Source organism: Mirounga angustirostris, unplaced genomic scaffold (genome assembly GCF_029215605.1).
Source record: "Mirounga angustirostris isolate CCGP_5_RB_7025 unplaced genomic scaffold, mMirAng1.0.hap1 SCAF_8, whole genome shotgun sequence".
Lineage (NCBI taxonomy): Eukaryota > Metazoa > Chordata > Mammalia > Carnivora > Phocidae > Mirounga > Mirounga angustirostris.
In genome coordinates, this window is record NW_026991716.1 from 114,515,321 (window position 1) to 114,569,224 (window position 53,904).

Genomic DNA, 53,904 nt, shown 5'->3' on the forward strand with positions numbered 1-53,904 from the left:
TTTAACATTTGCCACTGGTTCAAGGGTTCCAGCCATATCCTCTACCGTGCTCACTGCCCAGCACAGCCGAGGCTGATTGCTGCAACAGCAAATACCCTACCCTCCTTTTATGCCTGGTTTCCTTAGGAGCCCAGTATGAAGGACACCTGGGTGGCTCAGTTGGTTAAGTGTCTGCCTTCAGCTCAGGTCATGACCCCGCGGCCATGGTATCAAGCCCGCAGTGGGGCTCCCTGCTCAGCGGGGAGTCTGCTTCTCCCTCTCCTTCTACCCCTTTCCTGTGCTCATTCTCTCTCTCAAATAAATAAATAAAATCTTTAAAAAAATAAAAAATAAATAAAATAAAAATGAAGATACTAAAGGTCGAAATTTTCAAAATTGCTTTTTGCAAAAGAAAGTTTTTATTTGGAAAGCATTTTAAACCCACAGAAAAGCTGTGCAAAGTTGTACGAACCACACTTGGGTACTCTTTACCTGGGTTCACCTATTAAACTTTTGCTCTATTTGCTTTGACATTTGTTCTTTTCTCCAACTTTATCAATGCGTGCATGTAATTTTTTTTTTCTGAACCATTTGAGATTAAGTTGTATGCATCACAGCCCTTTAGCCCTAATATTTCAGTAATTTCATACTGACTCAATACTTTACCATCTACCATTCATATTCCAATTTTGTCAGCTGGCCCAGTAATATATTCCATTCAAAGATCACATATTTCTTTTGATTGTCTTGCCCTTCTGTCTCCTTTATTCTGGAAATGTTCTTCAGTCTTCTATTACAAAAATATTTTTGAAGAATATAACCTTTCCCCTTTCCACCTTTTAAAAATAGAATGTTTCTCAGCTTGGGTTTGTCTGAAATTTCTTCATTAGATTCTGGTTATGCATTCTTGGCTGGAATACTATACACATTTTAGGGGCACCTGCGTGGCTCAGTCGGTTAAGCGACTGCCTTCGGCTCAGGTCATGATCCCGGAGTCCCGGAATCGAGTCCCGCATCGGGCTCCCTGCTCAGCGGGGGGTCTGCTTCTCCCTCTGACCCTCCTCCCTCTCGTGCTCTCTGTCTCTCATTCTCTCTCGCAAATAAATAAAATAAAATAAAATAAAATAAATTTTAAAAAATACTATACACATTTTATTGTGTGCTACTCAGGGCATCCCTCCAGAAGCATATGTAGCCATGATAACCACAGATGACGTTAATTTGATACACAGTCAAGGCTTGATTTCTCCACTGGATAGCTACTATATTTTTCTTTTGCAGCTAATAAGCAATCTCTAGGAGATGGCATTTTATACCATATAAATACCTGACTCTCATCAAAATTCCCCTCTCATGTCGTAAGATGTAGCATCAATTGATAATTCTTGCTTTAATCAATATTAATGCGATGCTTCCAAAACCATGATGTTCCAGCTTTAACACTTTCCCCATATATAATATCAGTTGTGCTTGGTATTCTACTGTAAGGAAGAGCCCTCCTTTATCTATCATTTATCTATCTATCTATCTATCTATCTATCTATCTATCATCTATCATCTTCTATCATTAGTATGGCCTCATGGATTTCCCCCCTCCACTATATAACCTTTTATTCTCTCTCATTATTTTTGGCACTCAAATTATCCCAGTTTTTGGCTAGTGGGAGTCTGTTCAAGTTAGCAACAGTGTCCTTGTAAAATGTCAGCATTTAAAAAGAACTCTTAGTTTCTGATATAAAAATATATTCCAGTTTCTTCCTGTGCTTTTCTTGTCCCATTGCTTGGATGAAACATTTCTTGGAGAAGCTCTAGTTCATTTTACTGGTGAAAAGTATTAAACACCAAGATGTGGGTCTTAGGAGTGCTCATTACTTCTCAAGTGTCTTTGCTTCTAGGAAAGGACACGTTTTAAGACCTTCTGTAAGACTGAAGTCTGCTATTCTGGAGCCCGAGTATGAAGATCAGAGGAAGGGCTCAGGTTTTTTTGTGCAATAGCAGCATTACGTGGGCACCAATGACGTGAGGAGTTCGACAGGTTGAAGAGACAGTATCCTTTACATAGACACTGAGACTTCCAGGCAGGGCACCATCTATGGTGGCAGTGGTGAAGTTCTTTAAGTCAGACTGGGAATAAGATAGGAGATGTGGTAAACTTTATCAGGAGAGCTGAGGCAGAAGAAGAAAATACGGGGTTTATTAAATGGTGATTTTATTGGGTAGACTGACCTGTGAGCGCATGGATGCACGCATGTGGGGGATCCCAAGAGTAAACACGAGACATAGATTTATGCCATCAAACCAGTGAAGGCCTAAGTAAAGCATGAAACTGGGAAATAAGAGTAAAAATGATTTGATTTAAAATTCACAGAATAGCAAATCCTGAAAATACCATGGGTGTATACACATTCATCACACACACACACTTACCCCCACACAAACATTTAAAATGTACAGACTAGTGAAATCTACTACCTAGGGAGTATCTACACCTAGGTGTATGCATATAGCTTTTCTAGGATTCTGCACTTTCAACAAAGGTCAGACCTATGGTATGGGATAAATGACAATCTAAGTACTCCAGTCTCTAGTTCAAAGATTGAGATTAAGATTAGATGTAAGATTATACTTTTTCATGGTTAAATAAAGTAAACATTAATTATTCAACTATTGTTTGGTGAGCTCTGCAAACTGTTTTAAGATTGTGCATCTCAGCACCTGCACCCCAATGTTTATAACAGCAATGTCCACAATAGCCAAACTACGGAAAGAGCCTGGATGTCCATTGACAGATGAATGGATAAAGAAGATGTGGTACATATCTACAATGGAAAACTACTCAGCCATCACAAAATGAAATCTTGCCATTTGTAATGACATCGATGGAAGTAGAGGGTATTATGCTGAGCAAAATAGGTCAATCAGAGAAAGACAATTATATGATCTCACTCATATGACGAATTTAAGAAACAAAACAGAGGATCATAGGGGAAGAGAGGAAAAAATAAAACAAGATGAAATCAGAGAGGGAGACAAACCATAAGAGACTCTTAATCATAGGAAACAAGCTGAGGGTTGCTAGAGGGGCAAGGGGATGGGGAAACTGGGTGATAGACACTAAGGAGGGCACCTGATGGAGTGAGCACTGGGTGTTATATAAGACTGATGAATCACTGACCTCTACCTCTGAAACCAAAAATACTATGTTAATTAATTGAATTTAAGTTTAAAAAAATGGAAGAAAAAAAAAGATTGTGTGCCTCAGGATAAGAAGAATAACCCTCAAATACCTAGAGAAACAAATTTTTTCCCTATTTGAACTTTGGGTGATTTAGCATGAATCCATTCCTTTCAGGATCAGTCTAGAAATATCCCTCCAGTGTACCCAGAGGGTACCTACTTCTCTGTGCTAAGTTTAAAACTATACTATTTTTTATTTTTTAGGAATGGGGAGGTGAGGACCTAGGGGAGTTGTTGCTTATTTTAATCAATCTTATTGATTTTAGACACCTGAAATTGGCCATTAGCCTGGAAAATACTTACACACAAATTATATTAGTATCACTTTGTAAGAGAGTTCTCCAAGTCTCAAGCTGTCCAAACCATGAGTAAATAAAAAGGGGGGGGGGACCACCCAAAACTCTGAAAATATAAGCAATAGAAGAACAGTATTACCCAAATAACTTTGGCAAGCTACTATGAGTAAATCTTTCTTCGGTCTTCACATGCTATTCTCAAGGGATTTTGAGGTCATAATTTGAAGGGGATGCAATTTATTTTTTCCTTCTTGAAAAAATGAAGAATAGTTTGTCATTACTGCTGAAGTAGCCACTCAGGGGAGATAACTTCATAAATATAACTCAACCTTTGGTAGCCCAATTATTTTTCAACTCAGGTGATTACAGGCGAGAGATCCAAAGGTAAAGTAACACAAAAATGGATTGTCTAGTGATGAGCCAATTACATTCTAATATATATTAATCTAATATTAATCTAATATCTTATGTGTGTATATATCATTGGACGAAATGCATTGCCAGTTATTTATGTTGTACAAAATTTGACTATAATTTTAATGACTTTCTGCAACAAGTTCCCATTCTAGATATATTAAAAATTGGGGGATACTTTTTTTTTAAAGATTTTATTTATTTATTTGAGACAGAGAATGAGATAGAGAGAGCATGAGAGGGAGGAGGGTCAGAGGGAGAAGCAAACTCCCCGCCCAGCAGGGAGCCCGATGCGGGACTCGATCCCGGGACTCCAGGATCATGACCTGAGCCGAAGGCAGTCGCTTAACCGACTGAGCCACCCAGGCGCCCTGGGGGATACTTTTTAGAAAGATCAAGAGGTTATAGTTAACATGCAAAAAAAAAAAAAAAAAAATTGGTGGGAAAGTTACTAGTTTTCATTTTAACTGGAGGGGTTTCTTTTTTTCCCCTCCCAGAGGCTTTTGAAATTCACATCTTCTTGTTTTAAATTGCTGACATCGGGAATTTGACAATTTTACAATAACTCCAACAAGAGGGCAATGGTGAGCAGTCTCTCCCCTCCTGCAGCCGTGGAGCTCTGCTTTGAGAACGTGAATGGATCCTGTGTCAAGACTCCCTACTCGCCAGGCCCCCGCATGATTCTCTATGCAGTGTTTGGCTTTGGAGCGGTGCTGACTGTATTCGGTAACCTCTTGGTGGTGATTTCAATCCTTCATTTCCAGCAGCGGCACACACCTACCAACTTTCTGATCGCGTCCCTGGCCTGCACGGACTTCTTGGTGGGAGTGGCCGTCATGCCCTTCCGCGCAGTGAGGTCTGTGGCGAGCGGCTGGTACTTCGGACAGAGTTACTGTAAATTTCATACATGTTTCGATACTTCCTTCTGTTTTGCTTCTTTATTTCATTTGTGCTGTATCTCTGTTGATGGATACATTGCTGTTACTGGTCCTCTGACCTATCCCACCAAGTTTACTGTCTCGATGTCAGGCATCTGCATTGTTCTCTCTTGGTTCTTTTCTTTTCTTTTTTTTGAGATTTTTATTTATTGATTGATTGATTTAACAGAGAGAGAGAGAGAGAGAGAGAGCGAGAGAGGGAACACAAGCAGGGGGAGTGGGAGAGGGGGAAGCAGGCTTCCCGCGGGGCAGGGAGCCCGATGCGGGGCTCGATCCCAAGACTCTGGGATCATGACCTGAGCCGAAGGCAGACGCTTAACCGACTGAGCCACCCAGGCGCCCCTCTCTTGGTTCTTTTCTGTCACGTATAGTTTTTGCATCTTTTACACTGGGGCCAATGAGGAAGGAATCGAGGACTTAGTAGTTGCTCTCACCTGTGTAGGAGGCTGTCTGGCGCCACTGAATCAAAATTGGGTTCTACTTTGTTTCCTTCTATTCTTTATACCCACTGTCGCCATGGTGTTTATATACGGTAAGATCTTTTTGGTAGCCAGACATCAGGCTAGGGAGATAGAAAGTTCAGCCAGCCAAGCTCGGTCCTCTTCAGAGAGTTACCGGGAACGCGTAGCAAAGAGAGAGAGAAAAGCTGCGAGAACACTGGGTATCGCTATGGCGGCATTCCTTGTCTCCTGGCTGCCATACATTATTGATGCTGCGATTGATGCTTACATGAATTTTATAACTCCTCCTTATGTTTACGAGATTTTAGTGTGGTGTGTTTATTATAATTCAGCTATGAATCCCTTGATATATGCTTTCTTTTACCCATGGTTTCGGAAGGCAATAAAACTTACCTTAAGTGGTAAAGTCTTAAGGAGGGATTCATCAACAATTAATTTGTTTTCAGAGGAAGCAGATATAGATTGACAAGGTGACTGCGGGGATTTCAAAACTAACAGAATTAAGGTCAAATGCAAAATGAAACACTTGGATCTAGAGAAGAAAGTGTAATCATCTGCAAGTAGGAGGATATCATATTCAGTGGTTGTTCTAAAGCATTTGTTGTCTTTATGTATTTCAGCATTTTTTAGAATTTAGTGTAGACAAAACAAAAGTTGCTGATTGCTTCCTAGTTACTATTCTTAGTATGCTTCTGTGGTTTTCTGATTTCTATGGCAATTTCTAATAACTTCTCTGAATTTCCTACTTGTTTCTTCAAACAACTGGAAACTTTGTAGTTTCTCCCACGTTCCTTACCAATGTTCAGTTGTCCAAAATACAGAGAGGGGGAGAAAAGAGTTTCTGCCTAACTTGTAAGTTAGATTCTTTGGGGACAAAAATCTTTTTTAAAAATACATTTTGTTTGAGAAGTAAATACAAGATTAAAATTCTTTACAGAGAATCGAAATGTGAAACTTCCTAGTAATTGAAGATTGTGCAAAAAACTCTGGAACGCCTGCATTTTCTAAACCCTGTCAATGCATCCTCTCCATTTTACAGAAGCTCTGTTCACCAAGAACATGTGTAATGGTGATGCGCTTACACAGTACATCTTGCTTTTGAAGAACATAATTTATTACAGTCAAAATAAGCATGTGAACAAAAAGACGGTTTCTGTGCTTCTTTTTTAGTAATTTGAAGTAAAATAATTTTATAAAAAAGCTACTTCAAATTAACATTTTGTTACTTTTGACTTCTTTCTTTGTACCAAACACTGTATTTGACGTTGGAAATATAAAGCTGAGTGACCCAAATATAACCAAGGATTATTTTGAAAGAACAAATACCTCAAACTGGCATTATACCCCTTAGGAATAGCTTCGTTTTTTTCCAGTTGATATTATGTCTTAGCCACGTGAGTTTTAATTCATTTTAACTAAAAATATATCTTCACTATTTTAAGATAAAGTAAAAATTTGAGAGAAACTAATAAGGTGATTTGCTTTCTCAATCTTTGATTCACAGCCTTAAGTCTTTGCTTAGGTAGCTGATTTTCACAGACCATTCTGTACAAATATGTTTTATGAAATGAAAAGAAGAGATACTAAGTAAATAGAGGTACATAAACATTACATGTTACATATTTTATAAATAAACCAGTTTGGAAATGCTTTATACAAAATTAAGCTGTTTCACGTTTGTGCCTTAATATTTTTCAGATGGAGCTCAGAGAATTTCGTGGGGGGTGAGGGGGAAGTTAAAGGTAAAAGAGGATGAAAGGAATATGAAGGTCTTTGTTGCAGAATACCTGTTTGTGTTTGAGATGATAATGCCAAGGAACAGGTCTATTGACGCCCTTTCAAAGGCTCACAGTTAAGCCCCCCCCCCCCCACTCCTTAAGAAGAGTACAAAGCTTGTGTCCTTTTGATGGTGAGCTGGGAATGTTGTCTTCATAGAAACATGTGTCCTCTCAATTGCAAGTGTAAAATTACATTGATGCTCATAAATAATAAGGAAAATCATTTGGGAAGACTTAAGAATATATACTAGACTTCTGTTCCCTTGTGCTATGTAGAGTGTAATCTTTAGATAAAATTGCAGAAATACTGTCCAGTGATGTTTTGAGGCTCTTGTCCATATTGGTAAGTGGAGAACACACTTCAGATTTACTCTTTCTTGTTTATTTTTCTACTCTCCTTGTAGCCCTTATAAAGGAAGTCTTTTGATAAAAAAAAAAAACTAGCTTATTTCCCCCTAAACTAACTAGACTATTACTATAGCATTGCTCCCCTCATCTACCTCTCAATTATTTATGCAAGTAAACTCTAACTTTTTGGCTGGCTGCACAATAAACTGTAGCAGGACCATGGATACATTTGGAACAAGACACACTGGCGATGGAAACAGGCTTCATTCTGCAAGACTGTCTGCAAAGTAAAACTTGGCCTTGAAACATGTTGCGTAACTTCGTCTCTTAATCCTGGTAAGCTTTGGTTCCCAAGTTGTCTGCTTCAGCCAATGGGAGGCTGTTGCAAGGAATTAATTGAAGCACCTATGTCCCAGGTTGTAGATTACATAGATATGCTGTCTCTCACATATATGTACTCTTATTAAAATGCATGTTATTTGTAAATACATGTAAAAGCATCACTGAATTCCTAATAGCTTTTTTCCACATGTATTTTTCTTAATTTAGTAGATCCTAAACGTATACCCGCTACATTGTATAGGGTTTTGTATAATTTAAAAAAAAAAGTTAAAATGGAGAGTTCAGACACAGAAAGTCATTGAACAAGTGCTGTAGTTCAGGTAAGCATCAATTACGACATCAGTCATAAATGAAGAAATGCTGTTCGAGCAATACCCAGTTATATTGGTAGCTCTCTGAGAGGACCTAGCTTGTAATGACGGTCTGCTCTATCACTGCAATTTGTTATTGATGGATTATTCACAGTCCTGCCTTTAACTGATAAAACCCAATCAATATATCATTTTATGATTAGAAATCAGAGTTCAGCAAGAGCTGAAAGAGTTCTTAACTGGTTCAGAAAATGACATAAGGTCAAAAGTAAATCCTTCATGGAGAATAATTCTAAGTCTGTTCACAAGAATAAAGAATGCTTTACTACCATTGGGAACCAGCCAGAAAACCACCAATATTTTTCAGAAATAAAAAGGCATAACCTATCTTCCCAGGCATTACACAGAAGCTGACATATTTTATTCTGTTCAAACACACACACACACACACACACACCAGATGTAAAGATAAGCCCTCAACTGTGTCTCATGACAAAGATCAAATTTCATCGGCTTCTAAGGTCAGTACTAAGCTAAGCAGTGTAGACCATTTCAAAGGTGAGAATGGATAAGGTCCCTGTTATGACTCATCCTAGTTACATTTATGAAGCGGTCAAAATCCACTTGAGTCACCAACCTACCCAGTCTCTACTTTCTAGCCTCGCCTAGGAGCTCCCTTGCATCGCTGGCTACTATCAACTTATTTGTGCTGTGTCCTTTCCTACCAGTAATATGAGCTGCTAAGCAATAACCATTGGCTAAATTAATAAAAATTGTTCATATTGCAGCAGTCACAATAAAATATACTATTCTCAGAGTTTCCCTTTTGAGTGGGTATTGAATGAAGGCCCAAGAGATACCTTAGGAGACATTCAGGGAGAAGTACTTTAGAAAAAGAATAAAATGCTAAGAGTGAAGTTCAAGAAGGGATTTATTCAGGTAGAATAACTTTCTGGTGTCCCTCAAAAGGGTTCCTATTGAGAAGATTGTCCCTCTCCACTCGCATTCAAGGCCAATGCAAGTCTGTAATGCAACTGCTGTCCATTTTTGGTTTGCACCCACATACTGAGACAGCTTATCTGTAAACCAAGCTAGATCCTTTGCTCCTCTTCAGTTTGCTGAAATGTGTGATGGAGGGGTCCTGGTGCAACTGTGGTGGGTAATGTGGGCTCTGGGCTCATGTTGCCTGGCCTTGCTCAGGCTTAGTTCCAGGTGTATCACTTCCATTTCACAAAGAATTTGCTGGACTCACCCAACTTTATGACTGAGGATCCAACCAAGAGGACCTACATAATCATTGGCAGTTAGAGACACATGATCCCTTGATATCACATCGTCAAGTGTTCAATCACTATTTGGGCTCAGAGAGCCACCTTTCAAAAAGTGTTTTATCCTCCACTGTAAATAGCATGGTCTTGCTTCAGAAGTCCAGAGGACTGCGTTATATTTCTCCCACGGAAGCCTTCCATAAAATCTAAACTGCATTTTTTTTTCCATTATTAACACCTCTAGCACCACCAGGTCGCTAAATTGCATGGCAATTACACTGCAGCCCAGAGCTGTACTCCAAGCCCCGTACAAAGCTAGCAGACTTCTTTGTTATTCAGTGTATGGACAAGAGCAGTACTCCTAAGTGTGGAATACATTGTTTTTGGATCCCGAAGAGGTCTACCAGGTATTGTGCGTCCCTTTTTGCCATAGAAGATACAAGATATAGTCAGTTGTCTTGTACTTGGGATGAGACAGTGCTGACTGCTTTAATGAAGTAGAGGGTCCCTGACTCTTCATAGGGCTCATCTCCAAACTTCTAGGAAACATGTATCTTACCAAGGTTAGGTACTAGGTATATAGAGTGCTAGGTACTCCTTGCTCCTCCTGCCAGTGTAAATACCACCAAGGTAATGAATCAACGTCATCTTTTGTAAGATGCTCAGATGGTCCAGATTCTTTTAAGGGGAATCTGAGCAATGTCTCTCTGGGTTTGCATGAAGACACAGTAAATAATAAGGATATTGTTTTGAAAGTGATAATAAATCATATCAAGATAGACAACATATTTTTGTTGGAAACCAAAGTAAGACTTACTATAAATGTTGTTTCGTATCTGACGGGCCATCAGACTGCTATATAGAGCAGAGCTTCCCAGCCAGTTTCCCATGACAGCAAGCTCAAATGGGTCATAAGCATGCCTGGAGATACTGATCCATTCAGTGTTCAGGGCAGTCAGATGGCCGCACGGTGGCCAGTAGACTCACGACACAAGCAGCTTCACTCATTCTCTGCTGATGGTTGTCCCAGCGGTCTGACAGGATGCTGCCCTTTCTATAGGTAGCAAGTACAATGAGCAGCATCCAGCACTGGTTATGCTTCCACGACTCACCGAGAAAGGCTTACTCCTTAATATTTTGCATGGTCGATGGAAGGTTTGAAACCCCTCCCTCATGCCCCTTGCTGTGTAACTTTGAAGTTCTCTTCTCAGGAGGCAAAGTGAGAGCAGAAGTGACAGTATGCCAGTTCTAAGCGTGGGCCTTAAGAAGGCCTTCTTGTTTTTGCTTGCTCTCTGGAAGCCCTGCCATCATCATGAGAACCTGCTCTGGTAGGCCACCACTCCAAGGAAGAAGAGAAGTAAACTTTCCCATATTTTCATGACAGGCAGTAGTTTCATACCTTCGAATATGGTACCTACCCTTCCACAGAACCTGAGAGATAGGTGTGCTATTTCCCTTGATGATTGCATTTCAAAGGGATGGCTCTCAGCTACTTGGAAAAGTCAGTCCTGGGTTATAAAGCCAGCAAGAAGACTTTAAAAAGATTTATATCTCAAAGAGGCAGAGAAAGAACTTAAAATTGCAAGTTTTCTGAAGCAAATCCTCTAAGAAAAGGGAGGGCAGAGGCTTAGAGTCAGGAAGAAGCATGCCTAGAATTTATTGAAGCTGAGAGGAACATTAAGGCCATCTTGTTCAGTTATAATAATTACCTTTCATTGAAGAGCTATACTGACATCCTAAATCACCTCAGTTTACCCTCTTGTGAAGTACGTATGTGTCTTGGTCAGCTCAGGCTGCTATTAAAATGACCAGTAGCTGGGTGTCTTATAAACCACAGGAATTTATTGCTCACTGTTCTGGAGGTTGGGAAGTCCAAGATCAACGTGCCTGCAGAGTCAAGTCTGGTGAGGACCCACTTCCGGGTTCATAAGCGACTCTTTTTGCTGTGTGTTCACATGGAGTCAAGGACAAAGGATCTCTCTGGGACCTCTTCTATAAGGGCACCAATCTTATTCATGAGGGCTCCACCCTCACAACATAATCACCTCCTAAAGGCCCCACCTCTAAATAGCATCACATTGGAGATGAGGTTTCAATCCATGAATTTTGAGGGGACACACATATTCAGTCTGTAGCAATGCGTTATCATGTATAATGAAGTGAAAAAGATTAAGGAGCATAGACTCCAACTTAGGTGTGAATAAATTCCCAGAAGGAAACAGGCTCTGGTTACGGCAGTGTCCACACATTCCACAGTGACTCAAAGGCTTGCTCTCTTCATCGTTTGAGGAGGCCGGCAGGAGAGTTTATGCATATCTCAACAATCAGCAGTGCTGATTGAACTTTTCACAGGGCAACTGTCACTTATGTATTGACCAATTTCTGGCCATAATTTGTCGCAGGAACTGGAATTAGGAAGTGATTTATTTATTTATATTTTTAAAGATTTTATTTATTTATTTGACAGAGAGAGACAGTGAGAGAGGGAACACAAGCAGGCAGAATGGGAGAGGGAGAAGCAGGCTCCCCGCTGAACAGAGAGCCCGATGCGGGGCTCGATCCCAGGACCCTGGGATCATGACCTGAGCCGAAGGAAGACGCCCAACGACTGAGCCACCCAGGAGCCCCAGGAAGTGATTTAGAAAGAAGATAGTACACAATAAGAGATAAGGCAAATAAAGCAGATCGTCTACCAGATCCTAACTCCCTAAATGTTTATTTATAGCCTACTATACATTTTGCATAGAATTGAATATTCTAATAGGAGACACAAGAGAAGGAAAGTGACGTTTCCCAGAGTGTCATCTGCTGTTATTAGCACCTGAATCCCCTGCAGGTATTTGTTAGAAACCGATTCCAAGCTTCCTTCCAAGAGCTCCCAATCACCATCTGTCAAGACATGTGCATTTGAGCAAAAGATTTGAATAGAAACATCACCAAAAGTTGTACTTGTCTTTCTCAAACAGTTCTATAAAATTAACTTCATCAGGAATATTTCATGTTTCAGTTGTTGATTTTATTGGCTGTATTTTAGAGTCATATTTTGTCACAGGCTTTGGATTTTTGTTGTGCTTTCTTATTTCAGACAGGCGGGTTTGTTTAGCTTCATATTTATTTCTCTTTTATTCTCTCCTAACCCAAACACACTTTAAGTGCTTGGTAATGTTGAAGTTGTCTCCATCCAGCCCTAAAGATCGCCAAACACAATCATGGTCTTGTGCTTTGGGTTCCTGCTCTTCTGTCATATTGGAAATGTGACTGATCCAGGCAGTCAGTCACTGGGCAGCTCAGCTCAGTTCCTGGTTCTGAATCTGTGTTTGTGTTCTTATTTCTCCCTAGGCTAGCAGCTTTCTAAAAACCAAAGTTCTAGGTGGAATTGGGGCAAAGTCACTTGTTTCAACTTCCTTGCTCGTGTGCCGTGAAGTGAGAAGGCTCGTGCCAGCTCCGGACTTCGAGTGGTGATCTGTGCACTATCTTCTGTGTGTCGTGGAGCATTTCTAGACCCTTTCACAGGAGTCAAAATCCTGGATTCCACAGCTGCTTCCGGACATGGAAACCACCAGGTTCTCCTTGTCAGCCCTGCTCACATTTGGTCTTCCTGTTTCTTGAGTGCAGAGATGATTTCATTTATGAACATTCCTACAACTTCCCGCACCCCAACCCGCCATTTTTATATGCCTGCCCTCTCCATGTACTTGCAGCACAAGAGTTGATGAAGGAACTAATTCAGCCTTTTTGGCTGAACATTCTCATGAAATCTTTATCTCATTGGGGAAGGAAATGCAGAAGAGAAAAAAACCTGTTTTATCTGACTCCTCTATTTTCTGATCTTTCTTTTTTTCACTTGAGCAAGGTTTTGGCCTTAAGAGGTAAGAATTTAGAGGCGTTGTTTTCCAGCTTCTTTCTGGACAATGACTGCTCTTCCTTCAAGTTTACAGATTCAAGTGGGTGTGCAACCTAGAGAGAGTCACCTTACAGAGGTGGCGGGAGGAATGGGCACCATCATCCAGGGCTCACACTTGACCTCAGCAGAAGAAGTAGTTTGATGCCTGTGGTGGGCAGAATAGTGACCCCTCTCTTCGCCTCCCATGATGTCCAGGTGCTAATCACCAGACCTGTAACCACATTACCTTCCATGGCAAAAAGGGACTTTGCAGATGTGGTTAAATTAAGGATTTTGAGATGAAGAGATTATCCTGGATTATCCAGGGGGCCCAATGTAATCACAGGGGTCATTAAAAGTGAAGGAGGAAAGGGAGAGAGTCAATGTCAGAGTCAGAGAGAGATTTTAAGATCCTGTGCTGTTCATTGGTTATATGGATGGAGGAAGAGACTACAAGCGAGGAATGCAGGTGGTCTCTGGAAGTGGGAAAAGGCAGGAAGCAGATTCTCCTGTAGAGCCTCCAGAAGGAAAACAGCACCAATAACACCTTGATTGTAGTCCATGAGAACTATTTCAAATTTCTAACCTCTAGAACTCTAAGATAATATATACGTATTGCTTTACGCCACTAACTTGTGGTAATTTGTTACAGCAGCAATAGGAAACCACTAGAATGGCATAATCCTGAGGCAGGCACCCCATGCATGTCTGTGGACACCCCCAGTCAGCCCAGTGGTTACCTAGTGAATGAACACAGATATCGTCATCTATCAGTAACACTTGGAGACTGCTTTCCGGATATAAAGCAGCTCATGGCCCCCTGGCTATAAGAAATATTCCTTATTTCTACTACCTTGAGCTGACTCTCCCACAGCCTAGATCTGTGCTTTCTTGCTTTCCTGCTTGACAGCAAAACTTTTCCAAACAGAGCTCAGCCTTTGGTCTCATATTCTCATTAGCATTTCTTTATAAAGTACTTCAGAATAAAATAAATAAAATCAAAACAAAACGAGAATAGAAATATGGACGTTCTCCGAGTCCATGTCCCCTGCTCTCTATTACTACACGTCTCTCTCTTCCTCTTTACAGTTGGCTTATTAAAATGTCAGTCACTGCTCATGGTCCCACTTGCCTTCCTTACCCATTCCCACTCATTCTCAATCCACTGCAGTTTGGACTCTGTCTTCACCATTCCACCAGAAGAGGTGGAGTCATGCTTGTCCATGATGTTAATGCCAACAAATGATTTTCATCTTTTATTAAACTTGACCCATTGTCAACATTTGACACTCTTGATACTTCCTTCTTCATAAGCCTTTCTCATCCCATAGGGTCAGTGGGTCCACTTTTTCCCATTTTTCCATCTGTTATTTCTGGCTACTCTTTCTTTTGCAGGCATAACCTTAAAGTTGGTGCACCTTCAGTTCCTTCCATTTTCACTGTACACACTCTAATCCAGTCAACAATTACTTCCTGAGTATCTGATACATGGTAGGCATTATAGCAGACATGCACCGGGCAGTCACATTTACTCCTGTGGCCTCAAAAACACTAGTGGGCTGAGGAATCCCCAACGATTATCTCTGGCACACTTGCTTTCCTGAGCCGAAAACTTAGAGGCTAAGTCACCCACTGAACAACTCCAGTTTTATGTCCCTCTGACCAATCCAAACCTAACCCATCGTCTTTCCTTACCAAATGTAGTCTTTCTTGGATATACTCTATCTATCCTGTCAGCAAGTTACAAATATGGGAATCACCCATGATTCCTGCCTTCATCATACAGCCCTAAACCCCTACATTCTTTCAGTCTTTAAATTGTGTATTTCATATTTTCCAAAAACAGGGAGGTAAAGCTACTGAAGAAGGGTAGGGTGGAATCAAGTCAGCTTTGAGAATTTAAAGAGAAGGTAAGATAGCATTATCAAGAAGAATTTGGGAGATGATTGCCTGAATAATTATTTGCCTGTCACACCTTTAATACCTGTTCTACTCTTTTTCCAGTATATCTTTAATATCCGTATCCTAAGTGACAGATCAATCATGTTTCTGTCTTCAAGTTTTAAATATATCATTGTGGACAAAAAATGTCTTCAGAACTTCCTATTTCCTGTATAGGATCAAAGGTAGCTATTTTTCTCAGACCTGAAATCTTTTTAACGTAGCTTTCAGTATCTTTAATTTCCCTCTTGAACTCCTTAAATTCCTGTTAATACTGCAAGGGCAATGTCTGTGTCAGGACGGGCTGCTACTATCAGAACTCCACGGCCCTTAGCTTCTACACCTTCCCATCTGGCAGTTTTGCACTTGCTTTCAATGGGTTTTCTTTGTTTCATCATTTAATTGCTGTTGCAAAGAGATAATTTAATCTCTGAAATGAAACAGGCTGGGCCCTCCTGTGGGCTTGTGACCTGCCCAGTGGCACAGAACCCTGCTCTTGGGGCTTGATGCCAGTTGCTGTGGTCTTGAAATTCTGAAAAATTTTACCTTTGAATTTGTGTTTTATACGTGAAGTCCTCAGGGACAACAGAGTCTGCACAGGGAATTTGGAACCTAGAGTTGTATGACATGTGATTGTCCTGCGTTACACCACTTCCCCTTCTCCCTTAGATTAGTCCTCGGCCACCTCACCCCCCCCCCTCCACCCCCACCGAGTCCTCCTTCCCTGGCACCTTCAGCTTGGTCCAACCTCCCCCTCCTCACTCTGACCTACTAAGACTGCCGTGTTGGAGGACTGGATACAGGGAAGGGAGGGTTGAGGCAAGGTAGCCCTCTGTGGTCTCAGGGTAAGTCTTGCAGTTGTTACCCCATCCAGGCTTGTAGGGCCATAGCACATTCGAAGGGCCACTTAGCAGGGCCAACCCTCTTATGCACTCTCAATCCACACATTGAGTGGGTCCTAATGTGGAGGTTGCAATCCCTAGGGAGTCGGCTATCTGCCTTTGGTTGAGGTGACAGTCCCAGGAGAAGGACAGATGCCTTGCTCAGCTTCTTCCTAGACCCCCAACCTGAGCATTCATATTGTTTCGACAGTTGCAGGGAGGGGAAAACTGGCAGTAGGTGGGCCAGGCATACTGAGTTCTAGGGCAGGTTCTCCAGGGAACTGTGACGGTCTGCACTTGCCCTACAAACAATTCCATGCCCAAGGAAGTGGGACATTATAAATAAAAATCAGGGACGCTTGGGTGTCTCAGTCGGTTAAGCATCATTTGCTTCTTAAGCACCATTAAGCATTATTAAATCAATCAACCAGTCAATCAAACACCATGGCAGGTCAGGAGAGACTGAAGAAAAAAGGAAAAAGCTTTATACTCAAGAGCACTTTTTAACATATTTTTGAAAAAAGATCTCCATATTTTTATTTTGCCCTGGGCTCTGCAGATTATACAGCCAGTCTTGGAAATAGATAATATTATTGCCAAATACGGGATGAGGCTATTTCAGGATAGTTGAACTTAAAGAAATCTCTTGGTTAGAAAAATCACAAGTCTTTCTGCAAAGTAATAGAGCACTGAGCAATAATGCATTTTGTAGAAAAACTTACTAATTATAATTATCAAAAGTTTCCTTTCCGGATTCACACCTTACACTGTAGGGATTCCTTGTGAGGAATTCATAATGGGTGAAGTTAATTGGCTAGCTTCCTAAAACATTCTAAGTGTTAACTTCTCAGACAATGTGAAGGTGGAAGTCTATTAAAAGGTGACTTTTCTAATATGTAATTATATTATTTGTGACTATTCTTTGCAAGGAAGAACTTCAGGGGTGTAAAGAACCAGGTATTTAAATTACATTTCTTCGATTATTCAGATAATGTGAATTCTGGCTTGATGAAAATTCATAATAGATTAGCTTGGAATTAACTATCTGTGAGGTTTAGACATAATTACACAAATAATTGTATGCATTAAAGTCAGAAAGGATACATTTCTAACTTCTTGAAATTCTCTTAACTTATTTTTATGATTAAAATGGGAAAAAGGATAGACTCTAAGGCAATACTTAAAAGCAGTTGCTCAAATATGTGCTTTGATTTTTTTTTTTAATTCTCAGAATCGAAAAACTTTATTTCCTACCACAAGGGAGGGCAGAAAGACAGGAAGCATCAAACTGCAGAACCATGAGCAGCAATCTTTCCCACCCTGCTATTGGGCAGCTTTGCTATGAGAGTGTGAGTGGATCTTGTGTTAAACCTCCCTACTCACTTGGATCCAGGGTGATTCTGTACTCAGCGTTCGGCTTTGCATCTTTGCTGGCTGTGTTTGGAAACCTCCTGGTGATGACTTCAGTTTTGCATTTCAAGCAGCTGCACGCTCCTGCCAATTTCTTGATTGCTTCTCTGGCCGGTGCTGACTTCCTGGTGGGGGTGACCGTCATGCCCTTCAGCATGGTCAGGTCCGTGGAGAGCTGCTGGTACTTTGGAACCAGATTTTGTACCCTGCACAGTTGCTTTGATGTGGCATTTTGTTACTCTTCTCTCTTCCACTTGTGCTTCATCTCCATCGACAGGTACATTGCTGTTACTGACCCTCTGGTCTCTCCTAGCAAGTTCACGGTATCTGTGTCAGGGATATGCGTCAGTGTCTCCTGGATCCTGCCCATTGTATACAGCGGTGCAGTGTTCTACACAGGTGTCAGTGACGATGGGATGGAGGAATTAGTAAGTGCTCTCAACTGTGTAGGTGGCTGTCAGATGGTTGTAAATCAAGACTGGGTTTTGATAGATTTTCTGTTGTTCTTCATACCTACCCTTGTTATGATAATTCTTTACTGTAAGATTTTTCTAATAGTGAAACAACAAGCTGTAAAAATTGAAAATACTGGTAGCAAAGCAGAATCATCCTCAGACAGTTACAAATCCAGAGTGGCCAAGAGAGAGAGAAAAGCTGCTAAAACCCTGGGTATCACAGTGGTAGCATTTATGATTTCATGGTTACCATATACAATTGATACGTTAATTGATGCCTATATGGGCTTCATAACCCCTGCCTATATTTATGGGATTTGTTGTTGGGGTGCTTATTGTAACTCAGCCATTAACCCTTTGATTTATGCTTTATTTTATCCTTGGTTTAGAAAAGCCATAAAAATTATTTTAAGTGGAGAATTTTTTTTTTAAGATTTTATTTATTTATTTGAGAGAGAGAGAATGAGAGACAGAGAGCATGAGAGGGAGGAGGGTCAGAGGGAGAAGCAGACTCCCTGCCAAGCAGGGAGCCCGATGCGGGACTCGATCCCGGGACTCTAGGATCATGACCTGAGCCGAAGGCAGTCGCTTAACCAACTGAGCCACCCAGGCGCCCCTTAAGTGGAGAATTTTTAAAGGATAGTTCATCAACCATTAGTTTATTTGCAAAATAAATGTAAACACTAAGTTGACAAATTTAAAAATATTTTAAAAATTATAAATTCATGACAAAATCAGATGTAAGAAATGAACAAAACATTTCAAAATTGGAGAAATATATTATTTTTTCAAATTAGCCAGAAACCAAATCACAAGAAGGTGCTTCCATTAAATCATTGCAAAGACATTTACTGAACTAAGTAATAAGTAATGAGGTGGCTTACACTGTAATCTGTCTTAGTGTTCTGTACATGTCCTTGCCATATGCACTTGTTTCTTCCAATTTCATGGAATTTGGAATCTCACTTTTCATTGTGATATCTCTAATCATTTTCTCTTTTATGGTCAACTTTCATTTATCTTCAAATGGTCTTTTTTTCCTTGTCTTTTGCAACATTTTACTAGTTTACAAAGGCTGTCATGACAAAGTACCACAGACTAGGTGGCTTAAACAACAGAAATTTATTCAGTATCTCGTGATTTTGGAGGCTAAAATTCCAAAATCAAGGTGTCAGCAGGGTTGGTTGGTTTCTTCTGAGGACCCCATTCTTTGGCTTGCAGGTGGCTAGCTTCTTTCTGCATCCTCACATGGTTTATGCCATGTATATGTGTGTCTGTGTCCTAATCTCCTCTTCTTATAACACCACCAATCGTATTGGGTTGGCGATCACCCTTAAAAATTCACTTTAACTTAATTACCCTTTAAAAGGCCTTATCTCGATAAATGGTTACATTCTAAAGTACTAGGAGTTAGGACTTCTACATATTAATTTGGGGGACACCATTCAGCCCATAACAGGCATAAGACTAGGATTGGTGACACTCTTCAAGGGTCTGTTTGTTTGCTGCTCATTTGTGATACTGTCTGTACCTTCCAGGAGCTTTTGGGACTGCAGGTAAGCCTTTCCTGTTTAACAGCTGGACAGAATCTTGGAATGTTCACCTGTCATATTGTGGGATCAGTCAGTCATTCAGCCTCGGAATCAGGTATTAACTGCAGACATTGCCCAGAAGTGGAAAATTGCAAGTGGAAAAACTTGCCACAAAAAAGTTGGCCCAGTGAAATGGAAATCTGCAAGTGAAAGAATGATCAATTATTGGGGCGCCTGGGTGGCTCAGCTGGTTAAGCATCTGACTCTTGGTTTCAGCTCAGATCATGATCTCGTGGTCGTGAGATTGAGCCTTGGGTAGGGCTCTGCACTCAGGGCAGAGTCAGCTTCAGATCTCCCTCCCACTCCCTCGGGCCCTCCCCCTACTCATGCTCTCTCTCTCTCTAAAATAAATAAATAAAATCTTTAAAAAAAAAAAAGAATGATCAATTATGACTAGCAGTGATACCAACTTTCTTCACTTGAATATACTATGTGTTTCACTTCCCCAGAGTGTTGTGGAGTCAAAAAGTCAATGCTGATACTGCAAAAACTTCTATTAAAAAGGATATAAAACATGTTATAATTTTACATTTTGCTGCCTGAAATATTTTACATTATTGATACAATAAAAGTTTTTTGGAATGCATATCTAGAGTATTTTGTATAATGAGTCTAAATTGTAATAGAGTACTGGTCATAAACCTTTTTTTTTCTTTTTGGTTTATCTGTGGAGTCACTCAATTAAAACAATTGAAGTCTTTTTTTTTCTCATTGGTTTTCATTGAGATTTTTCAAGCAAACATTGGACATAAATTATATGCAAATACCTGTGTTAGGAATACCTAACAATAAAAAAATGTGTTTTATATAGTATTTTCCTCAAAGAATGTAATTTTGTAGATAATATGGGCAATACATTTTAAATTGTATTATTGAGAACCAGAAAAGTAGTCCTATGAGCAAGGACTAATTGTCACTAATTGTCACAAGGCTGGTACTTGGCATTGGGCATTTCTAAAACATTGTCTCCTCACTGACATGTGGTCTCATGGCCTGAGGGGTTAAAGAATTGTTAAAGACTTTATTTTTTTAGTAGAAGGGCCTTTTGAGGAGTCTTCAAGCATTAGACCTGTATGGGCAGACAGGGGTGTGGTCTTTTTTTGACAGGAGGGTTAATTTCCATAAATGGAGGATTGGCTTGGCAAACTGTAAGAAAATGAGTAGACTATAGCATAGATAACAACCAATTCATGTGATCAATGACTATACTGAATAGATCAGATTAACTATATCAGATTTAAAAAAGGATATCATGCTCCCTATTTTTAGAGTATAGAGGACAAACAGAAAAAAGCACGTGAAAAAGTATAATAGTCATATTTAATAAATGTCTCATAGAATGGCATTGTTGTCAAATTATAGATAATGAATAGGATAGAAGTTCAAAGGTAAATTAAAGATTCTTGAAATTTATCCAATGGGCAAGCAAAATATATTGTTATAAATGCTACCAACATTTCCAGTGCAATTCTAAATATGGAATGTCTTTTGACAGGTGGCGGGTATGTGGAACTTCACAGAGGAGAGAAGAAAGAAATTAGATTCTCCCATATACTTCATGATCGTCTTTCCTAAGAATGATTACCCCAGATACTGATTTAAAAATTCAGATGTAAATTCCTTGCTTTATTTTATCCTGGTTTTAGGAGTGAATTAAAACAACCTAACTGGTCAAGAACTAAAGGACAGTTCATCAACATAAATGTGCTTTCAGGATAAGACTGAATTAAAATCAAGGAAATTGTGAGATGTTGGGAATTTTCCATGTATAATGACATGGAATACGGTGTATGAATGTGATATCAAATTTGAAATAAGGAGTTCCTCAGATTCAGTCAAACATTGCTTCAAGTGAGCTTCTCTAAACTTTTGCCACAGACAGATTTATTGCCCTGGTGAAGTAAGGTCCGATTTCCTACTGCTGATTCTGCCCACTCCTCTGCTTTGTCACTTTTCCACTGCCCCGTCTTCTGGGGGGATTTTCTTGGTATTTTCACCTTTCATGCTCACCGTCCTGTTCCTTTTTTTTTTAGATGTATTTATTTATTTGAGAGAGAGAGAAAGGGAACGTAAGAGCAGGGGGAGGGGCAGAGGAAGAGGGAGAGAAGCAGACTCCCCTCCCTGCCATGCTAAGTGGTGAGCCTGATGGTGGGGTTCAATCCCAGGACCCCAAGATCATGACCTGAGCTGATATCAGGAGTCGGTTGCTTAAGGGACTAAGCCACCCAGGTGCCCCTGCCCTGCTACTTTCAATGCTCATTTTCTTCTTCCTATTCTCTATGCCATGTGCTCTTGGTCTTCCCCTAGACTCTAGTTCTCTTAACTGTCATTCCAACATCTTCTTTTGCTGGAGTTCTTTTCTTCAATCTCCTCAGACCCTCTGCTTCATGCTCTCTCTAGAAGTTCAGTTCCTCCTGTTCACCAGTGCTCTTCCAACAGCAAGGGAATCAGATGTAAAATTCAGATCTGGCACAAGACCAAGATTTGATGTTTAGAGGACATTCCCTCATAGTGGAATTGATCATGGCAAAGTGATAATATTTACCACAATAATTACCTCTTCAACATAATTACTTTCATGTGGTATGTCCCTTCACTTCTTCAACATGATGTGGGAATAATTAATTGCCTGTCATGGCATATTATAAACATCATCTAACACTGTCACTGTTGATCATAATGCAAACTTAGGATGCATGCTGGCAGCCAGCAGAAGCAGGGAGAGGCTAGGATGGATTCTCCGAGACCCTTCAGAGGAAGCACAGCCCTGCTAACACTTTGATTTTGGATTTCATACTTTTGGACCCCAGAACTCTGCAGGAATCAATTTCTGTCATTTTGAGCCACCAAGTGAGTACTGATTTGTTACAGCAGCGACAGAAACGAATCTATCAAGTATGTTTGAGGGGAGAAGATCCAAGTGCAAAGAAGTTCATTCTCCTTTCCCTGGACAGAACTCAGTGGGTATGAAGACCACAGGGCAGAGATGGCTGCATAGGTTGGCTGAGCCCATAGCCTGAGACAGCCTCACAGAGCACCTAACTGCTCTGCACAGTACAGGGACAGGAAAAATTCCTGAGCCCCTGAGGGTGCCATGGAGTCATGACAGGTCCTAGAAACTCCACTAAATGTTCCACGGCCTGTGATACCACAAGGATAGCTGAATTCTTCTGAGAAGCACACTGAAATTGGCTGATAAAAGTAAGAATTAAAGGAGCCTACTGTCACAGGACGGGACCAAAGTCCAGAGACCGGACAGGACTTCTCATTGAGGGTGGATGGTCACCCAGAGCAGATCTCTAATCCACAGAGCCTGGTTAACTCAGTGGGGGAGGTAGAGAAAACCCAGACAGACAGAAAGGAAGTTCTATCACCTGGAGGTCAGGGGCATGGCGCAGACATCAAGTTTATTTATAGTTGCAGAGCATAGAGGAGCAACACACAAAATCTGGAGCTAAATTACTTGGATGCCAATCCTCAGTTCATCATTTACTAGATGTTAACCCTGGGCAAGTGGTTAACTTCCAGTGTTTCAGTAAAATAGGGATAATAATCATACAGACTTCATGGCGGTTTTCTGTGTGTGACTATTTAAGAACTTACTACATGTAAAACACCTAGATAGAGCAGGTGTTCCAAAGCTGTTTGCTGCTGTTAAAATGGCAGTTGCCTTAACAATAAAGTAACACGTTTCGCACACCTGAATCTGTGCCCTGTGACTCACCGAAGACACTTGCAGGTCTTTCTAGAATTTCTGCCATGTTTTAGAAGCATTTTACCATAGACTACTAAAAGCCATAAGATAAGAGCTATGACCCAAACTCTAAGAAAATTGGCGTAAAGGTGTAAGGTAGATGCTCTGAAGTTATGTTGGGTTCAGAAACCTCTGAATATCTGTGATGAGACAGAGTTTGAGAGAGAACTTCAGAACATTTCCAGTTTCCTGGGCAGACACAGGGTAATTAGCAGAGGCTAAGGGGAGCGGAGGGATGGAAGGAGGGAAAGAAAACTAGGGAGAACATGAGAGAGGACTCTGACAGAACTCAAATCTCTGAGTCTTAGCTGAGGACACCGGAGAGGAAGGGGCTTGAAACATAGAACTAAGATCCCCAGTTAATCTCTTAATTTCAATAAAAGTGGAACGTTTTCCTGGAGATACAGGAGAGACTGATGAGGGTACACTGGCTGTGAAATCTGAAGAAGGCAGAGCAGCACGTCCCCTACTGAACCCCACAAGGATGGGCTGGAGCACCTATGAGAGACTGTCAGGGGCATGGTCTGGAGGGGGTTTGGCAAGCACGTCATTCAGAGTTCAGGGTTGCGTGAACATCCTTTTTTCCATGCTGAGATAGATGGCCATTTCATTCTAAAAGACACCTGCAAAGACAATCTCAATCTATTCCTGTGGAAGCGAGGCAGACTACATAGCCCCCTGGAATTTAGATGCAACCCTGGGAGAGGAGAGTGGGACCCCCACATTGACTGAACTTATGTTTATTGCACCGCGTGACATGGGGCTCATGGGAGAATTAAAGGTCAGTTACAGAAAATCAAGAAAATTGCCTTCTGTGGTAGTTGAGATCAGAGGATAAAATCTAAAATGATTATTAGGATGTACAAAGCTGTGCACAATTTCGAAACTTTTCCCTGTTCTTGACCTTAACACCTTCCCTTCAGCCTTCTAAACCTGGCTCTAGACTTATACCCTCAGTGAATTCTATTTATTTATCCCAGTCATGTTATTTGTTGATGTCATTTCTCACTTAACACTTTTTAAATGTGTTAATGTTAGCTTGAAGCATGGCGAATTGTGATGTTGTTTTATGTCTGTCTCTCACACTAACACGGAAACTCCCCCTAAGGGAAGAAGATATTTTGTGTTTATTCTTGTATGTTGAAGACCTTGCACAAATAGATGCTTAATAAACAAACAAATATAAATAATGGGATTGGACTGCAGGCAGATCTATGGGCATCTTATGTCCTCTGAATCTTTTACTAAAGCAACTATGCCTTTTTACTCATCTTGAAGAGAATACTCTCAAATTTCACTATTGACTATATCCTATGTAATAGGCTCTTTTTGTACAGATCTCTATAGGTACAGGAGATCTCTTATTTTTTTAGTTAGCTAAGAATTTTTCTTTTTAGTAATGAATAAATTTTGAAATTTATCAAATGCATTTTTTTAAAAGATTTTATTTATTTATTCATGAGAGACAGAGAGAAAGAGGGGCAGAGGGAGAAGCAGGCTCCCAAGGAGCAGGGAGCCCGATGCGGGACTCGATCCCAGGACCCTGAGATCATGACCTGAGCCGAAGGCAGATGCTTAACCATCTGAGCCACCCAGGCGCCCCAAGAATTTTTCTTTTTAGTAATGAATAAATTTTGAAATTTATCAAATGCATTTTTTTATTTCATCAGATGATTATAAAATTTTAATCTGTTACAAAGATGAGTTACAATAATTGATTTTCTAACTTTAAAGCAAACTTTCGTTCTTGGCATAGACTCTAATCATGGTATATCAACGTTTTATATTTGTCTGGGTTTAGTTTGTAAGAGTTTATTTAGGATTTTTGTTTGTAAGTGAGAGTATTTTCTCATTTTCCTTTTTTAAATCATACGTGGGTTTTAGTATGGAAGCTACATCAAAATATAAATTTTAAGTGGAGATAATTAAATATAAATTTATTCTCCCTGTTCACACCTTATACTACAGAGATTCCACTTTATATGATTCTGGGTATGGGATTTGGCTGTGCTTCCTGGGGATTTTGTCATTAGTCCTCAGTCTTGGGGTGGGTGTAATAAAAGGTAACCAATAAATAACAAATCACACACATCTCACTAACTTCGACAAAGAGGAATATCCCTCTATCAAGACCAGGTAATAAAAGATTATTGATAAATTGTAAGGCAAGAAGAAATCTTTGGCATTAGCAAATTTGTAAAAGATTTACTTGAAATTAAATGATTGGATTTAGAAAATTATTTCCCAGTATATTCTAAAGTAGAAGAAAAATAATGGTAATAATGAATTATAGCTAAGATTTGTTGAGCATTTAAATTGAATGTATTACTTCATATGTTCAGAGATTAAAATTAATATGAATATGTGACAGGCCACGGAGATATTATCTGATAACTATAACAAAGGTAGGCAGCTGTAAACGACCTTCTCTCTGCCTTTGGGAAATATGAAACTGCTCTATTTGGTTTGATTGACCAAGGGCAGAACTTCTCTATGTTTACCTGCTGTTGGCGGCAGCACCATGAGCACCGACTGGTCCCCCACTGCCGCCGAGCAGCTCTGCTACCAGAACGTGAGCGGATCCTGCCTGAAAGCTCCCTGCTCGCCTGGCTCCCCGCTGATGCTCTACACACTGGCTCTGGGGCTGTGCTGGCTGTGTTTGGAAACCTCCTGGTGTGATTTCCATCCTGCATTTCAACAGCTGCCCTCTCCCACCAATGTTCTCCTGGCCTGTCTGGCCGGTGCTGACTTCCTGGTGGGGGTGACTGTCATGCCCTTCAGCATGGTCAGGTCCGTGGAGAACTGCTGGTACTTTGGGCCAAGTTTCTGTACCTTCCACACGTGCTGCGAGGTGGCTGTTTGTTACTCTTCTCTCTTCCACTTGTGCTTCATCTCCATCGACAGGTACCTTGCTGTTACTGACCCTCTGGTCTCTCCTAGCAAGTTCACGGTGTCTGTGTCAGGGGTATGCGTCAGCGTCTTCTGGATCCTTCCCCTTGTATACAGCGGTGCAGTGTTCTACACAGGTGTCTATGATGATGGGTTGGAGGAATTATCTAGTGCCCTCAACTGTGTAGGAGGGTGTCAGTTGTAAATCAAAACTGGGTGTTGATAGATTTTCTATCCTTCTTTATACCTATCCTTATTATGATAATTCTCTATAACAATATTTTTCTTGTGGCAAGACAACAAGCTAAAAAGACTGAACATACTGGAAGCAAAAGAGAATAGTCATCAGACAGTTACAAATCCAGAGTGGCCAAGAGAGAGAGAAAAGCCGCTAAAACCCTGGGCATCACGGTGGTAGTATTTATGATTTCCTGGTTACCATATAGTATTGATTCATTAATAGATGCTTATATAGGCTTCATAACGCCTGCCTATATTTATGAGATTTGCTGTTGGTGTGCTTATTCTAATTCAGCCATGAACCCTTTGACTTATGCTTTATTTTACCCATGGTTCAAGAAAGCTATCAAAGGGATGCCTGGGTAGCTCAGTTGGTTAAGCGGCTGCCTTCGGCTCAGGTCATGATCCCAGGGTCCTGGGATCGAGTCCCACATCGGGCTCCTTGCTCGGCGGGGAGCCTGCTTCTCCCTCTGCCTGCCTCTCCCCCTGCTTGTGTTCTGTCTCTCTCTCTGACAAATAAATAAATAAAATCTTAAAAAAAAAAAAGAAAGAAAGCCATCAAAGTTATTGTGAGTGGTTGGGTTTTCAAGGACAGTTCAGCCACCATGAATTTGTTCTCCAAACAAATGTAAGCAATTGGACTGAAGAATAAAGAAATTTTTACAATTTCCAAATGAAATGAGTTTTAAAAAATCAAATAGGACTATTCATGAAGAGAAAACAAATTACTCTTCAAATTTAATAGGGTAGATCAATGGTTTTCCAGTCACTTTAAGATGTGTACTTCCTTGTCACTTCTCCAAAAGCATGCATTTCCTAATAAATGTTAAGTTTTTATTTGCTAATTACTTCAGAGCTCAGCATATCCCACTTTCTAAAAATACTTTCCTCCCTCATTTCTTTTAATTCACTGACTCTTCTTTTGTTCTAGAATGTCACCTGAAAACATCTTTGTTCTTCAATCCCCTTTCCTCTTGTCTTACAAAGTTTTTTACTCTCTCAAAACCTGTCAAAAATTTCACCTGTGAATTGCTTTCGTGAGGTTCTTGCTTTCTTTCGCTTTGCTTAATTTCCCAAGGGAGCCTTTTGGGTAGCAGTTAAATGTATTGTGCTTAATGTCTGAGGAGAGAGATTTGAAATATTTATCTATAAATTGCGTGTGGAGTAACACAGACACCTTGTCTGATTCAGAATCAGGAGAGATCTCTTGGGGGTTGGGGGGCTTCTGCAAACATAGACATCATCCTGACTGGGCTGTTGTGATTGCCAGACAGATTACTCTCATCCTGTGTAATTATTTCCTCCCCCAGGGTAGGAAGCAAAAGGCGTTGTATTTCCCCAAATGATGATAAGATGATTATTTGTCTGCTCTTCTTGCTACTGCTACTACTACTTAAACTGTGTAAATGGTTGCAATGGATAGCCCTCTATGCTATGCTATTCTGTTCAAACACATTGGATATTACTTTCTCATAGGGGGAGATTCTCTTGTGAAAGCAGTCTTTAGTTCTTTCTTTTTTTGTAACAAAACTTAATTTCAGTAGCAAATTTGCTAGTTTTAGGAGATAAGCGGAATATACATCAATGAAAACACTCACGTATTCATCTTTTTTTTTTTCACTTATGAACCATGAACCCCATGCCCACAGTGTACCAAATCAGTGCTAGATTACATAGAAACAGGTAATAGGATCCCACCTTTAAGAATCTGTAACTCTGGCAAGAAGCGATGTTGTTAACTCTGGAAAATTTTAAAAGGACAGACACTAACTCAGCTAGATTAAAGTCAACTTCAACACTGACAAGTCATGTTGTTAGCAGAGTGCCCTTGTCATGATGTGATGAGAATGGCATGTTATTTCTATGGTCTTTTTTCCCCCAAAACCCTATAACCCCAGTGTAATCAGGAGAAAAACATCAACCAAAACCTCATTGAGGACTATCCTACAAAATATCTGACCAGGGCTCCTCAAAACCATCAAGGTCATCAAAGATAAGGGGAGTAAAAGAAACTGTCAGGGTCTAGAGGAGCCTAAAGAGACATAACCACTAAATGTAGCATCCTAAATGGGAAGCGGTAACAGAGGAAGGACAGTAGGGAAAACCTGAGGAAATCCAAATAATGTATGGACTTTATCTTGATACATTAATAATAATATATCAATGTTGGTTCATTGATCATTAGAAATGTATGATACTGATCCAAAATGTTAATAATAAGAGAAATGGGGTGCAGGGTATAAGAACTCTCTGTACTATCTTTGTAACTTTCCTGTAAATTTAAAACTATTCTAAAGTAATAAGTTTATTTTTAAAAATGTAGGGTATACAATTATGGGAGGACAATGGGCATTCATCCTTATACTGACTCATTCACTGATCCATTTCACTAATATCTTTGAAGACTTAGTGTTCTGGGTTCTGGGTTCGGGAATACAGAACAAAAGCCTTAGAAAATCTTGTAGAAAAAACTGATTTACTGACAATTATGGCTTGGAATTCATAAAGGTTTAAACGATAAAGGATGTGTTTGAGGATTAGCATCTCACTGGAAAACCAGGGAGACATATTAAAGAGGTAGCTTTAAGCTGGGTCTTAAGAGATTAAAAAGAGTTTTTGCAGGAGGGAGAGGATGGAAAGGGATTTTCAGGCTGAAGGAATAGCATGACCAAAGAAACAGAGAAAGTGTACAGAGTGTCCAGGAAATATGGAGATAAAACAGCTAAACAACTACAAAGAGAATAGTCACCCTTTTGACCTTCCTGAGGTTGCCATTCAAGCCCCTCCACCTTTCCCTCTCCCTACACCTCCCCAGGCATCTTCCACTTCAAAGTGGAGACATTCTTACCTCTACCCCTCTGCTCAGGCTTTGATGCCTCTAATTCTCCATCTTCTGAGCCAACATTTCCCCAATGAGGTTTTACAATCATCCTATAAAGTACTCCAGGGAAAAGAAGTTTCTGCATCAACAATGTTTTGGAATGACTGCATACTATATCCCGCTCTTGGAGAATAACACGAGACACGACATATTAAAGACTCTTGAGAAGTCCTGTTTCAACAAAAACCTGTCTAACATTGTTTAAATATGCATTTAAAAAACTTGTGTGGAGTTCCACCTTGTGATGAGCTGAGTGTTCTTCTAGGACATAAAGTGTCATGTTCAGTGGATTGGGAAGAGGTGTGGATTTATTTCTAGGCAGAAGAAACTATGTTTTTTAAAGTAATGACTGATTTATACTTTGCAAATTATATTTACTCCTATATCTAAGGCACCGTTTCCTTGATGTCTCAAAATTACATATATTTGGATGAATTTTAATTTACAATTCTTTTTTCATTTAAATATGTGATAATACTTGAGTTAATTAGAAAAGAGAATAATTACTTCCAAAGAAAAATTAGGCATTAAAAAAGTACATTGAAAAATATGTTTATGATAAATAATTTTTAATTAAGAAAAACAATAGAGTCAATAGGAGTTATCTTTCTAGCCAGAAAGAAAGAAATGGAGTGAAATAAATTCATTTCAGCTAACTTCAATGACAAACTAAAACATTACTTCTTTGGTTATGGAGATTGATTGGTTTATGTTTATATCTATGTTACATCTATCTATATATTTGTACTTCAGAGACCTCAAATTAATTTAAAATAAGTTTTCCAAATAAGCAATTATTAATTTGAAAATATTCAGTAAGAAATGTGGGAGCTACTAGAGACCTGTTGGAAAAGATTTAGGAAGAAGACAGAAGCAAAATGTACATAAAAGATGTCAGTACCTATACTAATAATAGCTTGTAAGAAACACTTGGTTCAATGCTGAACAAGCATGCAGCATAAGTACTTGTTTTTCCAAAGAAAATCATATACTGGTATCCCTGGAAAGATAGTAGGTCGAACTTACAGGATTTTTTTTTAAAAGGAAGAAATATTGCAATGGTAAGATGTGGATCATTATCACTTTACAAAATAATCCACTATTTCCAAGTTTCAATTATCAAAGGAAAGGGAAGAGATATTCCTTTAAGAATATAATACATTTACTCAGTAATCATTGAAATGGATGAATCTGGCTTACAATCCTGTTTAGTGGTGGGGTTCCAAGAAGACAGGGATTCTAAAGGGAACATGTTGAAAAAGAAACGGTCCAAACACTTGACTATGATTATGAAAAGTGATGTGAAATTAGGATACAAGCAATATTTCTGAAAGTTAAATTATACAATATTTGAGCTTCAGGAGACCTTAGAGGACAAACCATACGAAACCCTAATTTTCTAGCTGAAACTCTGTGAGATGGGAAGGAATGCGAAGATTGCCAAAATAGCCTCACCCAGCACTGCCACATGGCAGAACCAGGATGAGAATTCAGAAATCCTAACCTCGTGCTCTTTTCCCTCCACCTCTGTATCTCCTCTGTCTCAAGGAGGTAGTAAATAAGGAGCCCATTATTTTCACAGAATTTTAACTTATCCAAGAAATATCTGTTGACTTCATTCTCTCCTTTTCCTACATTCTACTATAGAAACATTGAATAAAGAGAGGGCTTTATTTCTTTTTGAATTAGGAAGTTGTTTTTTCTCAACCAATTAAACCATGGTGCCCTAAAAAGCATGTCCACAAACTCATAACACCACACAGCCCACTGCCACAGCACCATCCATCCTTCCTGCAAGGACCTACGCCTTGCCTGCATACCGTTAAAGAAGTCATTCTTGGTACAAATCAATAGTGTGTGTCCGAGATGAGATCTCCCGACTCAGGCAGAGTCTCAGTGCCTTTCTGAACCATCGGTAGGAAAAGACATAGATGATAGGGTTGCAGGCTGAGTTGAAGTAAGCAAACCAGATAAAGATGTGGAAGACCAGTGGTGGTGTGATGAAGTTAAGGAGGCTGTCAACCAATGTGTCAATGGTGAAGGGAAGCCAGCACAAGAGGTAAATGCCCACAGCAATGCCCAGGGTCTTGGCAGCTTTTCTTTCATGTTTGGCAGCCCCGGCCAGGTTTTTGCTCAAGGTGATGATCTGCTGAGCCTGCCTTTGTGGCAACCACAAAAATCTTCACATACAAGCTGATCATGATGAGGCAGGGGAAAAAGAACATAGGAAAGTTTAGCCAGCCCCAAAACTTATTGAATAGCAGTTGGCAACTGCCCACGCAAGGCATCTCTTCCAGCCACTGACTGAGCCCATTCTGTACCACATCCGTGTAGAGGAAGAAGGCAGTGTAAGCCGCTGGGATCCCTCACCCTGCCAAGATGTACCTGATGGCCACCCTGACTGTAAACTTGGAGGGATAGATCAGGGGCTCGCAGATGGCACAGTGGCGGTCAATGGAAATGAAACAGAGATGGAAGATGGAGGTGAGGCAGAAGAGGGTGTCCAGTAAGTATGCAGGCAGCAGAGGAAGTCTCCAGAGTACCAGCAGCTCTCTACTGAGCGAACGGTGCTGAGGGACAGCACTAGCAGACCCAGAAACATGTCAGCCAGGGCCAGGGAAAGCAGCAAGAGGTTGGTGGGAGTGTGAAACGCTTTGAAGTAGGACACAGCAAACACCACAAACAAATTTCCTAGGACTGTAAGCAGCATGCCTACTGCACAGGCCAGGTAGATGGCCAACTGAATGTCCAAAGGATGGACTGTCCTGGGGCAAGGCCCATTCACCTGGTAGCAGAATGCTGTGGGGTGTTCTTCAGCACCTTGGTTGAGGACAGCACTCATTTATGGTTTCTACTCTTCCTCTCTCTGGGAACTGGCCACCTGTCCCAGCCAAAAAAAAAAAAAAAGATATAGAGGAGAAACTGAATGACAGTTTGGAACCTAGTGCAACTTCCTTTGGTACTGGATCAAATGTGCTCCAGAAATCAAAGCAGCATGGGATTTAAGGTCTCATAAAGTCACTTCTCTGCTAGCTCTGTTTTGCCTGCCTGGGCCCTTTTGAAATTAACATAGACTGTATGTTTAAGGAAAAAGAAGAAGAATGTAAGCTAAATGTTCCCGCAAAGACAAAGGAGGCTATGTCACAGTAGGTATTATACAATTATTGAGAGTGTGTCTCTTCCATTTTTGATAAGTTCACCTATTGTGAAATGTAAGTGAGATTTCAAGTTATGAGTCTGAACCAAGGGAAGAATTCATTCATTCTTTGTAACAAATCATTACTTGGAGAAGGAGTAACTTCTGGCTCCTCCCTTCAAAAATTAAATAAATTGACAGTAAAATCAATAGCTTAAACTTTTTAATTACATGTCAACTGTTCCCAAGAAAATAATTCAAAGTACAAATAATTAAAAGCGTAGAGAATGGCCTGATTTCAGTTGTGCATGCTGCACAATTTCTAAAGAGAACACACATTGTTTATAAACTCTAAAGAACTCTCTGATATGAAAAAGTATTTTATCTATCTTAACATTAGCCTGTGAAATTTTAAACAAGTTCTAATAAATTGAATTCAACGTTTCTTTCTTTTTTTAAAAAAAAGGTTTTATTTATTTGACAGAGAGAGATACAGCGAGAGAGGGAACACAAGCAGGGGAAGTGGGAGAGGGAGAAGCAGGCTTCTGCGGAGCAGGGAGCCTGATGCAGGGCTCGATCCCAGGACCCTGGGATTATGACCTGAGCTGAAGGCAGGTGCTTAACAACTGAGCCACCCAGGCGCCCAAGAATTCAACGTTTCTAAGCTACTTACATAGGTAGGAATCAGAATCACTTCATCAGAAGAAGTCCTTCTTGTAGTGGGTGAACACAGGTATGTAGAATTCTCTCCCATCAGCACAGATAACAGATGTGCAATCAGTTAATGATTTTAAACTCCAAATAGCAACTAATCCTCAGTGTGGTATGTCATGCAAATGAGGGCTTGAGGAGCACCAAGGGACCTAGTTTGCAAGGCTCAGTAGTTTGAGGCTCCTATTCAGGATAGGATAATTTATCCTGCCAATTAATTAGAGATGAAAATTGAAGACACTGGTTTAATATGTTCTTTAGTTTTATTTTTAGTGAGTTTCATATATCTCTTCTGCTTTAGGATTTCTTTCAACAAAATCGTTGAGAATAATTGATCATAAGCCTTTTGGTTTGTGACACCACGCATTGGATTCATCAGGATTATTTTTTAGCTCTATGCTTTGTGTTGGTTAAAGAAATCACAGTAGATGAAACAGTGCCCTGAACACAGCAGAGTTAGATTCTGGTTCTGTTACTGCCTAGGTCATCACTTATCCTCTTCATCCCTCAGTCTCCCAATTGGTAAGAGAACCTACAATTACACTTATGTGTCCTTACTTCACATGGATATTATCAAGGAAAATAATACATTCAATCATATTCTGCTCTCTCTGATTCTTGGTACCAAATCTCCAGAGGTTCTTTATGGCCTTGGAGAGATCATTGCACAATATAAGTCAAACTGATGTTGCAAAAATGACATAATTCTAAAGGTGACAAGAGATTATATCTGCCAGCAGGACCTTTCATAGAAGGTGTAGAGGTCAAAAAGAATGAAGGAGAGAAAATGGGAAAAAAAAAATGAAGGAGGTTGGCAGGTATCTCCACCTTCTCTACAAAGCCTGGGCTAAACCCAGTAGTGACTGCTAGAAACTTGCCTTAGTGCAAGGAAAGGAAATAGATTTCTGACTCCAGAACTTGATCATCAGACCAGGAAGGATCCTGCATTATCACAAACCATGACACCCCTTGGTTTATAAGTCATAGTCCATCTGCAATCAGCCAGGAAGTCCTACAGCTCTAAGTTCAATCTGACCAAGAGTCTGTGAAAAATGGGGGCAAATGTCTTACAAATAAAATAAGGCCTGAAGAAGGAAATTCTCAAAAAATTTTGTGCTTTGTTTGTTTGGGGGATATGTTACATCAAACCTGAAATGCAATATGCAATCACAAATCTATTTGGAGATGCAGAATTTTAAAAGACTGTTTCTAGTTGTGTGATCCCTAGGTCAGAGATTACCTAATGCTCTGTGCCCAGTTTTCTCATCTATTAACTGAATATAATACAATATACCTACACCACAATTTTGTAATGACGATGAATGAGTATTAGGAACGGTTCCTGTCACAGAGTAAGCAGAATTGGATAGACAAGAGTGTGAGTGGATATTAGTTCAGATCCTGTGTCAACCCTCCCAAGTTAGGGTTCTTGTCCCCTATTCCACTCACTTTCAGAAATATATTCCTGTTACACAACAACTAGGAGCAAAAGTCATTGGAATTTACATCCTCTAGGTTTTCTTGCTTATCTCAGGATTCATTGATGTTCCTTTTCCTCAGCTTTCTTCGAAGTGGCTATATATTTTAGAAACAGGAAATAAGAGTAAGTGGAATATTTGTAAGATAGTCAAAGTGTTGTTCAGATTTAGGATTTTAACAATTAGTCTTGCTATTTATTAACACTAAAGCCACTAGCCTAGGCTGGAAGAGAGGAATATTAATGTTTTCTTCCCAAAGCAATGTCAGACTCCCTCGAAATAAACTATGAGTTTTGGTCCAGGAGAGAGAAAGGCTACTAGGAGATATTCTAAAAAAGAAAAGATTTAACAATGATCCCCAAGGAACCCATAAATGCCCAGCAGTATTTGGGACAGGCAGTTAGCAAGTTTTTAAGAATTGCCTCTGTTTGTATTTGCAGTCTGAAGCAGCAATCGCCATTGATGACTAAGGTCTGAGGAAGTGAGGGCTTTCTTTCCTTTCCTTTTCTTTTTTTTAACATAAAGAATAGTAAAAGCAATTCCCTTGAAAATACAAATAAAGAAGCAATTTCAGAACTTGTTTAAGGAGTATAAGTTTTCCAGTTTTTAGTAGCCCCTCTGCAATCCAAAGATCAATTAAATGCATATGAAAGGGAAAGCCTAGGTTAGCAGTAGATGAGGTAAAAAGCATGGGCTTTACCGAGAGATAGACCTGGTTTTGAATCTTATAATATTGGAAAAGATGCATAATCTCTTAAAGGAACAGGGGTTTAAGCTAGAGGTTATAGGGAGTCCTAAGATGAGATATTTCAGTGGTTGGAAATGGCTCCATTGTTCAATCTGATGATACATTCCTTTGACCTAAAATGCAGAGTCTTCCCTACACCCCAAGCTGGGCAAAATTTTCCTCCTCCATATTCCCATAGCTAATTGTGCCTGGCTCTCTCATAGGACATACATGTTGTGTAATTGAAAGGTTATGTCTCTCCTATTAGATTATAAGCCCCTTAAAGCCAGGATTTCAATTTTATTCATCTCTGAACCACAAACACTCAAAGTAGCACATGGCACATAGTAGGTGCTCAGTAACTATTTATTGACCTGAGTGGCTTTCAATACAGAGAGCAAGGTGTGCATGGAAGTCATCCTCCTCCTGAGAGCTGCTCTACTCAACCTACTTACATTCTGGAAAGAAGAGCACTGGGTTTGGGGTAATAATGGAATGATTCACTTTTCCTTGGACTAGCCACCTCCCACTTGGGAAGAGCATGTGGTGCTGTTTTGAGAAATAATGGAGCTGATGTTCACGGGCATCCATCATAAATGACAAAAGTTCTATATGAAGGTAAGGAGTGATGATGACTGCAGCAGAAGCTTCTGCTTGCTCTTTCATTTTTCCTCTATTTAGCTGTGTTTTAGTGGGCAAAAGAAAATGCTGGCCTACAAAAGGACCCGCTTGTGGCCTCAGATCCAAGTTCCTTGATATTAAGTCACACATTTTATGCTCTTCTGAGGATTGAACAGCAAAATAAGTATGAACTGAGTGATGGTTGCCCTTCCTGTTCAGTCCCTAGGCTCTAGCAGTTCAAACAGCCTTGTTGAATCCCTAAAGAGGAAGGAAGACTCACCATGGAAAGCAGATGGTAAAACGCTCCTGCCATCCTATGGTGCTCTATCTATTGCCCCATCAGACCCAAGAAGGAGGTCTATCTTGGCCTAAAGCCTGAGGAATTCCTCCTCCTTCTTTGATTCTTCAAGAGGAAGGAGTACCTTAGCCTCTGGCATGTTGCCTTCTGGATTAGGGGCAGAGGAAATCTCCTCCTGAAGGACTGAATTATTGCAATCATTAAAGAATAAACCAATACTCTACTAAGCATCTCAAAACCTAATTTTGATTTCAAATCCTGTCCTTTGATAATAATAATAATTTGCTGAAACATCTCAAGACCTAAATGTACTATATTCAAATGACCAAATTACAAGTACAGGCCTCAAGAGGCTCTTTTTTTTTTTTTTTAAATTTATCTATATATTTGAGAGAGAGTGAGAAAGAAAGTACACAAGCAGGGAGAAAGGCAGAGAGAGAGGGAGAAGCAGACTTCCTGTTGAGCAGGGAGCCCAATGTGGGGCTCGATCCCAGGACCCAGAGACCAGGACCCGAGCCAAAGGCAGATGGCCAACGGACTGAGCCACCCAGGCGTCCCACCGGAGGCTCTTATTATTCAACAGAACACGTAGATCCAGAGAGTATTGGGAATTCTCAACCTAATAGAGATGTTATTAAATGTGTTTTGGAGTAATGAGTCATTCCCAATAGATAGTCTACAGTAAGGATAGAGTCAAAAAAGCAAAAACGTTCACAACAGCATTTAGGATTTATATATATATGTATATGTATATATACATATATAAATATATATGAACATTAGAAACCTCAAGGATTAAGATGCCCTGCCTGGATGTGTGATGTCATTTGGCCAGGTCATAGGATGAAGGGGGTTTGGTTAACCAAATATTCTGATATTACTATAAGAATTACTGTAATAAAATGCATTTAACATTAAAACCTCTGCTAATGGGGGGCACCTGGGTGGCTCAGTCGGTTAAGCCACTGCCTTCAGCTCCAGTCACTGAGCCCCAAGTCGGGCTCCCTGCTCAGCAGAGAGCCTGCTTCCCCCTTTCCTTCTACCTGCTGCTCTGCCTACTTGTGCTCTCTCTTTCTGTTAAATAAATAAATAAAATCTTTTAAAAAAATAAAATAAAATAAAAGCTCTGCTAATGATAACAAGTTTTCTCTTTGCAACCTACCAGTGTCTGAAAGTTATCGTTCTGAAAAGAACCTTACTTCCTGCAAAAGTGGGCAAAGGTTATAAATAAATTGTATCAAACACATAGAAACAGTTCTAAGTTTTTAGATATATTCTATTTGGCTGGAAGAGTCCTTCTACTGAATATCTCCATTTAAGAAATTTACCAATCTATCAATCTATGAGATAATGAACAATATTTCTACATGACCAAACCTTTCTATAAAACACTTCCACTGTTGAGTCATCAGGAAAGGGAAGGGAAGATCTGATTTCTATTCTCAGGAAGCTCACTCTATGAACATGAAAGCTTCATTTTGAAGGTTGCAGATGTTTCTGAGTCAGTAAGTCATTTTCCACTAAGTGCCTCTGTTGGCCCTGTCCCCAAGTTCCCAGTACAACATTGTATACATGTGACCAAAGAGAACAGGAATTAAATTCAGTTCAATTTCTTCTTTATAAATAGGCTCTTTCTTCCATCTTCTCTCTCAAGAGAAGGAGCCCCTACTTGTCTAACATCCTTTGGTTTATAACAGTTTATTTCTGTGAATTTGAGTAATCCCCATTTTCTTCAAAGTTCTGTTTCAGTTATCCAGTGAACATGTTCAGAGATTTTTAGGGGAAAGGAACCATACTAGACACTGTGGGACACAAAATTGGAAAATAGAAAGACATAGCATCACACAAAATAAGCTTATAGTCTAGTGAGGAACCAATACACCTGTGTGCATTCAACTCTGGTCAAAGCAGGAGTCAGAGAAACAGGTTTGGGGTGGTGGGGTGTGCATAGAGGGAGGATGCTGGATACATTGAGTTTGAGATCTTGCTGGAGCATTCAAAAAGATACTTCATTGGTAGTAAGAAATGAGGGACTCAAGTTTGGAAGAAATGATACAGCTGAAAATAAATACGTTTGAGAGAAATCTACATAGACATGAATATTGAAGCTGTGAGCTTAGCTAAGGTTAAAGCAGGGTTTCTCAACCATGGAACTATTGAAGTTTGGGGCCAGATAACCTTTTTTGTGGGGGCTGCTCTGTGCATTGTAGACTGTTTAGCAGCATTCCTTACCTCTACCCTCTAGATGTCAGTATCACTCCCTCCCTGGTTGTGAAAACCAAAAATGTCTCCAGACATTGCCAAACGTCCACAAGGGGCAAATCTGTCCCTGGTTGAGAACCACCAGATTAGAGAGACAGAGAGATGGTGTGAAGGATGAAAAGAAGATTGTAAAGGACAAAATAAGTTTATGGGGTAGAAAGAAGAGAAAGACAGAAAAAGACATGTAGAGACATTTGAGGCAGTAGTATTATCCTAAAACTCTGGGGGAGGGCAGGAACTTCAGTTTGTGAATGAAGCTCAAGCTTGGTGAATAATTAGTATGTACACACAGACACTCGAGATGGAAATACCACCTATATGTATATACACACACTCTCTCTCCATGTATATGTGTATATATATACAATTATTTATTGGGAGAAAGAATATATTACTAAACTCTTTCTTTATTCATTCTTCTTATTCAATAAGCCAGTTCAATTTTATCAAAATATTAGAAAACTCACATCAATTCTTTTTGAAAGATGTTTAAGTCAGAACCAAACCAAACCAAACAAAACAAAACAAAATGAAAGTAGCTGTGCCTGTTTCCTTTTCCCCTTCCACATTACTCACATGCTCAATAATCCAGGCTCCCAGTGTTCTGAAGCTCTCTCCCCCACTCCTCTAAGATATAACAATAATCTTAAGAAAGATTTAGATAAACTTGGTGTGGCTGTCAGTGGGTGAAGACCAACTGTATCTCCTCTTCTGATGTTTATAAGAAAAAAAGGAGATCCCTATTTGATTTAAATAAATCAAAATAAATGAATAAATGAATAAATGAATAAAAATATGTGTGATGTCATTTGGCCAGGTCATAGGATGAAAAAATAAAATAAATAAATAAATCAAAATAAATAAATCTAAATCCCTAACTGTGTAAATTCAGGAATCAGCAAGCCATGGGGCAGAGTTTCTTTTTATTGGAGGTGCCTCCCCCAGAACCCCAGAAATTGACCAATTTGGTAGCTCTGGTACACCCAGAAAGCTAGATCTATTGCTCTTACTTAGGTGTCCATAACACCAACTGGAAGAATATCTTTATCCAGTAAGTCCATGGCTCTATCTTTGGGGGAAAGAGCATCCAAGATTCTGTACCAGGAAAAAATCTTGGAGAATGGAGAACATTGCCTAAGCATCTGCAGGAAATAGGTTTAGGGTGGAAGAGTCAGGGTGGAAGATGGTTCCCGTGACAATCATCCTCAATGCTTTGCGAAACCAGGAATAAAACATGCCATATATAATGGGATTGAAAGTGGAATTGAAATAACCCAGCCAGAGGAAGACATTGTACAAATCTTCAGGGGTTGTAAAATTAATGAAAGGGTCTGTGATCGTCAAGACAAAAAAGGGCAGCCAGCACAGCACAAACACTCCCATGACTATGCTTAAAGTCTTGGTGGCCTTGCTTTCTTTTTTGGATGATACTTTCATTTTGCTTTCTGACCCTCCCTGTTTCCTGATAGGACTCATGCCAATTTGCCTAGCATGCTTCCTAGCTACTATGAAAATGTGTATGTAAATCCCCACCATGACAGTCCCAGGGAGAAAGAAGGCTATAAAGGAGGCCAGCACCCCCCAGAGCTTGTTAAATATCAATACACACAAACCTGTGCAGTCAATGGCTGCAACAAAGTCTTCTGCACCAATTATGTTGAACTCTGAGAATACCAGGCCAAAGGCAAAAAAGATGGGAATGGACCAACTGATGAGCAGAAAGACCTCTATCACAGGGATGGTAATTTTGGTGACATAATGCAAAGGGTCACAAACAGCATAGTAGCGGTCCACTGAGATGAAGCAGAGGTGAAAAATAGAGGTGGTGCAGAGCATGATGTCACAGCAGCTGTGGACTTTGCAAAAGAGGTCTCCAAAATACCAGCAGGACTCGATGGACCTGACCATACTGAAGGGCATGACCACACAGCTCAACAGAAAGTCAGTGGTGGCCATGGAGAGAATCAGGAAGTTGGTTGGGGACTGGAGCTGCTTGAAGTGGGTGATGGAAATGATCACAACCAGGTTGCCCAGCATGGTCATCACTATAGCACCAATCATGATAACGTACATGGCACACACACTCAGCACAGACCTCACATTTCTAGGGCATGAATTGTTGACCAAAGCAAAGCAAACCTGTACTTCTGAAGTGTTCCAAAGATCAGGTGAATTCATTGTCTTTGTCCTGTAGATACTATTAGTCTTTTGCAAAAATACTGTGCTTCTCTTCTTTCTGTGAAAGAAAGAGGAAAAACAAGGAAAACTGTTGGTGGGCAAATTTTCAAAAAGGCCCAGCTAGCTGCATTTCTAATCCCAAATTGAACTCCCTATCTACCAGGAGCATTACTTTTCAAATTCAAATATTAAAATTCATAGGAATCACCTAAGGATCTTTTTAAAACACAGATTCTGATTCTGGGGTGGACGTTGAGAGTCTGTAATTCTCACTGGCTCTCAGGAGATGCTAATACTAGTAGTCCAAAGACTGTCCCTTAACTAGGAAGGAACTAAAGACAACTAAATGAATATTGTCACCCAACATCTAAGTAACCCAGTTAAAACCACCTAAGCAACCCAGGTAAATGCCCATGTTCTGATTGCACTAATATGTAGCCCTTTCTCAGGATGCCAAATCTATAGACAGATTGAGAATTTTCTCTGTTCCACTTAAATTAACCATTTTGCTGATAAAAGCCCCTCAAGAATAACTGGGACCTATGGAACCATAATTTAGTGTTTAACTCAAACAATAATTACAATCTAAAGATTGTGCTTTTTTCCCCCTTAATTTCTCTTGTGGGTATCTGCAAATTCTTCGGATCCTGTTGCTTGATACACACTATTTAATTTAAGAAGCATTTCTCTTTGCAATGTGAACAATATAGTTTTTAGCATTTAGAGCAATTTATGGTAAACTGAAAATGTGCTAAAGCCCACAAAATTATATACATGAGTAATCTCAAAAAAAGGAGGAGGGAATACTGAAATGAAAGATTCTGTAAATCTCCTTTCATATAGCAACTGCATCCACAAATTCAGATTTAAGTTGAGGTCTCCTTGTCCACAGATTGCAAGGCTTCTATTGGTAACAAATTTGACAGACAGGCGTGCTCATTGTTTAAACTGTCACTTTACATACTTTATGCTCTTGCCCTGAAAATGTGAAAATAATGAGACTGACTCACCCAGAGTATGACTGAGGTTTGATTTGTTTTTCCAGTGCCAGCACTGGGTGTGTGACTCTGATGACCAAGGACAACCATTACTGAGATCTAAAGCCAGGTTGGAGAAGTGGACTTTAGCCTGAGAAGAATACATTAAATGAGAATATAAGTACCTTTGAAAATAATTTACCATATTTGCTATTATATAGCTCAGCAATTTTTTCCAATGTGTATTATTTGGAATTTTAACATTATGGCACATTTTATTTGCTCTGGATACAATAATTTAATTTCTCAGATTTGCATTTTTCTTTAGATATGTTTTAATTGTGCCAATCAAATGGTATGCAATGGAGTTGAACTTGAGAAAACAAAACACAGAGAAGTAAGAGGTAAGAAGGACAAAGATTTATTCAAGTCCTTTTTAAACTATGGATTATCAATTTTGGAACACACGGTACAAATTATTTGATCCCTTATCACTTAAGCCATAAAATACTGAATATAATGAAGTCTTAAATACCAAATTAACTTCTTTAGTGAATTAACTTTATTCTGCTTATCTTCTTTGCTTTCGTGAATTTAATTTTTTTCTTATTTCTTTTAAAAATTATCTTTAAAGACAGCTAACAAGTACCACAAAATTACTTAAGCATTTGTCACTGTATATCCATAGACACAGCATTCCTTGTACAAAATGTACACTCTTCAGTAGTTCATGGTATAATTTGGAGAGTCTGAAGTTTCATTTTTGAAAACTTAATGCCTGAAAGGATTGATATAACTTAACCTCTTAGGTTTGTAAAGTGAATTTCATTTATTTCGTCTTATTTATTTACTTTGTGTGGAAGGAAACAGGGTATGCATCACCTCAAGTTTCTGATCCAAGGCTATATATATCAGGGAAGTGTTTAAACATTTAAGTGTTAGAGTAAGACAAAAAGAGTCAGATGCACACATTTACTTAAAAACTTATTACATGGGTGAATTGTGAAGGTAATGTCAAAGGTAATAATATTTTAAGCCCCTACCTGTACGTTCTTGGGCCCAAATTACAAAAGCAAGAAAGCAAATGCAAATGTGGCTGCTGGTCTACCACTTCCTGAAACAACAAAATGGTCATGAAGTTTGAGGTTTTGTTTGTTATTTAAACAATATAACAGAATAGATTCCTTTACTTTGAAGATTCACTTCCAAAAAAAGATACAATAATTTTTTAATAAGATTAAACAAGGTTAAACCCAGTATGACATCTCACTTTTCTCAGAGAATATTATTATTATACCTTTTATTTTTTTATTATTATTTTTTGAACCAATAACATTTCCAGGGACCAAATGAGTGACAACATTGTAAACAATCACAGGAGGCAAGCATAGGAAATTATTGGTTATTTTTGCTAGGAGGTAATAAGAAACATTTGCAAACAATTCTGGAGAGGAGCAAGAATTGCATTGTCTTTTAGTTCAAATTTAATTCTTTAAGGGAAAAAATAACATAATAAGGAAACAGACACAAGGACTCTGAAAGAATGATTTCCTCAGATTTGCAAAAAAAAAAAAAAAGAAAGAAAAAAGACTCACGTAATAATTTTCCCTAGGGGCACCTGGGTGGCTCAGTCATTAAGTGTCTGCCTTCGGCTCAGGTCATGATCCCGGGGTCCTGGGATCGAGCCCCGCATCGGGCTCCCTGCTCGGCGGGAAGCCTGCTTCTCTCTCTCCCACTCCCCCTGCTTGTGTTCCCTCTCTCACTGTGTCTCTCTGTCAAATAAATAAATAAAATCTTTAAAAAATAATAATAATTTTCCCTAAGCATTAATTACCTAAAATTCTGTTAATATATATGTATTTCCTTCAAATAAGAAGGAAAATATCCATTGAACTCAATAATGTATTGTAAATAAAGTGGCAATTTTAGGAAAGGACATATCATACCTGCTTTATCAGGTATTTTCTTCCCTTGCTGGTGACATAGCTCAGCTGTTTTACCTCTGAGACTATTTCTGTGGGAAAAGAAAAAGATATTATCTTCCTTTGATGTATCTCACTCATTGAGTAGTTTCTAAGGTAAGGGATCTTACTTGTGAAGTAAATTTAAGAAAAAAACTGCTCTGGGTCCTGCTATCGTTGCCTCTTTAGAATTTCCATGATTTAAAAAAAAAAAATGATCCAGATTTATTTATTTTATTTATTTATTTATTTATTTATTTATTTATTTATTTATTTTTATTTATTTAAATTATTTATTTATTTTAAAATACTGATCCAGTATTTTAAGTTTGGTTCCTTTCAACAAGCAAAAATAATAAATCGATAAATCAATAAATCAATAAATCTGATCTTTTTCTTCTTTTAATATATTTTTCTCTGGCTTACCAGAATTTGTCTAATGAGGTAATTTGGAGCTAAAATCTTTGAGAGATGAATTATCTGTTGTGCTAAGGTTTCTTACCACGCAACCCGGCAACGTGCCTGGTGGCTCTCCTCTTTGCTGATACTCAACCAGAAAAGGCACTTACGCCCAAGCTCTTATGGATAGACTCTTGGCAGGCTATGCTGTCATCAGTACATATACACAGAATATGCCTCCTGAGGCCACATTACCTACTTTTGTCCTACTTTGGACAGGTGTGCCCTTTAACAATGTGCAATGTGCTGCCAGCAAAGCAATTACAGCAGGTCACCAGAGAATTGGCTCTGGGAGGGTGAATCAGTTTGTGTGATTGTCCCTTTGACTTCAGAGGAACAGCGTGGACTAGCCTCACAGAAGGCCAAAGTGGATAAAAAGGAAAAAAATGATAGGAAGGGAGGAAACGAGGGAGGGAGGATAAGGAAAGAAGGAAGAATAAAGAAGGAGAAAATTTAGTTAAAATCCAAAAAATGCTCACTCCACTTATTACCAAATGATAGATGTTTTTAAACACTTTAATCCCGGGGTACCTGGGTGGCGCAGCCAGGTAAGCCTCTGGCTCTTCTTGGTTTCGGCTCAGGTCATGATCTCAGGGTCCTGGGATCAAGCCCTGCATCTGGCCCTGTGCTCAGCTCAGAATCTGCTTGAGATTCTTTCTCTCTCTCTGCCCCTCCCACTCATGCTTGCTCTCTCTCTCTCTAAAATAAATCAATAAAATCTTTAGAAAAATGAATGAATAAATAACTAAATAAACAAATAAAATGCACAACTGACCACATAACTTTAAAAAAATAAATAAACACCTTAATCCCTAGTGAAAATTTGGCTCATTTATACCTTTTCCTTTTGTTGCCATGCACAGTTCAGTATATTCACACTGCACTTAAGTCCATAATTTGTCAAACAAAAAGCAGTAAGAACCATGTTTCAAACCAACCAAATGAAAAATGAAAACTTCTATCATCATGTGGGTGTTTTCATGATCCCTGGGGGAAAGTGTTTCTATTAGGGGACCACAGTTCTGAACACCAATCTTCAAGTTGTTTCCACTGATAATTTTGTCATCCATCGAGGACACAAAACTGTTATATCTAAATACTCAGTGCTTAAATATTTATAAAAAAATAGCATCAAATTATTTGTTTTTAAGCTAACTAGTAAAAACCAACTTTATTTCATCCTCTGAGGACTTTTCTTTATAAAATAAAAAGCCTCAGTGAATGGGGATGGTTAGAAGATGTTGGGTTTTCTTTTTATGTTCACTGGGTTTACAAAACTTCTCTTTCCAAACTTCTTCCTAGACAGAGCACTAATAATGTCATAGTATATTTTTATAAATTTTCATTGTATCAGGCAGAGTCCAGTCAGGAAAGTAAAAAGGGAAATTGTTATTTTAACTGAAAGAAATTAACTATTTCTTCATACACCAAAGAACTAATAGATCTAAATTAAACACAAAATTTAAATGATTCAGGTTAGATATATTATACCTGAGAAGCTTTGCAAAATACGTGTTCATCTGCCCTTATGTTTTCTTTTCCCCCACTAGGATTCAAATTTCTAGAGGACAGGATTTAATTCTAGTTTATCACTGTGTTCTGTTCTGTGTTCCTCCAGGTAGGCATCGGTAACTATGCACCATACTCAAACACAGGAGGAGGAGTGATATAACATAATCATTGAAATGCAGTAAAATAAATATCAAAAAGCAAACAACTAAGGTATTTACTGATATACAGCGATGAATGTATACGTGTTTGCATGGATATTTACTGCAGCATGACTTGTTACTGAAGAAATCAGAAACAGTAGGTTAAATAAATTATGATATTTCCAAATAAAAGGATATTTTACAGACTTTTTGAAAAATTAGGCAAAACTTTTTCCTGATATAGAATGAACCCCTGAGATGTATATTAAGTGAAACAACCAATTGTTCAGAACAGCATGTGTAGGTATTTTGCCATTTTTTTTAATAAGTGTGAGAGAACAGTATGTGCATACATATAAGATTGTGGAGATGCCTGTGTATGTCCAGAAAGATATGCAGGGAAGTGATTGCCTCTAAGAAAGAGTCTGTAAGACAAAAGGACAAAGACTAAAGGGAAATTTATTCTTTGGTGTACAGACCTTGGTTCCTTTTGCATTTTTAATATGCATGCATTCCCTTCAAAAAAATTAAAAAGATTTTTAAACAAGTTTTCTTTATTTTTCTTTATGTCATTCAAACATATTAACTAAAACTTTATCTAGCTGTAGGCAGGGTTTAAAAACCCTTATAACTCACGCTTATGAAGGTTCTGAATTTGTTATAGAAATGCAGTCATTGAAATCCAAAGTATTAGTATAGTTTGTGTTCAGTTTAAAGTAATCTTTGTATATTTGTCATTCAGTATTTGTAGTGTTTAAGGGAATTTAGCATATTAGGGCATTTATCACCATAGCTTTGTGATTCCCACTTAAAATGTGTCATTTTTTTTTCTGTTTTACACTGTTAAAATTTTTTTATTGTTGTTCAACACACACCCAGTAAATGCACAAATACGAAGCATACAGCTTATGAGATTTTAAATACATATAGACTTGTACAGCCATAATCCAGAAGAGTCATAGGATATTTCCAGCATGCAGATGATTCCTTCCTGCCCCTCTCCAGTTATACCTCTCCCCTCAGGAGAAACCAAGTGGAAGAGGAGGGTGAGTTGCCCCCAGGTAGGGCAAACAGAGGAATGATCTAAAATGTGAAAAAATGTGAAAATACAAAGAAAGGCCAAGTTGGGCATGGACAGACGTGATGCCTTTGGCGAGAATTTCAAAACTTTATCTCAGAACAATGAAAAGCTACATTCACCACGTGTCTAGCAGGAAACAGACGGCACGGTTAGCCTGGGTGATTGAGGAGAGTTTAATAAAGGGACTATATACAAAGACGTGGGCAGCATTAAGAAAACTAGCAAGAAACAGCCTAGTACCCAGGGGCAGCAATAACACAGCGTCACCACCTTGCAGGGCCCAAAGTGCCCTGGGAAGGCACTGGTTACAGGCATTCGAGAGGATGGCTCTAGAGAGGGGGACTCCATATGACCTTTCCTGAAGACACTCAGCCAACCCCCAGGGTAATGTGACAGAGAGGTTGTCTGGATTAAATACCTTTCTTTCAACTTCCTCCTGTCCTGCAAGTGCTTCTCATTGGTAATATGCCATTGGACAACCCAGGGCAAGGGAGCCCCTTAATTCTAATCCTAATCTGTGCTCCCCGCTAGGGAAAACAGAGGGAATCTAGCATAGAAATCATGAAAGATATTTAAGAGGGCAGTTGTTAACTTCAGATAACTGTGCAGAGTAGATTGGAAAGCTGTGAGACCTGAGGCAAGAACACGATTTAACATGGATGAGAGGGGAGGCATATTTACAGATGACCATGTATGTCCTTTATTGAGTACTTAATATCTACATCAGTAAATAGAGACAATTTCCCCATAGCCTTATAGCTATATATTTCATGCAGGTGGTTCACTAAATCTATCCAAATCGATGATTCCATTTTTATTTAGTTAGATTTATATCTACAGATGGTCCTCAGTCTAACAACCACATGCCATTGTCCCACATATTGAAAAGCTGGCCATCCCTATGGTGCTCTCTTCCCCCTTGGGAAACCCCTGATGCTGCTTCCATGAGAAGCATGGGAGGGCAGGAGTGGGGGGTGGGACACACAAGACCAAGGCTCTCTCCTTTGACCAAACTCTAATCAGGCTCCTTTAATCCCTGTGCTTAACTAGACGTGAACCTGGGCTTCCCTCTCTGCCTTTGTAAAATCCAGTTTGAGCAAGAATCCTGCTAAGTCAGTTCAGCAAAAATCTCCCACCATTGGTAGCTAACCAGCTTCAACATCTTATCATTCTGGCCTGCCTTCAGCAAAAATTCTGGTGAGTCAGTCTATCAAGAATTCCCTTTAACCCTGGTGTTTCCTCTTAGTAATTTTCCATCCACTGCCCCAAACACTATTCTTTGGGTACAGATCCCCACTGGAGTTTGTGGGAGTCAGATTTGAGTCCAATCTTCCCTACTATACAAATCATGCTGTAGTAGTCTCCCTTGAATAAAGTCTGCCTTACCACCTATAACAAGGGTGATGAATAACTTAACGCACACACATGCATGTCATGATGTTTTTAAAATAGAGAAATAGTTCAGAAGTAGAGAAACAAATGAGACTTTTTTTTAAGATTTTATTTATTTATTTGAGAGAGAGCAAGAAGAGGGGCAGAGGGAGAGGGAGAGAAAGGGAGAGAATCCCAATCAGACTCTTTGCTGAGCACGGAGCCCAATGTGGGGCTCAATCTCACAACCCTGAGATCGTGACCTGAGCCAAAACCAAGAGTCTGATGCTTAACTGACTGAACCACCCAGGTGCCCTCAAATGAGACTTTTAAAAGCAGGAACTGAGAAGAAGTCCAAGTATTACAAGAATCACTGGATAGTAAGTGCCTGTCACTACTGAAGTGGGGCAAGTCAGTTTTAAGGTCTGTGGTAACTTTTTTTTTTTTAAGTGGTCTTTACACTCAATGTGGAGCTCAAACTCGGGACCTTGAGATCAAGAGTCACATGCTCTACTGACCGAGTCAGCTGGGCACCCTGGTCTTCAACTGTGAGGGGAGAGGTCCAAGTGGCGGTGTCCACCATCTTTTGGGACTCTCAGGAGGAAGGAGCTGAGCAGTGCTACTCACACCCAATTATCTCTCCCTGGATACAGCCTAAAATGTTCTTCTCAAGACCAGCAGTTAGACTGCATCAGTAAATATCCTTTGGTAGACATGCAAGTACTTCAGTTATGCATTTATTATGCACCTTTGCTTTTCTACCAACAAGAACAGGGGATGAAAACTGATGATGGTGAAGAGGAGTCATCCTTATGGAATCATATTGTCCTTCAAGGCACATGTTGAGCCTGGCTAATTATCCACAGCTGGATCTAGGACATGGTGTGTCAAGGAATGTGAGAGAAGGGCTTAGAAGAGAGTCAGAAAGAGCCAAAATTAAGTTTTCCTATCCAAAGTTTGCCCTAAAGCTGGACTTGGATTCAGGGGCAGTCTGCCTCCCTTCTGCACCTCCTCTTTTCCCTCCCACAACGTAATCCCAGGTAGGAGAGGAAGTGGACACGGCTGTTACATGTACTCATGTATTTTCCGATCTATCAGGTAAAAGAAAGTTTCTGTTTATTTCTTAATGTTTCACAGAATAATCACTGGAAGGATTTTCACCAAACATTCATGATCCGACTTAAATCATAGGCATTGTGGTGCGGATGAAATTTATTTGTCAGAACTTTAGGGCAACTTTCAGAAGAAGTGATTAAAGCAAGTACAGGGAGAGGCCTTGTGATTGCTGGCCGATGGTGTAGACACACCTTGCAGAGGAAAAAGGTAGAGACAAGGAACCAGGAAGTCATTCCAAATATAAACCACAAAGTGAAAAATCACAAGGATAAAAGCTCAAATTGCATATGATGATTTGTAATCAACTGCTTCTCCTATGAACAGCTCTTTGTAATAAGCTTCAGGGTGTCAGGAAATGACTGAATAATTTATATAATGATGGTTAATAATTATCCAACACCAAACAATAAAGTAGACTGCTAGTTAATAGTAAAGGCCAAACTTCTGTCACACTTCTCCCATGGGTCCACAGGTTACCCACAATAATCTTCTTTTTTTCTGAATTCCTAGAGTGGAATCAACAACCCAAACCATTAGCACTTGATTTTCTTTATTCTTATATTGGTTTATAATTGTCTCATGTGTGTAAATAGAGGCCAGCCTATTCTGAAATGTTTTATATTTCTTTTGTATATCTTCCCCCAATCAGATGGGAGTATTGATTAGATACAGAGTTCACAATTAATAAGTGATTGACTGATTGGTCAAAGATATTGAATGTAACTCTTGTTACATTCAGGTTACAAAACACTTATCAAGATTACTGAAATCTAATAGAATAATTAATGTGAGGTATGGGGCCAAAATAATGTCTCATTTTCAATACTTTCTTCACTTTTATAACAATTTTTTTTTTATTAATGTGCTTCAGGAAACAGATTTGCAGTTTCTGAGTGAGAACTAAATATTTTGCCTGACACTATGTACTTAAGAGCTTTCTGAAACCATGAATAAAAAAAACCATGAATGAGGGGGTTGCAAGTAGAGTTGAAGTACCCAAGCCACACTAAAAGATCAAGTACTATTATGGGAGTGGAATAGTCTAATATGGGTCTATCAAAACAGCAAGAAAGCAAGGCAGCCAGCAAGCTAGAAACACCCCCATTACTATACCCAGGGTCTTAGCTGCTTTTCTGTCCTTTTTCTTAGATAAGTTTTTTTTTTCACTTCGCCCTTTGTGTTCTCAGGCATTTTGCTGATAACTTTTGCATGTTGTTTGGAAACAATAAAGATTTTGCCATAAATACCAACCATGATGGAGCCAGGAGTAAAGAAACGTAGTGAACAATATCGTCCCCCAAAATTTGTTGAAAGTAAGTGCACAGAAATGGAAACAAGCAACAAGAATCTCGTAGCGGTGCATACCAGCAACATTGGCCTCAGATAGAACTAAACTGAATGAAAAAAGAGCAGGGGCCGACCAGCAAAATGCCAACAGTCGCTTTATCATGGAGGTGGTCATTGTGGCTGAGTAGTTAAAGGGTAACACACGGCATAAAACTGATCAATAGCAATGGAACACAGATGGAAAATGGAGGTTAGGCTTAGCATCATGTCAAAGCTTGCATGGAATTTACAAAAGCCATCCCCAAAATACCAGCAGCTCTCCACTGATCGTACCATGCTGTATGGCATAATGACAAAACCCCCCAGAAAGTCAGTGGTTGCCATGGAGAGAATCAGAAAATTTGTGGGAGAGTGAAGCTGTTTGAAATGTGATATGGAAATCGTTATAACCAAGTTTCCAAAGATGGTGATAAACATGGCTGCAGTCATAATGGAATACATTATCACTGGGACATGCAAAGAATGGTTGATGGGAGGGCAAGATTTATTTCCAAATTTTGGACAACTGGATAAATCTTCAGGAATATAAGTTAGATCCATGGTGCTTTATCACTCCAAATTCCTTTTTCTAGGAAGATGATTCAGTGTTTCTTCTCTTCTTAAAATGATTCCAGTAAATTTCAGCTCCTAATAGTGCAATAAGGTTCAAAGTCATCTGTTATTAATTCATTTCCATTTTTATTTATTTAAATATTTAAAACTGTATCAATTGTGGTTGCTTTCTGAGTTATTTGCTGCATTAGGAAAGGAAAAGTTCCAACTGCTTAGTCTTTCCTGTTATATTTTATTCTATTCCACCCATCCATTTTTTATTCAACATGGGTTTATCTATTGAGTGCTCTGTTCTTTTTAATGTATTGGAAGCTTCTCAAGAGTTTATTCTATTTATATAGACATCTATAAAAGTCAAACTCATGAAGCAGAGAATACAGTACGGTTACCAGTAATGGGGAAGGTGGGGGGTTATTGTTCAATGGATATAAACTTTCAGTTATGCTAGATGAATAAATTCTAGAGATCTGCTGTGCAACAGAGTGCCTCTGGTTAATAATATGGTGTTGTGTACTTCAAAATATGTTAAGAGGGTAAATCTCATGTAAGTGTTCTTAACACACACAAACAACTAAAACTAAAAAAAAAAAAAAAAAAAGGCTGGGGGGGCAAAAGGTGTTGGCTATGTCCATTACCTTGATTATGGTGATGGTATCCCAGGTGTTTGTATATGTCCAAACTAATCAAACTGTCCAGCTTGTATCTCAATAAAGCTGTTTAAAAAAAAGAATTTATGGTCAACTTTTACCTTGAGCAATGCCGTTTCTAGAAACTCTTTTGAACTACAAGTTAACATCTCTCATCATAAAAATACTTACTACACAAAAGCTAAGTGAAATCACAACGTTTTTCTTTATGCATTCTTTCAATAATTTCAAATCTTTTTAAAGAGTCTGCAGATATCAGAATTATAAATAGCATGTGGCTGTTGAAATATAAAGAAAACCATGTACCTATGGGTCAAACCATGCACCTGGGTCAATGCTTCATAGTTTCTCTACTCTCTACTGCCTTCCGCCCCTCCCCTCTGTCCTTCTCTACTGCCCTCTCCTCTTTTTTCCCCTTCCCTATATTTCTTTAGTTTTATCACTCATCTGGAATTCTAACTACTGGAGCCATGTCATAAATATCATCCTCGAGAGACTCATAAGGTTCACAAATTTCATGTTCATAGACTTGGGCCAGTCAAATCTCACGTGATTCTAATTGGTCAAAGGGGCTGGATAAGAGATAATGGACAAGTTGGCATAAATCCGAACTCTTAGTAAGTTACTGCACCTGCTTCGCTATTTACTTTGTGATATACACTATCATGAAAAATCTGCTCACTGGCTGGTTCTGCAGATGCTTGACACTGTACCTCTCACAAACCATCAAATCTCCTCAATGGGCTACAGAAAAACAAGTCCAATCTTGACTGAGTTAGACATAAGAGACACTGTAGACCTACATCAGATTCTCCCAGCCATAGAGATTCAACCATAGCATAGGTTCAGGCAGGTTCATCTATTTTGGCAGACTCAACTTAGTTTTGCCTTTAGAACCCTAAGAAAGAGCACAAAAAGTCCCTTCCTGGTCTCAAAGTGTCAGAAGCTCTTTTCATTCCTTCTGATTCTGTCAATCTTTCCTGACTGACAGGGAAAAGAAAAATAACCTTTTAATGACAGAAGAACCTGTGTGACGTTAGATGGAGAAGCTTCTTTTCCCAAGCCTCAGGAAGGTTTCTCTTCAGAAAGTCTTAAGAGGACCCCCTTTGAGCTGAGTGCTCCATGCGGCTCTCCTGTTTGTTCTATTTTAGGGGGTTCCATCACTTACTTCCAAAGAAGAGGGAGCAAAAGAGACTTGAATTGGGGGTTCTTCTTCAAGTCTGAGCTCTGCCTCTAACTGGCTGTGAGCTTCCAATAAAGGGAGGTGTGCTAGACTAGATGGGCCCGAGAGGGTCTTCCAGCTTTGAAAGTCTGTGAATGACTGGTAGCTGAAAGGTCATTAGTTTTAAATCATCTTCCGTGCTCGCTTTGGCAGCACATATACTAAATCATCTTCCTATAAACAAATGGAAAGTGGAAAAACAGAGAAATAAGATGAAAGAAAGAGATGGAATAAAGGATGTGGCTCAATGTAGGAATTCATTGAATAGTACTTTCAGTCTCAGGGTACATCTGACCAAGATCACAGATGTGATTCTCTCCACTGCAGATACTCCTCCACTCCTCGTTGCCTCTTTTTCTTCTTCGGTTTTCACCAAGAAAAGGCTGTGAGCATTTAACCTGGGCCCCATGTTAGCATATAAATGATAACACTTGATAAACAATTGTTGAATGTAATATCTGTGTTAAAATATACACCAGCTCACATCTTGTCTTTTCTTGACTTAACCTCCTAAAATAAACTCTAAGTAACAGCTACATCTTATCAGGCACAACTTTTTAATATACTACCATCAGGCAAAGAACCTGTATATCTTATTCACCCCTGGATTCTCAGCACCTTAGTAGGTGCTTATGGCAGACACTAGGTACATATTTTTGAATGAATAAAAACATAAATAAATGGTAAATTATGGTTGTTTAAAAAAATATCTGCATTGTTCCAATAAAAGCAGTTGCTTCAATATGCTTGAAATTTTGCTATAAACAAATGGACTAGATCCAGGAGTACAGTTCATGAGTTTATCTTCCA

The 53,904-nt window shown here is 39.3% G+C and overlaps 4 protein-coding genes and 2 pseudogenes across 6 annotated transcripts; 3 read left to right on the plus strand and 3 right to left on the minus strand.

Moving 5' to 3' along the window:
- The first annotated feature begins 4,507 nt into the window (after positions 1-4,507).
- Positions 4,508-5,791, plus strand: TAAR9 (trace amine associated receptor 9). Its single transcript, XM_045866099.2, has 2 exons — positions 4,508-4,966; positions 5,201-5,791. The coding sequence occupies exons 1-2, from the start codon at positions 4,508-4,510 to the stop codon at positions 5,789-5,791; spliced, it is 1,050 nt and encodes a 349-aa protein (XP_045722055.1).
- An 11,584-nt stretch (positions 5,792-17,375) lies between these two features.
- On the plus strand, positions 17,376-18,616 carry TAAR8 (trace amine associated receptor 8). Of its 3 annotated transcripts, XM_045866096.1 has the most exons (3): positions 17,376-18,354; positions 18,466-18,471; positions 18,570-18,616. In XM_045866096.1, exons 1-3 carry the CDS (start codon positions 17,376-17,378, stop codon positions 18,614-18,616), a joined length of 1,032 nt encoding a protein of 343 aa, XP_045722052.1. The 3 variants fall into 3 exon arrangements, with proteins under 3 accessions (XP_045722052.1, XP_045722053.1, XP_045722054.1); XM_045866097.1 differs by lacking the exon at positions 18,466-18,471 and having other exon boundaries at positions 17,376-18,368; positions 18,578-18,616; XM_045866098.2 differs by lacking the exon at positions 18,466-18,471 and having other exon boundaries at positions 17,376-18,349; positions 18,559-18,616.
- Positions 18,617-25,809: 7,193 nt separating this feature from the next.
- Positions 25,810-27,049, plus strand: LOC123837181 (trace amine-associated receptor 6-like; annotated as a pseudogene).
- A 4,080-nt stretch (positions 27,050-31,129) lies between these two features.
- TAAR5 (trace amine associated receptor 5) lies at positions 31,130-32,140 on the minus strand. The gene is given in 3 exon segments (XM_045866095.1): positions 31,130-31,459; positions 31,461-31,804; positions 31,807-32,140. Coding segments are annotated over 3 exon segments (1,008 nt in total).
- A 7,525-nt stretch (positions 32,141-39,665) lies between these two features.
- Positions 39,666-40,709, minus strand: LOC123837179 (trace amine-associated receptor 4). Its single transcript, XM_045866094.1, has one exon. It carries the CDS (start codon positions 40,707-40,709, stop codon positions 39,666-39,668), a length of 1,044 nt encoding a protein of 347 aa, XP_045722050.1.
- A 9,474-nt stretch (positions 40,710-50,183) lies between these two features.
- Positions 50,184-51,213, minus strand: LOC123837178 (trace amine-associated receptor 3-like; annotated as a pseudogene).
- Positions 51,214-53,904: the final 2,691 nt, after the last annotated feature.

What these genes read in the sequence shown, in the direction of transcription:
- TAAR9 (XM_045866099.2), top strand. Translation starts at nt 4,508, where the DNA reads ATGGTGAGCAGTCTCTCCCCTCCTGCAGCCGTGGAGCTCTGCTTTGAG. An exon ending in CGATGTCAGGCATCTGCATT is followed by an intron (nt 4,967 to 5,200) that starts GTTCTCTCTTGG and finishes TGAGCCACCCAG; the next exon opens with GCGCCCCTCTCTTGGTTCTT.
- TAAR8 (XM_045866097.1), top strand. Translation starts at nt 17,376, where the DNA reads ATGAGCAGCAATCTTTCCCACCCTGCTATTGGGCAGCTTTGCTATGAG. An exon ending in TTTTAAGTGGAGAATTTTTT is followed by an intron (nt 18,369 to 18,577) that starts TTTTAAGATTTT and finishes GGAGAATTTTTA; the next exon opens with AAGGATAGTTCATCAACCAT.
- LOC123837179 (XM_045866094.1), bottom strand. Translation starts at nt 40,709, where the DNA reads ATGAATTCACCTGATCTTTGGAACACTTCAGAAGTACAGGTTTGCTTT.